The sequence below is a fragment of the Vidua chalybeata genome, chromosome 6, assembly GCF_026979565.1.
Source record: "Vidua chalybeata isolate OUT-0048 chromosome 6, bVidCha1 merged haplotype, whole genome shotgun sequence".
NCBI lineage: Eukaryota > Metazoa > Chordata > Aves > Passeriformes > Viduidae > Vidua > Vidua chalybeata.
Window position 1 is genome coordinate 40,212,408 of NC_071535.1, and position 72,089 is coordinate 40,284,496.

The 72,089-nt window shown below is 45.9% G+C and overlaps 1 protein-coding gene across 3 annotated transcripts; it reads right to left on the reverse strand.

Moving 5' to 3' along the window:
- Nucleotides 1-3,592: 3,592 nt before the first annotated feature.
- On the reverse strand, nt 3,593-52,146 carry PRDM11 (PR/SET domain 11). Of its 3 annotated transcripts, none has more exons than XM_053944968.1 (8): nt 51,998-52,146; nt 34,239-34,357; nt 33,748-33,851; nt 32,612-32,874; nt 31,767-31,834; nt 17,428-17,615; nt 13,660-14,310; nt 3,593-12,820 (listed from the first exon to the last, which is right to left on the reverse strand). In XM_053944968.1, exons 2-8 carry the CDS (start codon nt 34,352-34,354, stop codon nt 10,656-10,658), a joined length of 3,555 nt encoding a protein of 1,184 aa, XP_053800943.1. In that variant the 5' UTR covers nt 34,355-34,357; nt 51,998-52,146; the 3' UTR covers nt 3,593-10,655. The 3 variants fall into 3 exon arrangements, with proteins under 3 accessions (XP_053800943.1, XP_053800942.1, XP_053800945.1); XM_053944967.1 differs by having other exon boundaries at nt 51,503-52,146; XM_053944970.1 differs by lacking the exon at nt 13,660-14,310 and having other exon boundaries at nt 51,503-52,146.
- Nucleotides 52,147-72,089: the final 19,943 nt, after the last annotated feature.

Consider the following 72,089-nt stretch of genomic DNA (forward strand, 5'->3'; position numbering starts at 1 on the left):
ACTTTCAAGTTGGTGTTGATGATACTCTGTAAACCATGCATTTGTAAGGAGGAAAACATGCTTGGCTGACCTAATACCATCACCAGAATTAGCTGGTTCCTAACAAGACACACAGATCAAAACCTGCACATAAGAGTAAAAGAAAAGAGATTTTTGGAGCAGGAGTGGGAAGTATTTACCTCACTGACAGTTTGGGGGCACTCTCACCCATCACAGTCAGCGTTAAAGCACAAGGAGAGAAAACAAAGCCTGTCTGCAGAGCCCCAGGCTGTTGCTGGCTTTGCAAAGAGGGGTGCCTGTCAGCTGCACAGCGAGGCAGATGGCACTGAAGAATTCACTGTAGAGATGAAGGGAAAAGCTGTATTTTTGCTGCACAGTGATCTGAACACGGGTGATGCATCTGCCAGGGACAATCCTTCCCACCTGGGAGATTTGCACAGGGTTACTCAGTAATTCCCAGCTCAGCATATTGAAAAGCAGCAATAATTGCCACAGAACCATTCTTCTCTTAACCTGCTGTTGTCACTTCAGATTTATTAGAAGCCTTTTTTCCCCCTACGGTATTTAAAAACTAAACTGGGATTGTCCTGTAATCCTCTGTCTGCCAAGAGAGAGTAGCACCTAATCCAGCAGCTATATCACATTCATTGCCAGTGCTTGTCCTGAAGGTCTGCAGCCAGTTCCTTCACTTCCCTGAGCCCTTAGTGATCACTTAATGTGAAATAAACCCAGCGAGGACAGGGCTCCAAGATGCACCTGAGAAAACAGGTCACACCTAAAACCAATACACTACCCAGTTCTCCAGACAGCTCTCCTGGACACCACAAAGTGCAGTGGCAGCCTGGAGTGCAGCTCTGCCACTCCTGACACTCTGCTGCACATGGCTCCCCATCCCAGCCCTTGCACCTCTGCAAGACTCTCCCACCCCTGTGTGGAGAGTCCACCCTGCCTCCAGAGGTACCACCAGTGTCCCCAGAAACAGGATGTCTGGCAGCCATGCAGACAGCACACTTGTTCTTCTCCTTGATCAAAACAACTTCAAACAGAGGACGAGTCAAAAAGTCTAGCTAGCACATATGCTGTGCTATGGGAGCCTTTGATTATCCAGCAGATATTTTTAGAGCCTTTTGTAAATGAGCTGTGGCTCCATTCGTGTGGTGTACGGCAACAGCTCTGCCAGAAACAGCCTCTGGTCCCCTGTGCCACTGCAGGGTTGGACCTGGCACTGCCCAGATATCTGTATCTGCCCTCTGATTTAAACATCTTGGGGGGCACCTGTTTAAACCCACCCATGTGCTCAGCTGCCTGTGCTTTTCCTTCTGTCTCAGGAGAGTAAGATAGGGAAGACAGACCCCAGGAAGCACTGCAAACCCCCTCTGGTTGTGCCTGCAAGCTCTTGGCATCATTGGCTCCACACCTTCAGCTTCCAGGAAGAAACACGTCCAGTTTTTTTGCTAAATGAAATTTCTAGCACCAGCTGCTAACAACAGTCAACTCCATGGAGAATATCCAGGACACCAGCAGAGCTTGGGAAGTGCGTGGCAGGCTTTAATGCTATGACAACCATTGCCGAGGAATTTTTCTATTTCCTTTTCACTCATATTGACAGGAGAATCACTGGTCCTAAAAGTGAAGGGCACCTTTAGCCCTAGATCAGATGAATTTTGTGCAAGCTTCCATTCCTGATAAAAGCTCAGATAGTGCACTTTGCTTGAAAGGATCTTGCTTTTAAGTCCTTGATTTGAAGTTACCAGCAAGGAGGCTGATCACTGCCAAAGGTGACTAACAAGAGTCCACACCACAAAATTGCCTGTAGGAAATGAATTACAATGCAGCAATGCATTTCACAAGCAGTTCTGACTCCTTACACATGGTTGAGCTGCTGAAAGTGAAGTGTTGCCCTGCCTTCATGCTGTCAATTGACTAGCAAAGGCAAAAACCCCAGAGATGAGGTTTTCACTGCTGACTGACAGGTGCCCAGGAAACCTAACTGAAGCTAAGCCCTGTCAACCACCAGGATTTTGCTGGCTTTGCTTACTGCTCAAAAATAAGCAATTTTAAATCACTAGAGTGAAAGCTGCCAGAAAACGACAAACTGTGTGTAATATGCGGTCTGCTCAATGAAGTGGACTTTGAGGAAGTCACTGAAACAACCTTTCCTATTAGACCTACTGGATGACTAATTTGGGGCAATTTCCACTTCTCAGCCAAGAAACTGCTACTCACTTCCAGCCCCAGTGGCTATTCTCCATTAAAATTTGGAGGCATTCACTCTGAACCCAAAATTTCTGCACAGCCCTTCACCTGAGGGGATCGATGGGTTTACATACACACTCCCCCTGGGCCAACTGGAAAACTGGGATTCCTTCAGACCAGATCAAAGAGCCAGTCCGGTTGACACTTCCACCCCTACATACTCAGCAATACTATCAGTATCAACACTCACAGTGTGCAGTGCCACACCCAGGATCCACATGCTCAGCTGCACAGCCTGCTCCTTGTTTTCTGATTCCCTCCACTGCCACATGGACACTTTTATAGCTGAGTGAGCAACTGCTTGTGCTGGAAGGGCTTTGTTTTCTGCCAATGTTTCTCTCTAGCTATAGCTGTCACCCAGGGATGGACCAAACCTTTGCAAGGTTGCCCCTGCTTGCACTGCCATGCAAACCTGAGCCTCAATGAAGGAAGGATGATCCATAGTCCCTGTGGTGCCTTTGCTGAGAGGTGTATCCACAGCAGCAGCCAGAGGCAATGTTTTCAGCTGTTTGGACAGCAAACACAACCCACAGCTCAAGGCTAATCCATGGACACATGTACTTATTTCAGACATTGGCTTTCTTGTCCACAATGATTTAGCAAATTTAAGACCCTCCATGTACAAAGATACTCTTAATACACTGAACTTTTTTAAAAGTTGCACCTTTAGTTAATCAACTGCAAGCCCAGTGTCAAAAAAAAAAAAAAAATCTAAAGTTAACTCAGGCCTCTCTTTTAAGGATAGAAAAAGCCCAGCTTCCCCTGGATTTAGAGTATTTAGAGCTCAGGAAAAGTCTCTCCAACCTTCAAACCAAACGAGGCACATATGTAAAGCTTTGTCAATCCACATTACAAGCCCAGTCCACTACAGCAAAGCTAACAATAATGCCACTGTACCTGATTAGAAAGGGCATGCAGAATCTCAAGGGCACCCACACTGCATCCCTACCCAAAAATAGCATGTGCTGACCCAGAGCAGCCCTGGGCTGCTGGGAGCTCCTGGTCTGCCTGCTGCAGCCTCAGCACAGCACTGGGATAACTCAGCCTATGGGGAAACGAGGCAGTTCCATCACAGGACATGCTGGACCTGCTTGCCAAGGTGCAACTTCAAGGGGCTGCAGTGGCACTCAGCATATCAGGAGCCAGTTACTCGGGAGGGAGAACTACCAGCACCTCAGGGGGCTGCAACTGAACTTTCTGGATTAATCAGCACTGGATCTGCTCTTTATAGTCCTGGGCTGAGAGAAACAGGAGTACATCAGCTTAGATGCCCTTCGTCTGGCAAAATGACATTAACCTCCAAGAACAACTTAAAGAATTAGCAACCCAATTTGATAAATTTAAATGTTTTTTTTTTATTAACAATCATTTTACATTACAAGGATTATATGACAAAAGGAAAGTTCTTGTGTACATACTATGATATATCAACATAGCTCTATTCGTATCCAGTGTCCTAGGTCCTTTCACACAGGTACTATAAAGCATAGTCTGTAAAGTAATAACATTTTAATGTCTCCAAAAGAGTGATATTAACATATTAATACATATATAGTAATAGACGTCTAGATATTTTTCTCTCATTTCATATGTGTGTGTGATGGGTGAGTGGGTGGGTGAAATATCGCTTGAAACAGTTCAGCAGGGCTGTGCTTGGATGTGGATACGGAGAGGTTTGAGACAAAACCTCATTTTCTGGAAGTAGAAATGCATTTTTGCTAACTGTCAGGTGAGTCTATGAGGATGCCATGACTGGCAGAAAACTCCGTAGCCCTCCTGTAGCATTACAGCATATGAGACATGGTTCCCCTGCGTAGCCCAGTGAGCTTATTCGACATGAGGTGCAGTGCATGGGAGCCCCTCGCCGGGCGGCAGCACCACCAGCAGGGCGGGTGGGAGGCGAGGCCGCGGGCTGGGCTTACGAGGGTGTCAGTGGCTTCGGAAGGAGAGGGCTGGAGCGAGAAAACTGTCTCTGAGGTTTGTGAGGAACAGGTGCTGAGAGCTCCCCGCCGGTGCTGCGCGGCTGATGGGCTGCGGCAGAGCGGGGAGCCGCCGCCAGGCAGGGGCGGCTGAGGTGGATTACCAGTTGTGTGGAGGAGAGAGGCCTGGGAGAGGGCACTGAGGTGCAACAGGGCTTGGGGGCAGCTTGCACATGCAATACCAGTGTAACGATCCATTCGGATGTCAGAATTACAACTCACCCTCCTCCCGACCAAAGCCAACAAATAAACAGCAAGGAGTGCAGTGGTTGCCAGGCGTGGAGCAGAGCTGCAAAGGCAAACCTCCATGCTTTCCCTCCAACCCTTGTGGGGAAGCAGCTCGCTGACTGACCACCTGCTGCCAGAGCAGCCAGAGACACCAATCAGGTTCTCTCAGGCATTAGCCCAAGGCTTCAGGATGCAGCAGGGCTAGTGTCCTATGAGTGGCTGTGTGAAGGGAGGGATGGAGGGATGAGACAGCTGCCCATCCCACAGGCATCAGCAGATACTCAGGGAGGACTGATCCACCCCCATCCCAGCATGGAAATGCTGGTCATGGGAAAGCAGGTGTCTCTTTGCATGGGCAGGGTAAGAGGGCTGCACCCTTTGGTGCTTCAGCCTGGCAAGGTCCGAACGCTGTGTGCTGGGGCCCAAAGGCACACGTGAGACACTGACCATGTCTTCCATACAATCACATCACTCCCTTTCCTCCAGAAAGCCTCCCTGGGCCCCTGGCCAGGCAGGCTGCTCACAGGCTGAGGAGCGGCTGTGAGACCTGAGGGAGCGGAGTGGCTCCTGCAGCAGAACAGCGGCCAGCGGCCACTCAACAGAGCTGAGTGTGCCTTCCCAACTGAGATCGCGCACTCTCATCCCTATTGTTCTGACTTCATGGCTCCTTCTCGTTTGCACTGTTCCAGCTCCATACACTGTCCCTGCCACCACCAACTGTGTGGCCGTAACCCTTCCTCCACTCAAAACTGCCTTGGCTCTCCTGCTGCCTTTATCCCAGTGCCATGGCTGTGTCGCTGACCGACGCCCACAAGTGCACCCACGCTCTTGCTGGTGCCGTGTGAGCGCTGGCCAGTGCAGTGTCTCCCTGGCAGTGTGCCGGCGACTGCTGAGGAATGCCAGGTGGAACTGCAAAAAGCCACATTTCCACAGCACCAGTGCCTGCAGCTGCCAACCACAACCATGCAGAGAGACAAAAGTGCATATGAGGGTGGATATGTGTCTGTCCAAGTGTGAACACATAGGCTCTCAGCAAGAGGCTTTGTTGGGAGAATGACACCCAAGCAATTTTCCCCTACCAAGACATTCCATTATTAAACAAACCTTATTTATCACTTGGTTAACATGCCAGCAAGGAAGCCCCTTGCCCTAAACACAGCCAAGCCCCTCTCCATAGAGTGCTATACACGTAAATGTAGGCCTCAGTGTATGGCTAAAACCATCCCAAAGTCCAAAGTCTTCAGTGTTACGTGCCTTGTGCTAGAACACAGGGCCAGCCTTACACAAGGGTGGTTGAGTCTATCTCTATATTATATCTTTATATCTATCGAAAACATAGAAATATATAAATATATAGGATTTCATTTATAGATATATAAGCATGTGATTTTAATCTTTTGTACTGTGTGTATATGTACTGGGATGTGCGTATATACAATATATAGACCATATGCATATGTACTGTATACATACACTAGCTTACATGCACACACATCATACGTGTCTCCAAGGGAGACAGGAATTGCATAGGCATTACTGCATTGGATACAATGGCTGGGGGATTAACGTACCATTTCTCTGCTTTTAAGACCTCTTTTAATAGGGCTGAAAGGGGAATCTGCAAAAGCAGAGGCTGTCACTGCTTATTTGCAAGCCAGCTGTCTAGGCACTGGTCAAACAAACAGCAATCCTCATGAGATAAGAAAGGATGGGGACTCCAAAGACCCCGCAGGCCATCTGGTTGAGTTTGTGCTGTGAGAAAGAGATGGACCAAGCCTGAATCATGTCTGAACAGTCATACCAGCAAAAGCGTCACCAGTACGGGGGACATGGCTGCAGTTGGCTCAAGACCCAAGGCAGGCACCACACGAGGACCCTGCCCACTGTGTCCCCTCACAGCCCCCGTAACTTCCGTGTGCTTTTGCTGGTATGGGAAGAGCTTTGGTTTCTTGTGAGGATTATCCCTGCTGAGGTCAGTCTTGCGGCTGGAGGGCCCGGCCCCCTGTGGACATGGGTGAGCCCTGCAGAAGGACATGTCTAAATGTGCTTCACAGATTTCTGCTTCACAGCAGGGTAAAAGAGGCAAGGAGCCTGAGCAAGAAGTGGGGAAGGGAAACTGGCAACCAAAAATCCCACGGGCTAGAAATAGAAACCCGAGGGTTTGGAGAAGTGTGCATTATTCACAGTCAGATGCCATAGCTAAGATGCAGGGGAAGGAGACAATAAAGAGCTCATTCAAGAAAAACTGAATCCTCTGTCTTTGCAGCCTAACCAGTTCAAGACACTGTGAGCAACACATTCAAAACAGCTCCTCTCGATCTCTCAGCACAGCAGGAAAGGCATTGTTTAAACCCGATGATGCATGGCAAACTTGGAGCCATGGAGGCCTCCCTCAGCACCCTGCTAAGCCCTCCCCATGCCTGCTGCTGCCTCCTGGCCTCACTGCCACCAGGCTGGGCCCAGACAAACAGGGCACAGAGATGCACCTGCTTCTGGGAAAGGCTTGGGAGCCCTGGGAAGCCAAGGGTGCTTTGCATTGATATTCCTCCCTCCTCCCTATCTTGTCTATGCTGGTAGTCATGTTTCCATCCACAGACTATCCATGAAAGTTAAGAGCTACAGATCTGATAGGCAGGTAAACCTGGAGGGAAAGCTTGCAAAGCACCTGCATTACCCTAGGACAAAGGCCAGGTTTATTTTCTGATGTGCAGGTGACAGGGAATTGTGTTGGAAGAGCTGGAATGGGCTGGGCTGGGCCAGCTACTCTACCAAGCTCTTGTCTAGCCTCATCACCAATGTAAGGGGTCTCTGACCTTTCCTATCACGAGTATCCACAACATCCAGTGGCAGGGAATCACTGTTTGCAAGCAAGGTTATTTGCTAAAGGAACAAGTGTTCTGCCTGTGTCTCTGGCTGCCAGAGAATATCACCACATGCTGCACATTTCACTGCACCATTAGAAGCAAAAGCTGCCGGTGAAAGGTGTCACTGATGAAAGCAGGATTTGTAAGTGTACCAAAGGGAAGGAGTGACAAATTGGAAGAGTAATTTCTGAAGAGGACTCTGGCAACTCTTACCTCACCATTTCCTCCCTGGTAGCAAGAGTTAGGAGGCTTGGATCAGGAGTTGTAAACAGGCCTCTCAGGCTACTCAACACAAGCCCTGGGGGACCATTCCTCTTTCCAAAGGTGTCTGGAGACTGTCCCCAAATATTCCTTCCCTCCAAGTGGGCCAGGCACTTTGATGGGCCTCTATGCCAAGGAGCTTTTGCTGCTGCAAACAGAAAGGCAGGTGATTTTTCCTCTCCACCCACGGAGTGCTATGGAGTTCTATGGATTCTATATCTATGTTCACCTTGCCCATCTCCAGTCAGAAACGAATGGAGCAACAGTTTTTCTATCTTTTTAATCTTTTTACATCTCCTCAAGTTTTAAAAAGGAAGGGAGCCTGCCACCTCCCTGGCAGGCAACAGCTCCAGAGCTTTGTGGCAGCACCCTGAGCAGAGCCAATTCACCGTGCCTGGAGAGCTATGAGCACCTTGTGTGGAGAGGTCCCTGCTTTATGGTCAGGCAAACAATCACCCAAGGCTGTACAGCTGGCAGGGGGTTTCCAGTTTAATTTTCACTCCTCTGCATGAATGGATCAACTTGATCATATAATTTGTAAGAAAATACAGGAAAACATGAAAATAAAGCCATTTTTCATGCTTCCTAGGTGTGTCATATCGATGCCCTTGTGTTGCAACTGTGTGATGCCCTGACCTAGCATGTGACATTTCCATGAGGACCACAAGGAAGAGCACCCAGCGCCTGCACCCCTGGCGGCAGTTTGGCAGCAGGTGGGCGGCCCTGGCACAGGTGCCCTCTCCTGCCTGAGCCAGCCTCAGGCTGCACGTGCTGTCAGAGGTAAGGCAAGGGTTAAGTGCTACAGAGGGTGCTGACCAGCCCTCACTGCTACATTCACAGGGTCCACTCTGCTCCGCTCGGACCATCTGACTGAAAGGCCCTGTTTTACAGCAAAGGGGCAGTGTCAGGACACAAGTACAGGCCACCACTTGTGCTTTGGGTGGGCTCAGTCCCTCCTCAGTCCCACAGGGAGAGAGGCAAACACTTTCAAAACCCTGACCAACACCAGCCTAGCTGTTCCTGTGTGGTCTGTAAGTTGAACCATAGTGACTTGGCCACACACCTCTGCCAGTGCTGGCTGTGAAGTTCTGCTGAAGGCAAAGGGGTTAGCAGGAGGTGAGTGAAACCTAGGTAGAAGTGTGTGTTTTCCTGGGGAAGACAGTGCGTGAACCCTGGCAGTGAAAGTGACTCAGAGAGAGATCAGTTCCAAACATGCTACATCTCCATTGAAAACAAACAAAAAAGTTTAAAAAATAAAATAATATTATATATATATATATATATTTATATAAATGAAAAGCTATTAACTAGCAGCAACGGTTCTAGAGATATCTTAGCACCAAGACCAAGGGCAGGGGGGTAACAGGAGAAAGGAAAGGTTCAGTGTTGCTGATACCACCATCATGTTTCCAAACAACACAGCTTGGCACAAAGCTCATCCCTCTGGGAAGCGAGAACATGATGGCTTGGACACCTTTTGGACCACACATCTCACTCCCACGATGGTCTGGTCAGGTTGGTGCTGTCCATGCCACATCAGCAGGGCAAGGCACTAGCATCTGTGGAGTTTTTGCACCTTTTTTGTTTGTGTGGGTTTTTTGGTTGGTTGGGGTTTTTTTGTGGGTTTTTTCCTCTTTTCTAACCTGAAGTGATATTGTGTGGATGGAGCTTGTTTACTTTAAAAGAATAAAACAAAGAAGAGCCCCAAGCCCACAAAACAATCTCTTTGTGATGGAAGGTGCAAGTCCCCCATTCACATTTCAGCTGGACTCTGCATTCCTTCAAGAAAGGAAGAAATATTTTGCAGGAAGAAGCAGAGCATCCCTTCTTCCTGCTGTCATCAGTCTGCTGTGCTGTGGAACATGTTACCTTGGTCACAAGAGAGTAAGTGAACCTTTGTAGGACATCACACATGAATATAATCCAAGATAATCTTGCATTGATAGCTCCTGCCACCAAACCGCAGCAGGTTTTTCTTTCAGTCATTCCAAACAAAACAAAACAAAACAAAACAAAACAAAACAAAACAAAACAAAAACCCCACAACAATCTAGGATTATAAAGACATGGTATAAATAATGTAAATTAAAATATAATTTTTTAAGCCTTTGAATCTCTGCCCAGAGGTGGCTCTCGACTCATTGGCTGTCTAGCTTCCACAGCAGCCCTGGTTTTGAATGAATAGTTGTGTATATATATATATATTTATCTCATACAATATAAAAATATAAATGCAAAAATTTCCCCCTGCCTTCTCTATTTTGCTATTTTATAGTCTGCACATGACATCATGTTATAACATATGTATGATAGACTGGTACTACGGTTATCATAAAAGGAGCTGAAAGCCAAGTATTACTCTACAGCCCAAAGGTAGGGAGAACTGAGAAAGAGGCATCACAGTTTAGTGGAGGCATTTGTTTCTAAATCAGAATAAAAACCCAAAATAACGCCCCCAGCCCTTCTCTCCTCTCAGTAATTTTTTGAGTGAAGAAATCTTCCACTCAACTGAAAAGAACTGGGTGGAGCTGGGGGCAACAAAACACACGGGATGCTCTGTCAGAAATCAGAAATCTGATGGTTGCCAACAAAAGGCTCAAATGGCTCAATAACTGGGCTGAACAATGGAAAGAGAGGCAGAGATTGAAACCAAGGGGAAAACAAACAAACAAACAAACAATCAACCCCTAAATTGAAACAAAACAAAAAACAACCCAGTAAACTGACAACACACATACAAAGGAAACTGCTGAGAGGATGAGGCTGACAAAGACCCGTTGTCTAGCTTATAGGTTGTTAGGTTTGAATATGTAGAGTATGGCCCCAGCACATGCTTCTAAAGAATGAAATGTTGCCACCTACATTGCAGCTGCCATGGTTGGAGACATCAGTAAATGTCTAAACATTGTTTCAATCCTTAAAATTCTGCTTAGCTTCTATCAGACGCACATCGTCTTAAATTTTCAGTGTGGGTTTTTCCTTAATATAGATAATATATATATTTTATATAATATATCAAAGTTTAGAGTATAGATTAAAAAAATTATCTGATCTGAGGCATTCCTTCCTAAATATCAGGGTAAAATTCAGAGCCATGGTCCATGCTCTGCAACATCGGCTTCTGGTCAAGAGATGACATCCTGCTCAGCATTTCGGCCGAGAGCGCGTAACTATTGCCTGACTTCTCCTCGAACCAGCTATCGAGTGCCCTTTTGCAATCAAAGTTGGCAATGGGCGGCCCGTTAACAGCAATTGTCAACAGGTCACTGAGCTGCTCCAGCGTGAGCCGAGAGCGGTTGTTCTTGCGTACTCTCTGCAGGGCGCTGCGCCCCTTCTCACAGCAGGCTGAAGAGGTGGGAAGGACTTTGAGGATCTGAACTATTTTATTTAGGAGGGGAAATCTCTGTTTGTATTTACAAATGTGACTGAGCAAGTCTTTAAAACCATTTTTGGTATAATAATCCACCTTGAGTTCCCGCCACTCCATCAGCAGACTCCCTCGGATGTCCATCCCCTCTCGGCAAACCTCTCTGGAAAATGATGGGACTGTTTCCAGGTGTTCAAATATTTGTACCATATCCTCCTTCCCATAGCTCATGAGCTCATCAGTGCTTCTGGGCCAAGCTGCGAGGTCAAATACCTGACAGGCCTTCACAAATGTCCGGCTGCGGGAATCAAACCTTTGGGCTAGGATCACCTGGGTCTTCTGGCAGATCTTTTCTCTGATTGACTGGAATTTGGCTTCAGCCACCCGCAGATTTTTCACCGCAATGCCATTAAAGCTTTCACGGAAGTTTTCCTCAAATTCCTGCAAGTACTCCCCAGGGGAGTCTGCTAGCCGGCTGATCTCCTGGATGGCCTCCTCTATTTTATCGTCCACCTGTGACACAAGAAGATACTCCCCTTGGAAGACGTAGGCAAGGCGTGAAAGCACAGCAATCACATCCAGCAGGAAGTAGATGAGTTTAATCGACTGGTAGTCCATCAGGAACTGCAGGAGAGCCAAGGCAATGGCAGACGCATCTGCCCTTTGGGTCTGGCCACTGACATCTTTGAGATGGGCCACAACCTCAAGGTAATCCTTGATGAGAGCATTGAGCACGTTCTGCTCCCCAATGATCCACTTCACTGCTCGAATGTCCCCCAGGAATTCGGTCTCCTCACACAGAGTGGCAGCAGTGACCCTTAACTCACACATGAGTCGGGGAGAATAACGATAGAAACTGAGCAGTTGCTTCAAATTGTTTTCTAGCTCCTCCAGACATGGTAGTTCCTTCCCGCTAATGGCATCCAAAATTTCCAAGTGGGGCCTATGCACCATAAAGGGAAGGCAGAGAAGCCAGGGCAAGGTCTTTCTGATTGTCATGAACAAGTTGGCTCTCAGGCTGGCGGTAATGTTAGCACCATCAACTCCCAAGCCGATAGTTGGCTTCTCATCCTGCAGTCGTATTCCCAGGCTGGAAAAAGCCCGGTCTAATGCTTGAAGGTAACTGTCTGTTGTAGAAAAGCCGAGTTCCTGAAGAGACAGGAATTCAGTTGCTGGAGGCCCATCGCTGCTTGTGTACTGCACATAGACCGCAACTGTATCTGCAAGCAAGTCGTCACTCTGCCCATCCAGAATGATGCTGAGGAAGGGAGACTGCCGGATGCGCTCAACCAGGTCCTCTCGGAGAGCCCGGGCGATATGGTGAATTAAGATCTGGCAGTCTCCTTCATTCATGTACTGATCCACCACCTTGAGTTCACACTTTCTCAGTAGTTCTGCCAGAGGCCGAAAGTCATAGTAGGGCCTGCCCTCCAGGGCCAGGTGGTAGGCTGTATTGAAGAGCAGGGTCATATTTCGGCACATCTCTTCTGTCTTCTCTGGGTGCATCCTGAGCTTGTAAAGCTGCAGGCACTTCTTGTGGAGGTTGCTCTGGCTGTGAAGCTTTATCGTGTGTATCTTGAACTGCTTAGAGCCAATGATGAAGGCTGAAGTCCGAGAAGATTGCACTGTGTACTGCCTACAGACATGGCACCACATCTCATTCAGTGTCGGGGAGTAGCGCAGAAACCAAAACTTTTTAAGCCACTCTTGTTTGAACCGCCGTATCCTCCGGCCTGTGGCAGAAGACATCTTAGAAGGCTCATCTGTAGCAGCAATCATGTCATTGGAAACTGATTCATCAGCAGAATCCACCTCTTGGTCATCGTCCTCCATGATGGTGGGAACTGAGATGATGCTTTCTGAAGCTGTAACAAGAAAATAAAGAAAAGGAAAAAAATATGGTATTTACAAAGTTGCTGAGCTAGAGAAGCATCCTACTGGTGACAGTAAGAGCATTGCCCAAAGAGCTGGCCACAACCTCTCTCCTCCTGCCCACAAAACATTATGGATAGAATTTGAATCATGACTTTGAAGGGAAAAGAAATCAATATTTCTGCATAAGAACTTTGTCTCCAACATGCCACAATGAACAGCAAAAAAGGACAATACATCCTGGCCACTTGAACAATACACTGTGTGACCCAAATATTCCTTTTACTGAATGCTCCTGGCTGCTTGACAGCATGTTCCTGGAGGAAATGAAATGTATCTTCAGAAAGGGACACATGGTTGTGTTAAGGCAGTGGAGGAAACAGAGAGAGATTTCCAACAAGGGATACAGCAGGACATAATTTCATACACAAAGAGAGAACATTTCAGCATTACCACAGACTCATTCATACTTTCTTGGTGGCATGTGAGGCATTGTGGAAGGTCTTCCGCTGAAAGAGAATGCATCAAAAATACAGCAAACAAACTGTCTGCAATGGAATGTCTTTTTTATTGGCAGTGCATTATCAATTACAATGGCAACAAATAGAGCAAATTGTCATACAGAGTCTTTCCCAAACAGTGTTTTCCACTGTACCCACAGCATCAGCTCCTGGCCCACTCAGTCACAAAACCTGACAAAGAACCTTCCATGGAACCACAGATTCACCTGAATACTCAGAGCAAAATGCTTTAGATGGGTACACAGCACACAGGCATCTCACTACTCTCCTTAGGCAGGGTTTGGAGAATGCTCTAACTCGGCAAGGCTTACCTGTGGGATCTGAGAACTCTTGGAGCTCGGGTACCTGGGGCGGTAACACGGGTGCCTCGGGTAACTTCCCAGATCTCAGCATGTCTAATTCAGCCTGCAGCTCCCGGATTTTTTTCTTCAGCCGGATGCAGTTGGGGCAGAAGGATGTGGTAGGGATTTCATGGGAGTTGCCTTGTGCAGAGGCCAGTGACAGCTCAGTTGGGCTGTCTGCTTTAAGTGACAGGGGCTCTTCTTCCTCATCTTCAAGGATGCTCAGCTCTTTGGCTGAGATGAAAGAGGAACTGTGAGGGACCCTCCATTCGCTCTCACTCTGGTTTCTGCTGAGGCTCAGGGAGCTGTGCTGCATGGCACTGCCACACTGCTCAAAGATGTCTTCAGCCTGGTATTTAGATGCTCTTCTGAGGGAAAGTGGTGTACTTGTTGCTAACTGGTTCTCTTCAAACTTGGCAGACTCCAAAGAAGCCTCCAGGACATCTTTGAAGATGAGGTCGATTTTTTTTTTCTTTGTTTGGGGGTGGGATTCCCCCTCATCACAGCTGCGCTTGTAGGGGCTCTTCCCCTGCTTTAAGGTAGTGAACTGGAGTGCTCCCCTTGCATCCTCTTGATTTTCTACATTCTTTTCTGACTTTTCATTCTGTAACATTTTGTCTCCTAGAATGGAAAACGAGGGGTGGGGATTATCACTGGGAACCGAGCAACATCCCTCAATCTAAAACTCAAACAAAAAAGAAAAAGGCAGACTGAATCCCTGCAGGTCTGCATATTATGTTACAAGCCAGGGAACTGACACAACTCAGTGGAAACTGAGGCTTGCAAGAGGAGAAGCCCCGCTAATGGGCATGTCTGTAAAAACAGAGACAGTCCTGGGTAACCACAGCAGAGTAGAACCCACACACTTCAAAGAGAAGAGAAACTACAGGCAGCTTGTTTAACCTAAAGGTATAACCAACCTGCGTTGGAAGAGGACTATGAGGTGAATGACTGATCATGATAGAAACTATACCCAGAGCCTAAATGCTATTTTGGCTAGCTGGAAGTCCTGTGCCTGTTTTGACTTGGTAAAAGGTATCAAGCTTACAGCAGTGCAGCAAGAGATTTACACCATTTCATGACAACCCCAGTGTCTGTGCATGCCATGGCACAAAGTTTGCAAGCCCCTTTACTCTTGTTCAGTTTGGAGGCTGCTCCAGAAATGCAAAGGTAAAGGAGTAAAAACAACTTGCACACTTAAAACCTAAGGTACACATTGTCAACTGAGCTACAACAGGTGAATGCCCTCCAAGGATGGGACATCTAGCTTGTCCTGGTGGAGTCTGAGAGCATGACCATTCATTAATTGAAAAAAAAATATCAAAAGCAACCTCATATAAATTATTAATTGCTTAAAATAAAGGGAATAGCCAGATTTCCTTACCTGGAAATTCAAAAGACGATAGGTTTGGCTCAATTTCCATCACTCTTCTATCTTGTAAATAACTTCAAGCATTGATGGCTTCCCAAACAAGACGCTGCTTTATGCTGATTTTTGGTTTTGTTTGCTTAAAGTGTATTCATGCTTTCATAAGAGTTACGGAGCAAAAGCTACCATTCCCTCTCTAAGGAGAGCAATGCTAAGAATGCAGAAAAGATGCAAGACTTGAAACAGTTAGAGTAAGGCACTGTAAAAAGGGCTGGCCTGAATGGATGGGATTTTGCACTGGGTTTGGATGCTGGCTGGGAAACTCAGCCACTTCTTTAGTGAATCCATAACAACAGATCTCATTTTCACATTGATGAGAATTTCTATAGACAAAGCTTTCACTCTCTCTCTTAGTATTTCCCCTGTTATGGACCATAGCAACTACTGTGAGACGTAGTGAATTAGAGGTAGTGATTTAGGTTCTTCTTTCTTGGTGATTTTTTCCCCCAACCAGCCAAGTGCTTCAGCCCTATGGAAAAGCTAGAAATCACAAGACGATCCCTCATATTATTAGTCTCAACTCCAATGATGAGGCCGGTCAGAAACCATTAGCAGAAACAAAACCCAGGAACCATGTTATTTTTCTGTGAGTTCGTAAAGTGCGCCACTTCACTTCATTTGACAGACTCATCTGCAGGGATTTGAAATCTTTTAAATAGAAAGTGACTCAGCAGATTTGTGTGCTGCTTCCTGACCACTTCCCAGTGCCCTCCCAGTTGAAGGAAGCTTCAATGTCTCTCTCAAGTCTAGCAATGGCCCAGGTGATGCTCCGTTTTAACAACATCTCCGTGCCCCTTTTGTGAAGGCAGGCTGAGCCCAGCTTGCAGCAGGATGCGCTCACCAAATGTCAGGGGGTTTCTGGAATGGTCTCTGTAGCCACAAGAGTCTCTACCTGAGGGTGCATTAGGTTGTGGCAGGTTCTGGAGAGTCCTGAGGCATATCTTCACCACACCCATAGCACAGAGCAGGCTGTGAGTTACGGTTTCAGCTCCCACAAACCATGACACCATGACAATCCAGGACTAAAGGCATGTCTGCATGGCAGGGCAATAGCTCATAGCCTTGGTGCGCCTGTAGAGCAGCTGCTCCAAGGGCACAGACTGTCTCTTGCTGTACTTTCAGAAAGCACTAAGCCATCTGGATGACTGATGTGTGCATGTTACCGCAGCAAAATCACTGCAGCTTGTACCTAATCACTCACTGGTGTTCATTAACATAAAAAAGCAAATTCATACCAATGTTAATTCAGAAGTGGGAATTGCCCAAGTACAGCCACCAAGATGTAACACAGCAAGTGCATAACAACCCTAAGGTGATAGAGATAACCAGCCTTTTCAGGACAGCTTTTCTTGTCCATCCCATGACTGAAGAGGAGACACCTTTTACCAAGTCAAGGCAGCAACAGCAGCTGTGTAATAATATACTCAGGAATGTTAATTACAAATTATATTTAGTGTGGCTGCCCCTCTGAGGCCCTGCCATTCTGCATCTAGCCTGGAAAGAAATGCTCCTAATTAACTTCAGGTATCAGCATTGTACAGAAGAACAGATGCATTAAGAATTTTTGCTTTCCTCTAAAGCTTCCTATACTGTTGACAATATGTGGGCCCAAAGGACTGCTGGGTTTGTTTCAACATTGCTACTCTTTAGACAAGATAACAATTTTTATCCAAGGAAGAATCAGTCTGACAAGTACAAAGCCTCCTGTACGTTGTATACACATTCTAAGGTTGTGAGACTAAGGAGCTGATGTCGCGCTGATCCCAAATTATCTTTCTGAAGAAAGAGGAGATAAATTAAACGAGGAAAATGGACAAACACACCAAGGAAATCTCATTCATATGGACACAAAACCAGCCAGAGCTCCCCTCAAACAGACTGCTCAGAGGAGCCATAGAGAGCAGCATGTTCAGAGGAAAAACTTAATGCTGTCTTGTAGGACCATCACCTTGGCAATCTTCGGGCCAGAAAGTCTTGTGACAGGGGTGCTCTGTGATCCCTGGGCATTGCATCAAGCCCTTGCAGCCCACACACACACACAGCATGGCACAACAAAACACATGACGTGACACATCACAGCACAAATCTTTCTTTCATGATCTCCATGACTGTGGATATCTTATTCTTCTTGTACACCCATCCATCTATACCAGGCAGAGCTGGGGGCTGTCACCTGGAGGTGCTCTGCTTCTAGAAATGCAGCTCTCCTCACACAGCCTGTGCAAAACCTACTTCACCCACCACACTTGGCCCAACTGAGGGGCAGCCTGAGGGGATCAGGAGAGAGGACGGAAAGGGAAGGGACTTACCACTTATGAAATTTCTGTTCATGGTTTCCTGGGACATACTGTGCAACCGCTTCATGTAATCCTCACTGTACCAGACCCGCAGCTTCTCCCCAGGGTGGATGTCACGGCAGGCACGGAAGTAAATCCTCTCGCTGTGCTGAAAGGCCATCAAGTTCTGCTCCCTCTCCTCCCGGGAGATGATGACGTATCTGAGGGCAAGGGGACAAGGCAGGTGTGAAGCACAAACTTCTCTCCCGTGGCCCCCTTTGCATCAGAATGACAACCATGAAGAAGCCAGAAATGACCTTCAGAGAGAGACATCAACACAGCCAGGCTGGGAAGCATGGAGTTATAAGCAATGGTGTGCAAACGAGCATGGACACCCAGGGAACACTAAGCCAGTGGGGATGCTTCTTGCTAAGGAAGGGATGACACAAGCGCACATCCAGTCTGAAGGGATGTCTGCCAGCAAGGGTGATAGACTCTCCCAGTCAGAAATATCTTTGCCTAGTGATGGAAACAAGGACTTCCGGACTCCCACCATCACTTCACATCCCAGGGCTCCCTCCCTTGTTCTCAGGAGTATCTGGAATATGGCAGGGTTCCTCTGCCTGTTTCCCGAAAACACTGCCTTCCTTTTTCAGTTGGTAACAGATTTGCTTCCTTCTGTCCTCTCAGGCAAGCAGAACTGAGATTCTGAAGACAGAAATATGGATAACTAATGGCCATGGGAGTATGTGCTGGTTGTCCAAAGACATGTCAATATTGGAAGGTTTTGCACTTCATGTGTAGACATGAAATCAGATGTGAACAGCTCATAGCTAAAACTTATCTTTGTCTTACGCCGTTTGCCTCTGTTGCTCAGCATGCCCTGCTGCAGCAACCTCAGCAAAGGCAAGGAGGCTGCAGGGGAGCATGCAGCTCCTCTGACATCTGCTGCTATTAGTCCCTGCCTAAGTTCCCTAATGTATACACAGGTATTTCTTTGGCTTAAGAAATCTGTCAAATTTTTTGAATATTATACCTTCTCTAGCCATGTGAATGCACAGATAAAGACACAAGTCCACCTGCACATGGTCCCACTAACCCACACAAATAAGGTCACAAACTTGGTGAAACCTCTCACAAAATACAGAAAACAGGTCTGCAGTGGCAGTGTCACAGACTGCCTGAGGCTCTGGTTTTAATGTTAAGCAACTGTGCATGTGCCTGCAAGCAGCTGTATTTTTCCTAATGTGTGCTACCCAGGATGCTCTGCCATCTTCAGTAATTATTTAAACAGCAGACTGGTACTGCCAACATTGGCTTTTATTAACCCATATTTACTTCTGATCACAAAACAAAGGAACTTTTGAAGTACCAGTTTGTGTATTTGAGAAGGAAGAGAGACCTGGACCAGTGGGGTGGGAAGGAGGTCCTGCAATAGCACACAGCAGCCAGGCTGTACCTTTTGTGTGTAAGTTATCATTCCTCAAAAGGTGTATCAGGCCTTCAGCCAGCCATGAGATACACAACCCTTGAGACAGACCAATGTGCTGATGCCTTGCAGCACAGGAGATCCTAGAGGATGCTCTCTCCAGTCCAAGCAAAATGTCAGGATGCTTCCTTAGCACCACCTAAGGAGAGATCCCGCTCTGCATCCCACCATCCACAGCAGATAAGGCTGCCCCTGTGAAGATTTACTAACCTAAAGTCACTCAGAGATCCTTAATATAACATACATGACCTGTATGTTATATATGCCAGTGGCACTGAGGAATTCATGCAGCGGTGGCAGGATGGTCTAGTGCATTTTCAGCAAACTGTATTTGACAGTGAGATGTAGAAAATACAACTTTGAACGGGAAGTTAACTATTCCCAGCAGGGCTCACTTTTATTATGAAGTATTTCGTTAAGCATGAGCATGAACTTTTTCTGTTCATTGCTCTCCTTCTGCCTCTACAGCCCTCCACGTTTCTGCCCGAGTATCCTTCTGCTCTGCTGCCTGCATCCTGTGGCTCTGGCCACCTGCTGGAGCAGCAGGGAGCTGGGAGGAGAGTGCAGGCTGGAGGGCATGAGCTGCAGCACTGCTGCAACACTGTTGCTGCTGGCTACTCATCCAGCCTCCTGAAGCTACTGGCACAGCCACTCTCATCAGGAGCCCCCAACAGAGAGTTCTGGTATAATCCAGTCACAAACATGTTTCTTCAAGCTGCACTCAGCTAGCAAGTGGTTAACACTCCTAGTGAGGAAGCTTTCCATATGTGATACTTCCCTGAGGTAAGGTAAACGGGATGAGATCATCCACACAAAAGAAACTGTTTTGAACCAGTGCTGCCCAGCCCCAGGCTCCAGTTTCCCCAGAGGCACAAAAGACACAGGTTACAAAGGACTGCCTAAACCCCACATTCCAACTGTTGGTCTGAGACACTTAGCGCCACTGCACACCACAGCTGAAAGGCAGATGCTTTCCAAGGATGGAGAAAATCATTCCACAAAAATGCAGCCAGCTTGGTGAACCAGCGGCACAAACTACCTCCTGAGGAGAGACTGCATGATCAGCCTTCACTGACATACATCCCAAGGCCAAAGTGCTCACATCTTGAGCAATCCAACCCTTCCTTCAAAGGCTGCATAGTATCCAGTCCCCTTCCCAATGCCAGATACTCAATTTGGATTGAAGCAAGCAGGCTATCTTGGTTTGGACACCCAGGACAGGCATGGTTAGGCTGACCCAAGCACTGGACACTGACAGGCAAGGCTCTGCTTGCAGAGCAGGTTTCCCAGGGGAGGATCCTGTGATCCTCAGAAGAGGAGCAGTCATACTGCTCCTTTGGCAGACCCAGACACCCTCAGCTGGACCTGGTTCTGCAGAGAGGCATTGCCACCAGTCACAAATCCATCATTTCATGTCCTGTCTAGTCCTTGGGACAGGCCAGCCTCCAGAACACCACAGTTCCTGACCAGGCTACTCAGGACCAGACATGACACCAATGGAGACCACTTCTGACCCATCTGCAGCTATTGGGACTGGGATCAACCCCACAACTGTCAGAGGGACAGCTCCTTGCTCTGCAGGACCACCTTTCCCACAGACTTTAGCCAGCAAATAAAAATCATTGTTTCATTTTTACTAAGGCCCAGCCCACTCAGGACACCAAATTCCCAAGTTTTAGGATGGGAAGTGAGCATGCCCAGAAAAAATGTCAAGTTATTTTTCTACAGCTGTGATCATTCCTCCCCAGGAGGCGTGCAGAGCCTCCAGTGAGGATCCAGAAGAGATGGAGAGGAGGGAGGAGACCTCTGCAGTTGGAGGGAGGCTCAAGCTTCTCCCCTTTTCCTCTCCACTACTGCCCTGGACTTGCCTCATGGCTCCCTGCCACCCACTCCATAGCCAGTGGCCTTTCCCAAACCAACCCTGGGCACAGAGCCAGGGCAGGAGATCCCATGCAGGAGAGCAGCCACCAGCCCAGGCTGATGCCATGGGATGCCATAACCATAAACCCTGCCTCCGTGCTCTGAAGCCAAGTGTCTCCAGGAGACCCACATCTGTGACAGCCTAGTTACCAGCTCAGGCAAAAACTGTAGAGATAAACAAATGACTCAACAGCAGCTGTGTTAAAAGTGTTATATATTTATTGCATTCTTAACAAAAATGCTTTTAAAGAGAGAATTTTTTCAGCTTGTACAAGACATGGAGCTACTAGAGTTGAGTACAGCAGTTTGCTTTGACACAGACACTTACTTCAATAGCCAGTTAACATGATAGGTGCAGGAAGAAGTATCCTTTGCAAGCCTGTACAGAAAAGCCACTCCATCGAGGGGTCTAAACAGGGCAGGAGATATGTCCCCAGATCTGGGCCAATCTGTAATAGTCCACAGAGGAAACTAGGCAAGACATCAGGCAGTTTATATTCAAAGGTCCTTTCTCCTGACCAGTGCCTAGCCTTTGGGGATTTGCAGTAAGGGCTGTGCATCCTGCACCAGGATGCTCTCTGTAAATAATCTGTGTGGTCAAACTGATGGCAGTAATGACGGTAACTCCCTCCAGTGCTCAGCACCTGCAGGAGTCTCCTCCTTTGCAGACCTGAGGGTTCCCAGAAGGGATCCCCCTGGACAACATTAAAGGAGCTAATCTTACCACTATACCCATGGGAAGGCATCAGTAGAGACCAAGTATTATGAAAATATAAAATACTAATATTAATATATAGCAGCAGCACTATATTGATTCAGTAAGCCTTTAAAACATATCACCTTTTTTTCAGCTCTCTCTGATTCATAAATTAGATCCACTTCTGTCAGATTTCCCAATCTCCCCTTCATCTGAAGAGAGGCTGTGACTTTTGCAGAATACGAATGTTTCAACAGAAGTAAAAAGACATCTTCAGTAGAAGGTGATCAAGTTCTAACCTGGTCTGACACCAGCATTAAAGGGAATGTCCTCTTCATGAAACCAGTCGGGTCATTCTTCAAGAATGAGGCTTTTTTCCTCGCCAGACCACTACTTCCTTGAGCAATCTTTTATTGCACCACCAAAAATAAATTACAATGAACTTTTTAGGAAAGAAGCTAGTGCACTATACTTTCAAAGGAGAGGCCAGACAGGTTAAAGATGACCCCTGAAGACCACACAAAACAAGCCATCCTTCTGCTACACTGCACTACCTATGTTCAATTCCACGTAAGTTTCTGTAAGCTTTTTGCCAAGTCTGTAGCCCAGCCATGGCAAGATGATGCACACTCATATTAACTGGAATATGTCCTGAAACCAACCTCCAAACACAGCAGAAGAGCCCGGAGAGAACGGCGTGCTGTGTGGTTAACACATTGACCCTTTTCCCTGCTGAAGCTTATCAAGATAATGGTCTGGGTTTTTCCAGAGATGGGGGCAGCATGCTAAATGCAGAGGTGAAAATTAAGGAGAAAAAAGACATATTATAAGAGCTACCACATATATTATCACCACCTGAAGTGACACTATTAAAGCCCAGTTCCAGATTCAGTGTTGTACATGAGAACTTCACACAGCTTTAGAGCAATTAAAATGTTCTAACACAGTTCTTTCTTGCATCTATATTAGTAAAGAAAGCAGTATAAAACCAACATGTTTAAGATTTCAACCTATGTAGCTGTGAATTTAGGTTGTAAACCCTTCATGACAGGAAAACACAGTACAGATCCCACCCTGAATAAAATTAAGTGCAAAGTAACTGTACTGAAGCTGACAGAATTAAAGTTTTAAAAAACCAAACTGACTTGATGTCAGAAGCAGGCCCTCCATCTTTTCTGGTTTCTGTTCAGTCTCCCACATTTTGAAGAGGTGAGGTGGTTCAAAACTGAAGATTTGACAACATTCAAGAAAATAATACAATACAATTATCTTTAAATGTTGTCATATGATGAAATAATTGTATTTTAACTGCAATTATGAAAGGTAGGGATTTCAGACTGAAGCAAACAAAAGTTGAACTCTTTAACACCAAGTGCATGTGGCAATGCAGGATCCTTGCAAAGGCCTATGCCTTTGCAACCCTTTTCAGCAGTCTAAAACCCCATGGTGCTCAGACCTGTCCTTAGATCATGCCTTCTGCCCTCCCCTGCACAAGCTCTGCTTTTACACTCCTCTCCCCAAAGCTGTGTGTAAGTCACAGTAAGCCACAGACAGCCCACTATTGCTGAATGAAAAATAAAAGCAATGATCAATAAGAGTTTTTATTGTTATACGGCTGTATTTCTACATATACTGCATATACTACATATACTAATATTCAGGAAGACGATAGGAATGCAGTAGTAGGATAAATTTGTGAGTTGATTGCAAAGGGATCTCTGTAGCATGCTGTTTCAGTAAATAATATTTCACAGGCATAGGAAGAGATCCAGATAATGATTTCTATTGCATCTCTTAGTTTATACAGCATTTAAAGCATGGGGAAGCCAGTGAAAACTCTTAATCTCTATGAACCCAAAGATGTCCTACATTCCAAGCTCTACAGTATTTGAGATTCCTCTTTGCCATTGCAGAGGGCCTACAATTCGCTGCCATATTCATACTGCTCTGTTAGCCAGCAGGGGAATGGATGGGTTGGGTCAGCTGTTGACCTTCCCCACAGAAAACTGACACACATGGAGAAGCCATGAGAACATGCAGCAGCTCAGGAAGGGGCATCCTTCTTTACTTTATATTAAACAGACTAAAAATTATGTTTTCTTTTTCGTGACCTGGTGGCCCGTGCAGGAGTCGTCCGTTTTAGAGAGTTTTGGTTAGATTCTGCACTGGGCTCGGGGGGCTGTTTAGAGCAAGCTGCTTGCAGACAGGACCCTGGCATGACACCAGGATCTTGTACCCTATGGAAAGCCTGGACCCTATCACGTATTTCTGTCAGTGTCTGACACATCTGACCGACCTGGCTGGTGAGGTCAGCCACGCTCTGGCTAACGGCATGCATGCTATCTGCCATGTCCCTATGAATGGCCACCAGCTCCTGGCAGAACTGCCTGAACAGGTCTGTTTGCTGTGCATGGGAATGGAGAAGCTGGCGGTCGAAGCTGGAGAGGGGTGGGCTCCTTGTGCGGGGGTGCGGGGGTCTGCAGGCCGAGGTGGTGCGTGGGGATGGACAGTGCAGGTCCTGCCTTTGGCTGGCAGCTTCCGAGGGCTCTGATGAGGAAGAAGTGCGAAGCAAGGAGGGCCTGGAGAACGGACTGACATCTGCCCCAGCCCTCGGCAGCGAAGCGAAGTGGTGCTCCTGAGAAGTGCCTGGCATCTCTTCATCTTCATCAGCTTAAACAGAAGAGGAAGCATGAATTATTAATGTGAAATCCCTCTCAACACTGGCTTCTGCTTCAGGATATCCCAAAGAACATGGAAAAAGGGGCTTTCCCCTCCCCCCAGTCTGCCAGTTCAGACAAGCCTTAGCTTCTGATGCATAACTCAACATGCAAGCGCTGCAATGTTAGCATCTGTGTGACAAGCTTAGCCATGAGAAACCTGAGAGTGGGTGAACCCAAGCTATTGTGGTATTCTGTACAGAGCACTGTTCATTACTAGAATATGAATCCATTTCAGACAGTAGCAATGACTTTTCTTCCCCAAACCCATAGGTAGCTTAGCACAAATATTCTGGAGGGACACAGGCTTCTCATGGAAAAATCCTGTCCCCCTGTCATTTCTTATATCCTCTGCACTAAGAAGAGCGTAGATGTTGTATTTGCTGCTCTCAAAGTGTGTCCTGCAAAGCCACTACGTGGCTGGTCATTACTAAGAAAATGAGGCAATTAGACAAAGCAGCAAAAGGACCTTATATTAATCAGGAAAATACACTTGATGCAAAATCAAAACTAAAGCAAAATGCCACAGGAAAATTCCCATTAGTCTGATAAATATCTAGTGATGTGCCAGTTCACAGGTACAGGCATGAGAAGAGTAAGAAGAGACAAGGTTTCACCTGCTGCAGCTGCCCACTATTTCCTTGTATAACCTGTATTCTTTTTACCTCTGAAATAGTGCAACTGGCTTCCAAGATAGATGCAAAGAATGACCAAGTCCCAGCTTGTCAGTTCTGAAAGATCTTGTCCTTGCTTTCCCACTAACTTCAGATAGGAGATCAGACCTAGTGTGGTAGGAGAGCACCACCCATGTGGTGTTAGTTGACTCACTTCCCAAGAAGCTATCGCCTCCTTCTCTCCTTTGTATCCCTAAAAGCTCACAAACAAGAAGCTGCACCTCCACAAAAGAAAATTGAGTACAAAACTATGGAAAGAACCTGCACAAAAGCAGCTTGTGCTGCTGGTTTAGCACTGGAAGGTGTCTTGAGAATTGTGGTGTTAAGAAGATTAACTTCAAAAGCAGGGCCAGCAGGTTCTTTAAAACCAGTGAAGAAGGAGTCATTATTGTCTACCTTTCACAGCATTCATGCTGATCCTTCAGACCACTACTGAGAAATCATTAGTGGCCCATCCTCAGCAATGAACACCAGTGATAACTGAGACCCCCAAAGCTCTCTTGGAAGTGATCTATCGAAAACAGGCAGATGCCTTTCAGTTTGGTAGCATTGCTGTTTTATCAGGTCGAAGATATCCTAATCCTTTACATGCACTTTTTCCACAGACTGGAGGCATGCATACTTCAACCACAGATGTTTCCTCACTTGTAGGATTAATTCATACTTATAATCCATTATCTACTCTCACACAACAGTATGGAAAAGAACTAGATAAACACAAAGATGACCTTAACTTGCAAACAATCCATCTCAACATTCCACAACCACCAGAGCAGAAACCAACCACAGCAGGACAGGCAACCCAGCTATCTCACACAACACACAATGCTCTTCTGGTGTCAAACTCAGATACGCAAGCACGAGACAAAGAGGTGTTAAGGCAGTGATACTTACAGCTGGTGTACAGGCTGTCAACCACGTCCAGATCTGCTCTCCGGCAGCCGTGCCTCTGGTGTGACGAATGCAGCGCCGACTCGATGGCTCTCTCATGGGCGGTCAGGACGATGGCTGAGGGCTGCCCCCCACTGCCGGGGCTGGAGAGGGACCTCTGCATGAGTGCCAGTTTGTCCTTGGTCCTTCTCTTCATGTCATCCCATCTGTGTTTAATGTCTTTTACAGACCTGGGGACCTGGCTGACCGATGTGATCTGCCTGGCTATGCCTTCCCAGATCTTGTCCCTGTCAGCATGGCACAGACGCATTGTCTCCCTCCCAAACAGCATGGCTTCATTTCGGGTCACCTCAGTGACCAGAATGTCCAGTTCTTCCTTGGAAAACTTGGGCTTCCTCTTTCGTTCAGCCATGTTCCTTGGGTTGAACATCCCGCAAAGCATAATTGGGTAAAAGGAAATCAGCGCAAAGCAACCCCTTGCATCCAACTACTTGGCCAGTGCAGTACTGGGACAGAGGAGTTTGGTGGGATCCAGCTCCCCTGACCCACAACAACCTCTCACCAGGAAAAGGCAGCTGTTTTGTTTTTAGAAGGCAATTTTCAAGCTTAAGGAAAAAAAAAATACCAAGCAACACTAGTGTGAAGGAGCCTTCTCAGCTTTAAAGTTAAAATCAAATTTTACACATCATCTGATGCCCTGACTTACATATGAGCTTTTCAGTTCAGCCTCGCATCACTTGCCATAGTTTGTGCACAGAAAAAAACGTGAGAACTCACAATCAGAGTGGTGAATTAGCTTCTAATGTGACACTGCTAGAAACTTAGAGGAAATTTAAAGGCCTGAAACATAACTTATTGTTCTACCTGGCGTAACATGCAATAGCAACTTTTACACCACCCTCTCTGTTACAACTTGCAGGATGTCATGAAAAGGCTAGATCAAATTGGATTTTTTTAGGGTAGGTAGGTTTTGACTAGACTGGTGGGCAATTTCTGTAACTTGCTTTCCCTAAGGAAAAAAATTTCTTTTTTCAGCATTGGGGTAGTCTACATCCAGCATTTGTCTGCTTCACAGCAAGCTCTTGTTTCACCCAGAAATGGCTGCCATTTCCCATTGTTTGCAAAAGGAATGAGGCCACCCACTTGATTTTCCTGGCTAGGCTTTCCGTCACTGCCACCAACGTGAGCCTGCACCCAGTCTCTGGTGCTTCGAATGAACAACTTGTAGCCTCAGCCTACTGAGAAAAAGAGGCAGCCATCCTGAGAGCAAGCTATTTTGTCCAAAGGGGGTGTGTGCTAATTTCTCCAGCCACAGTCAAAGAAAACTATAAAAATAAATAAAACATTAGTCCTACCTATGTTTTGTTATTGGGAAAAAAAAAAAAGAAGGCAGTAGATCTATTCAATAAGGAAGAAGAAAACAGACTGTCTGAACCTACAGACAGGTGCTGACCCATGTCATTCTAGTTCCTTCCTAGTGCTGTTAACACTGCTGTTTAATCAATCTCACTGACATTGCTGCCTGCCATCAGGCCAAGTGTCAGTTTGGTTGAAGCTGGAAAACCAGTAGGAGAAGCTGCTCAAATCCAGGCCACATCAGGGAGAGCTGGGACGTTAATTGCACAGATCATTTCATGGGAATAAATATAAATAAATGCTTGAGATACTGTCTTGGTGGAGCTTCGTTTATAGAGAGAAAGGAGTGTTTAGAGAAGATGGTAATGAAATGATGGAGAGCCAGCAAAGCACCTGTTACCCTGAATCTCAAAAAACCCCAACAAAAAAAACTCACCAAACTTAAAAGGAAAAAGGAGTTCTCCCAGCTGAACATGAGAAGAAGAGAAAGGCTACACAAAACATTGAGCAAGGGAATATTTACAGTTTGACTTTTATTACATTCAGCAAAACTGGGCTTGGTGTATCTCCTCATCAGGTACGCATGACTGTACAGTTATCATCAATGCCTCTATGAGGTAGCAACAAACCTCCACTGACAAGCTGCTCTGGTGAAAAAGAGTAACAGTATTCTGCAAAGTGCTCTGGGTAGGGGTGGGCTTGCAGAACAGAACAGCACTCTCTGGAGACATAGGGTCACAAAACCTGGTGCCCCCTCTTCTCTGTCGAACACACAGCTGCTGTCACCAGCAAAGCTACACTGATGGGGCATTAGAGCCCTGTTTGCTCTTCTCAGACAGGATATCCCATCAAGTGCATTTAGGACAGCTTATGGTAGGCCTGGATATTCAGATTTTAGTGTTTACACTCATGCTCCAGCACGACTTGGGTCAAAACAATCGAACTTACATATTCCAATAGCAAACTTGCCACACATCGAGTAATGAGCTCTGGCCAGTTTTAATCACAAATTCAATTAACCTTAGGTTCCTAAGAGGCACATCAACCTCCTCCTTATAAAAATGCAGACAGTGTTACTATCAGAGGGCTCCTTTTCTCCTCTAGTACGCCTTATGTCCCTAGAGGCAGCCACTGATATCTACAAGTACTTTTCTGGTGATGCCATGAGGGTTTCAGCAAGCTCCAGAGCAGCCCCAGCTGTGAGGTGATGAATTCACACCTCAGCCCAGGTTACTCTGAAAGTGCAAGACACACTGAATAGTAGGCACTTAATGATTACCCCACAAAGATATCAATCAACTCCACTTTTCTTGGCCTCTAAGAAACAAGCATGTAATTTTTCCCAGGGTTTTGTGAGGATCACAGCCCCACAGTAACTGAGTATCCCTTCTCTCTGCACATATTTGACTCCGTAATAGATAAGAACATTTGTGCCACTTGCTGCAAGGTAGCAGAAATCAGTTTATGATGTTCAACAAAATGACATTCATAGGCTGGTGGCTTTTACTCACCCTGAACACAAGGGCAGTCACAGTAACCCTGACTGTTTTTTAAATGCTTATTTTTAAAAGGTCCTGTAAAGTTGAAACAGCAGCTCCATCATACTTAAAAGATCTACTAGTCAAAGTTGGTCGTGCTTTAAGCAGGCTATTGGAACACCTGAACAGAGCTCCCTTCCGAGCTCCATTATTGTATGAAAAATCAAATCAAGATGCCTTCATTATAAGGAGATACAGGAAGATTTACAGGACAATCTGGCTCCCCATAATCTCTGTCACTATGTTTGGAGAAGAAAGGGGGCAGAAAGGAAGGCAAAGGAGAAAGCAGTGAGAAAGTCTTGCTTCAGCCTTTTTACATTGGCTAAGGCAAAGGATGAATTTATACTGTGCCAAAAGCCTAAGAGTTCAGGAACTCACATGTGAAGGGTTACAGACTATAAATGCTCAAAATATCCTGGAAACCCCAAACATGAGGCACTACACTTCAACAGTTCAGTTAGACACCACCAGTTTCTATCCTACATCTGGTTCTGGGCAAAGTGACACATATACAGAAGGATGGACTTTCCTGGACTTTCTGAATTACTTTTGGTTTTTTGTCAGATCCATTATTTTTAGAGGACACCAACAACTGAGTAAGAGAATTTTCTCAGAAGCTACCAGGAAAATGGATGGTCCTCTGCAACCCTTCAGAAGCCCCAAGAACTGCCATCAGCAGCAATTTATGGTTTGTGTCCAAGAAAGCATTAATTTTGCTTGCTGCAATCCATTGTAAACAGCCACCAGAAAAATAAAAACAGAGGAAGATATTTGCATAGTTTGAAGTCACAAGTTTCATGAAGTATTGCAAACAGTAGTTCTTTACTCTGGACAGAGATGAAGGATGTGTTAGCCGTGTGCCAGCAGCCAGCTTAGGAGAACATGCTCCCAGCATCAGGAATTTGTCTTGACTAACTAACTGATGAGGGAAAGGGCAAGAGGATGTTACCAATGGTATCATTGCCATGCCATCTGCTGCACTTGTTACTCCTTCCTCCCTGTCATCCACTGCCTTGGGTAAACAGGCACTTGAAATTAAACCAGCAAGTGCTGCAGTGTACATATTGTCCTCAGGCAACACGAAAATGGACTCAGGTGTGGTATTCAAACAACAGAAACAATAGCCAGATCTACAAGAAGAGAGAGGAGTCAGCCCAAGCTGCCCTCCCCATGCCATAGCCACCTACCCAGAAGGTGAGTAGATCTGCTTTGCAAAGCACTCCATCTGTGAGTGATAGCAAAGAGCACCATCTGAAAAACAAAAAGAGCGCTGTCTACAGCGTCCTCGAAGTCAAGCATGGTTTCCGTGTGTGATCTCAGTGTCAGGTGATGTTATAGCACAGAATATTGAGCATACCTTAGTCTAAAAGGTGCTAACAAACAAAATCAAGGCTTTTTGAGGACTCCTATTGCCACTTTGAACTGTCAGTCAGACTCTACATAATACTACTGGTTATAAGCACTTTTCAAGAGTAAAATCAGAAAGGTCAGTAAGACTGGTATAGCCTGCAGAGACCCTTTGATACACCCTTCCCATGAGGGGGTCACAAACATCCCCTTTCCACAAAGCCATAACCTCCATGGCTTTCAAGGCTGTACACAATGGCCCAGACCACACTCATACTGAGACTGAACCATGACAAATGCAAGTTTAGGCAAGAATATTCTGCTCTTTGGTGTTAACACCACAAGTAATACCTATTTAAATCCAGATATCAAACTTATGTTCACAGCAGTAGGAAGAAGAGCTCATCATAGAATTTTTGCTTTCCAAGACTGTGTTTTGCCCTCCTTCACTGTCATACGGATCACAAAGATCAAGATCTATGCAGATTTTTGAACTTTGCATTCTTTACTTCTAGCTATATGTCTGCCTACCTATCTCTTCACTGTATCACTGCTTCTTTTTGAAGTGATGACTCCAGCCTCACTTGAATACCTCACTGACTCACCTCACTGAATACAGCCCCGGTCTAGTATTTTATCTCATCCAGCAGTGAAACAACTATAACAGCTGGAATCCTTACAGAAAAATGAAATCCTTTGCTGAACTTTATGAACATAAATGTCAGAACAGCTGCTATCCATGTGAAGACTGAAATGGCCAAAAGTGATTCAACCAGATACGACCGGTTAGGTCAATCTTGCATTTACCTGTACTTCATGCTTTTTATTCTCATAACGAGGGATAACTGAAAATCCTAAACATCCAGGCCAACAAACCAGGTAATCCCACTGCTGCCTTACTCTTGTAGGAGATGCCTTCTTGATAATAACCATTTCCAAAGCTCCCTACAGAAGCAGCACTGGTCTGACAGGCCTCACCGTGCAGCAATGCCCCGTTCTGGTGACTCGCCACATGTACGAGGCCTCAGTGACCGACATTTTGCAGATATATGCCAACACTTGAAACACTGCCCCACGGTCACACATGGTCCCTCCCTGCTGCATTTGCCGGAGCAGAGCCAGCCGCGCTGCCGGCTACTCTGCCGAGGCGCAGGGCCAGCAGAGGGAGCGCAAGCACACACGTCAGCTCTGCCTTCAGTCTCCCAGCTCGCCCTTCTCCTCGCACAGGACAGCTGACACTGCCAGCCGAGAGCCAGCGCGGACAGCTGGTTCAAATGCAGCCCAGAAAGAAAGCAAAAAAAAGCACCTCTTTTAGTGTCTGTCAAATCAGTAGGGAAAAAAAAAAAAAAAAAGCCCAAACAGAATCAAATTTACCTCGGGGGGTAATGCAAAGCATTTTGCAAATATTTGAACATAACATAAAAAAATGAGCAAAAAAATGGAATGAGACCTGTCAGTGCTTGTAAGAGTGGATCAACAGGATCATCTTTAACATTTATTCTCATTCCAGAAAATAGCAATCCTCCACATACACATCCTTGTCTTTTTTTAGACCCTTTCTTTGAATCTGACATCAAAGATACTCATTATAATAAATACTGAAAGAGTACAACCATACCATTTGCAAAATGGTAGTAACATTTTGGTTTGGTTTTGCAACACACAAAACAGTAAGGAGTATTTGATGGCCTCTCTCTGGAAGACAGAGTCCCATAAGGGAAAGCAGAAGAGAACTGGACTCACCTCATCCAGTTTGCTTTGGTTTCATCTGTCCCATCAATGGATTTGTAGCGGTTGTTCTTATCAACGATCTGTGGAACAAGAGAATGGATGCAGCACATCAACCAGCTGGTCCAGGCAGGAGAAAGTCTATGAATCTCAAATCACTGTTTCAGTTCTAGCCTTGAGTCATGGTGTGAAACTCTATGCTGTGAATCTCAGCTCTCCTGGTACTACAGGCTGCTGACCTGAAGTGTATAGAGGCTACTCTGAACTGACTGAGAGCCATTTTTCTATGTACAAATATCTAACTATGGATGTAGCTGACAAAATCATTAACAATCCTGGGACATGGATTTTGGGACACGGCTGAGACACATTTATTTTACAGACAGAAAAGTGTGAGGAGCATTTCATATCAGCAGGTCTCAAATTTTTCCCAATAACTCAAGTCCCACATTGTAATTCTCATCATTAACATGTGTTGATCCAGTAATCTCTATCTCATATGCTAACCAAGTCGTGTAGTATGAGGAGAAAAAAGTTTTGGTGCTGGAATCTGCATGTAGATCAGTCCCTGATGGACTGGATCTTTTTTCTGGCTTCTTGGCCACTTCCTCTGGTCAGGCAGGCTGGGAAGGAATGCTAGAGGTCCATGAGAGAACTCTGCAATCTCTAGATCATCTATCTATCCCCTTAAGCTGCTAATATTTACAGCAGGTTGATGCTGATGTAGTACCCATGTGGCCAGCAGAAGACCTTCAGAGAAGGGGGAAGATGGCTAAGGTTTGGCTCCACAAGCCCATGACTCCCCCAGCTCTGAACTGCATGGCTGAGGTGTCACTTAGATGGGGAAACTTGTCACTCACCAGCCACGAGAAGAATCCTGCAGACCTGTCCTGGCTAGAGATCTGCCCCTCATACGGCCCAAAGATGTGACCTTTGGGGATCACCTCGTTCATACAGCGCACGTCGTTCTCCCCACTGGGCTCTTTAACCACCTCCATTCCAGGCGGGATGGTCAGCGCTGCCCGGTCCGGAATGCCAACGGGCACTGGGGTGTCAGACACAAACACTGGGGGGCCATGGTTTGGACACTCATCCACAAAGTACTCCTGGCAGGACTCACAGACTGCAGATGTGAAGGAAACAGGGGTTAGCTAGGGCAGACATGATGCACAGGCTCACGCAGCACACCGGATACACAGCACTCAGTCCTAGCTGAGCCCCCTCCCCAGACTGCAGCCTACACACACACAGATGCTTCACTGGCTGCTCCCCTGTTCTGCCACGCCTGTCAACACAGGCTCTGCCCCAACCCACACCTCCCCTACCAACACCTGCACCTGCCTGAGCCCTGGTGCCCTGTGTGCATTTGCCACTGATGGTTGAAGATGCATGGAAAGGCCCCATCACTGCCTGCAGAGACAGAGGCTGAGGGCTCCCTGCACATCCCTGGTTAGCAGTAAGTCCTCCAGCCAAAAGGTTTGATTCCCCACACATCAGAGGGGAGCTAAAACAAGCATCCCTGAAAACAAATACCCTCATCATATGGCCTTCATTCGGTGCCTGGGAGAGAGACAGCATCCCGGGCACCTGTCCTTTCCAGACAGAAACGTAGGTCTACCGTTGATAATTCGAAGGTATGCCAGCATAAATGGCACCAGTTTTCTTTCCAGAATATGAGGGAAAGAGTTGTCATCTGCCCAGTGCTCCCTTTGTAGTTTCTGAATTGAAGTAGTTGGGTTTTCTACACTCTCAGGGTTTTCCAATGTACAATTTCATATTTCCAGCTTGCTTTCCTCCTACCTCCCTACTTCTGCCTAGCTCCTTCATGGACAAGTTGCTTTCGTGCAACAATTTATCTACCAACCATGCCAGTGTTTTCAGTGAGAATGCAAATTTATCCCTAGCTTTTTTTTCCCCTGCTTCCTGACCCGAACTGACAGGGGCAAAGTCTACACAAGCAGCAGTGATGCTCTTCCCTCACTCACAAGACACTTACACCAGAAATCCACTTGCTGAAAGCTCTTGGTCATGATTACATCCCGTTTCCCTTTCAGTTTCTTGGGTTCCATTTCCATGGACTGTGGGTCAGGCCTTCCAGAGCTGAGGAGGGAACAACAGAAGGATGATGTTAACCTAGCGATGGTCCTATGCTGGGACTGCACACAGAGAGAAGCTGAAGCAATGGGGCCTAACCAACTCCTTCAGTCCCACAACTCTAGCAGAGAATTAACTAAACTGCCACCCAACCTGCCAAAAGCTGGTATATCAGATCTTTAAGGCTAAAGCCCACAACAGAAAATGGCTTCAGCTAGAATAGGTGCACATAAGTAGGCAACCACTCCTATCAAACATCCCAAGGCAGACCCCACAAGGAAGAGCTCTAATAACTTCAAACAGCTCAAGTATATTCCTCAAAACCACCTTTAAGCTGGGAGGTAGGTGGAGAGAAGGGGTTAGAGTACATCAGACCAAAGCTCGGCCACATACCAAGGCTGTCCATACTCCTGGTCCAGGTGTGGAGAGCAGGCCTCTGTTTTTATCGTCACCATCTCCCCTAAGGAAGCCTGGGTCTGGATCAAACAGTCCTTCAAGTTCTCACTCATGTTCTGAAAAAGAATGAAGGAAGGGAGTAGAGATATGAGTAGCCAAGAAATGACAACCTTGCTCCCCCAGGAACCACAGCCTTCTTCCCCAGGCCAGGATGCAGCCAGCAGATCAGGCATCAAGAGTTGCCATCACACACCAGAGCACCCACAGGTGCACATGAAAACCTCTTCCTGCACTGAGGAGGGAAGAGCAGTTCAGCTGCAGTTCAGGTGAAGAGTGTGAGACACCACAGAACAACCTGAGGCATGGAGAATCTGAAGTATGCTTCACAGAGCCTATTAAAAACATACATGGGATTTCCAACTGCACATGGAATTTAAGAGTGATGGGTGTGCTATGTTATGGGAACATGGAGCACCACTACCTCAGAGCAAGTCTCTGGGGGCAGAAGGACAAGAAAGAGGAATGCAGATTGGAGCACTGAACCAGGATCTGCCTACAAACCTTACATATGCCAGTCTCCATCGGGGAACAGAATACAGGGTACACACCCCTGCAGATAGAGCTTTCTATGTGCTCTAGACACCTCTGAGGAACAGGTAAGTGCCTACAGCACCCTTTGGGACTCCACCAAGATTACACAAATCATACTTGTGATGTTCCTTTACAGCAGCCAGAGCTGAGCCACCACCACCTTTCTGGCACACAAGGCTTGCTGTAGTGAAAACACCTCTCCCTCTGCTTAACACAAGAGCCAGGAGGCGCTTCACAGAATCATCAATCACTTAATGATGTTTAAGGACAGCAAGCTCCAAAACAATAACACTTCCCTCCCCCTCCCATTATGGGGTGGTGCTGAAAAGAAAATATAGATATGTCAAGTGATAACAATTTGGAATGGATTTAATTTAGATTTTTGAAAGGACTACTAAACATAAGAGCATTTGAGTGTGAGAAAAGGAATAGAGTGCTGCTCATCTCTTCATTTGCATTTATCTTAAGACTTCCTCTAAGGCACACAAACTGTCTGCTCTCAGGTACCACCCCAGATCAGACAGATTTCACAGTTGCTACCCCCAAATCCCCTGTGATGGCCCCTTCCATGCCCAATGACATGCTCTGTTATGCTGCATACTTGCAGTGCTGACAGAGGGGCCTCCACAGCTCATCAGACCACTTCTATCAGGGAAACTTGGCTCGGGGTATTTCTAAATTCATGTTCACAAACCCCTGAAGACAGGAATTTTCTTATTCCACACATGCTTGTATGGGCCTGAACACCATGGAAGTCTGGTCTGCATTTCTGCCCTATTTACTGCAAGAAGAATGCCATTCCCAACCTCTCTGGCTCTACTTCCTCTACTGGCCAGGGAACAAATAATTTGTTTTTCCAATCAAACTTCTCACATGCCAATGTGCAGCCTGAAAGACATTTATCAAACCTTTATCAAGGAGTGTTACTTAATACTCATACAGTGGTCTGAAAGCAAAGCCCCAGCGTAAGTACAACTAGACACATGCAAAACACATGCACTTTTAAGCCTGTACAGGATGTCCAAAACAAGACACATTTTCTTTCAGAATTACCACAGCCATTCAGAAGGAAAGCGATAGTAAGGCCAAAGAAGGGCTCATTATTTTGGCAGGCTGAGACCCTTGTCTGCACTCTCTGGAGCAAGAGGAAAGCTCTGCAGTCCTGTACCCATACACCAGCCAGTGCTGCAATCAGGGCCTACCTAGCCTTCTCAGAGAAGAAGTCTTTTCTGCAAAGTCTGCAGTAAAGCAGCTGAAGAGGGAGAAAGCTTGGGGAGCGGGAAAATGTTAAAAGACAAGAAGATATAGGTGCTGCCCCAGAGCTGGTTAGCTGTGGGGCCTGCACTGTCACAGGAAAGGTGGATGCAGATGCTCTCAGTCAGAACAACCATCTGTGTTGGAAGCCTGGCAGACAGGACACCTGAAATTACAACACCATATCCACCAATCATTTAGTAGGAAGAGATGTGTGCCTTTGTTTCTGAAGATAAAATTACTTTTCCTTTCCCACTCTTGCCCCATGGAGTCTTACAGAGTGAGAGAAACCCTGTGATGACACAGTCTTGACCTCCTGCCAAAGAAGGTCACTGTGCTTCCTTCAGCTCTGGTTAAACTACTGCATAGCTCCAAATAAAGGGGAAGAAAGAAGAAGAAATAAACACTGTGTTTACTTTACACATGAAGCTCTGTGTTTTACTGTATAGCACATTATGCAGCCCGCCCCTCTCCTGGTCCTCCCTGAACTCCCTCCTACTTATCAGCAACATTCCTTGCAGCACACTGGCAGGAGCAGCACCTTGCACGGAGATAACGCCCTCCCTGCCCCTGCTCAGGATTGCCGTGTCTGGGGTTCTGTTTCCAGTGAACCACCGTGCTGCTGTAAGAGCCCTTGCTCCTGCTGCAGCTCCCAGGCCACCACGCATCCTGCCAGCCCTCCCACCTGCTCTGAGAGTAGGTGACTGCTTTAAAGGCATCACACAACTGCTTCTTGTCCCACCCAGCACACAGCTGGCCCAAGTTCACCACTAACTCTCCTCTTTTCACTACCTGCAACTTGCCCAGATTTTATGTTGCCCACAAACACAATCCAAATTAACTTTGTGCTTTTTTTTCCCAAGACACCAACAATCTTAGAATCAAGAGAATCATTTAGGCTGCAAATGACCTTTAAGATCATCGTGTCCAATGTAAATCTAGCTCTGCCAAGTCCACCACTAAATCATAGAATCATTTAGGCTGAAAATGACCTTTAAAATCATCAAGTCCAACCATAAACTTAGCATCGCCAAGTCCACCACTAAACCATATCCCTAAGTGCCATAGCTACATGTCTTTTAAATAACTCCCAGGGGTGGGGACTCAACTACTTCCCTGGGCAATTTGTTCTAATGCTTGATAGCTCTTTTGTAATTTCCAATCTAAACTTACCCTGGTGCAACCTGAAGGCATTTCCTCTCACCCTATCACTTGTTAATAGGGAGAAGAGACTGATTTCTACCTCTTGATTAGAACTGAGCCAAAGACAAAAAAAATCCCAACTGAGACTACTACACTACCAGCAATGGGGCTCCTTTCATTGTCACACTGTAACCCTTTATTTAGTCAGGTTTCTTTTTATGTATTGAATCGCATAATAGCTTGGGTTGGAAGGGACCTTAAAGATCATCTAGTTCCAATCCCACTGCAGAGACAACTTCCACTAGACCAAGCTGCTAAAAGTGCCATCCAGTTTGGCCTTGAACATTTCCAGGGATGGGGCAGCCACAGATTCTCTGTGTTCCAGTGCCACACCACCCTCAGAGTAAAGAAATTTTTTCTAATATCTAATCTCATCTACCCTCTTTCAGTTTAAAGCCATTCCCCCTTGTCCTACTGCTACAGGCCCAGCCAAAAGTCTGTCCTCAGCTTTCTTAAAAGCTCCCTTGAAGTACTGAAAGGCAGCAATCAGGTCTCCCTGGAGTCTTCTCCAGGCTGAACAATCCCAAGTCTCTCAGCCTGTCTTTGCAGGAGAGGTGCTCTAGCCCTCTGATCATCTTCATGGCCCTCCCTCCTCTGGACTCACTCCAACAGTGTGTGTGTGACACACTGAATCATCCCACCTATTTATTCCCATGTCTTGTTGCACAATTTCGGTGCATTAAACATGCTAGACTTACCAACAGTTTTACCTTTAGTAAAATTATAGCAACACCAGAAAATCATACTACGTTAGAAAAGAATGATCTAAAAAAACCTGTACAGACTGACTATTACAATTAATACCCCCTTGATTCATGATCAATCTGATCCATATCAGCTGTTACATTATTTTACTGGAAGCGAACATCCGAGTGTGGGTAGCCTAGTTTAATTTGCCCAGTTAAACTTGAAATTGGCCTACTCACTTATGAGTAATAGACAACCTTTTTTTAAATCTAACTCATTATACATGGGTTTTTTTTTAATTATTTTTAAATTAGCATTTATGGCTCAGAGAGCACTGCTCAGCCAGGCCTTTTAAAGTCCCTGGATGCAAGTAAGCCAGAATAGCGAACTTTAAAATGTACTGCAAATAGCAGCTATGGTAGCTGCTATTTGCTAATTTCCCAAGCTATTGCTACAACACAGAGCATTATACTGCTGCTGTAACTAGTACCACCTTCTAGCTTTTCTTCCAGGAAAAAAAACATATGAAACCTCTCCAGTTCCAGACTTCAGCCGATGACCATGCTTTTAGGACTCTTTTAGCTTCTGATGTATTCAAAGTGGTGTTTAATTTTTTGTAATTTCACTGCTCATTAATTCCTCTTTCTTGCCATTTCTCCTCCCCCTTTGGCATTCTACAGCTACAAGAGTTTAGTTCACATTCTGTCATTTTCACTCCCTCCACTTCATTGTTTTGGGGTTTTCTTGGCAGTTTTTATAATTGTGTTTGTTCTAGCACCTAAATATGAAGAGCCTCTAAAGATTTCAGATGATGTGGAGAAGCAGCATGTAAGCATAAGCACAGCAGGCTCCTTGGTTATTGCTGAGAGTATTTCCAGGGTGTACTTGGCCTCACCTGTACATGTCCCTGTGCCTACCAGAACATTAGCCCTCCCAGTATTCAGTGGGCACACACCTACTGCAACGTCCTAGCAGCATGTCAGCAAGGCCAATCCCTGGTGAGAGGGATGCTGTGATGACCCAGGTGCTGTCTGCACACAAAATCAAGTGCTTTGGGCAGCAAAGGCAGTTGTGCACAGAGGTCCTTGGCAAACCCAGGACACCAGCGTGACTGCTACAAATCCCAAGAAGCATCCCTGGATCATCCCTGGGTTCACAGGCAGTGCCACATAACCACTCCACTTTTCTTTACAAAGCAGGCATGGTCTTGTCACATTTCTGCATGACACACAATTTAAGATATCCAGTGGCTCTGCCATATTGCTCAAAATCAGGGAAGTAGAAAACACAAGAACATCTGAGCTATTAATCTCCAATGCAAGGGAAAAACCTCCAAATGGGATTAAGCATGAACGAACCTGTGAATTCCTGTCCTCAATTATGCTGCCTTTATCACTGCCACTTTCGTAATTATTAGTTAACAGTCACAGGCTCTTATCTGCATGGATCAGCCTCCAAAACAGAGCTTTAATTTTACATTTTACTGGCAGGTTTCCCAGACTGGGACATTCCTTCATGTGAAACAGCCATATAGGAATCCATCCCCTCCTCAGCACACAGCTCCTTCACTCAGCTTCTCACTGCTGACCTTCTGGAGGTCATCCCCTCTTCTTTTAAGGCAGATCTTGCATAGCTTTTGCCACATTTTGAAGTGCAGGCTCATGGTGAAAGATGGACATGAGTTCATATGCTTTTTCTACAGTTGCATACTATTACCAGAAATAGTACTGACAAGCTGAGAAGAGGGAATAAAGCACAGCATTCAAGGCTCTGAGCTGCCCCCCATACAGCTGTGGAAGACCCAGGCTGACTGTTCTCCCGGAGGTGAATGCCCTTATCAAGGTCCTTGGCCATGCCAACCACTTCAGGTCACTTTCTGAAGTACCAGCTGGCTATGCAGCTCAAGCTTACAGCCAGCGCAAACTCGGAAAGATCAAAGATCCCGCAAAGTAAGAGGGAGAACCAGCTTGCTCTGAGGATGAACACTGTCCACAGACAGATATAAGCCAATGCTCCACTGGGAAAATTCGTTTTGCCTAGATGGTTGCCACAGCATTTTCTCCACAAAAGTACAATATTTTTCTGGGTGAGGCTGTCCTCCACCTGGGGGTGCAGCAGAACAGTGTCCCAGCACAGCAAAGGCTGGTGGCACTAGGGCAAGTCCCTGTGACCTGCCTCCCAGCCTGCTGCAAGGCCAGGGCTCTTCTCTGATGGCCACAGAGCAAGGTTGAATGAAGCCAGCACACCTGGTAACATGCTGAAGTAGTCACAAATTCACACTTAATTAGTGAAAATTATAGGTCACACATGATGTAGGATTTGAGCAGTCATGGGCTGTGGTGAGGACTTGTTTAACTCATTGTCAATTACCCCACTACACTCAGGAGCCATAAATTCACCAGAAGTATGAAATATTTTGTTTGAGTTTCAAATTCTGAAAACACTGAAGAAGGTCAGGTCTACAAGAAAGATACCTGGAAATACCACCAGTTTTTCTGCAGCTTTCTGAAGAAGCTTGGAGAGTAAGCTTCAAAATAAGAAAATTTAAACCTGTTTTACAGCAGGGAGAGCTGAGAGTTTCCAGTGGTTTTAACTTGCCCAAGACCAGCAACTGACATGACGGGATGGGGTGCCACAGCACCAAATTCCCACGGCCATCCTCACTGCAGATAAGTTGGGAACAGGGAAATTTTCGTTTGCCAACCTGGAACTCCTCCTGTAGTCTCAAACGGATGTGAGATGAGTTCACACTGTCACTCTTACATGATTCATTGGCAAAACATGTTATCAAAACCCTCCATGGTCTGCTTAGGCACGTTTCAGAGGGGGAAGAAGACAGAAAACCTCTGAAATAACCCCTGAAGCAGTCTTAAGTTTGTTTTATGATGGTTTCTAGTGAAGATGAAACACACTGATAACTTTACAAGATTTGTCACAAAATTCTGTGTTGTGGTCTCAGAGCATTTGCCCTTTCTTGATCTCAGAGAGAGTACGAAAAGCATCCATGTGCTGGTCCATGCACTGTCATGGATCAGCATAGCCTATGCAAAGCAGGTATTACTCAATGCAACTTTTCCATGTTAAGTGTTGAGTAAGGACTCAAACAAGCAGGATGCTGACAATGTAAAGCTCCCATGCAGCCTAAAAGCCTCTGAAACAGTGAAACATGCCACAGAACCAAGGCAAGTACTGCAGCTGAAAGAATACATAAGTGACTTGCATTTTTAAAATACATGGTAACTTCTCGTTTTTCCTGCTCCCTGCATTGATCTCACAGATTCACAGTTTTAGGGTAGAAATGAGAATTAAGACAATCTGACTAACACCCCTTATGTCCCACTCCTTTCCTTTTAGCCTACAAAAAGGACAAAACCTCTGAGACAAGCAAGAGGAAGAGAAGCCAACATTTCATGAATTTATCTCAGTTGTTAATCCCCACCACAGACAAGTCATATGTGATTTGTTTTAGTTCTGGGCATCAGGCAACGGTTCTTTCAAAGGGCCCTGGAACCAGATGGGAAAGGCTGAAATATCCAGTATGCTGGGACACTGCTTTGAGCAACTGGAAAAAATTGCTTCCCAGGTTAATGGCTGTAATAAACCTCACCATCTTTGGTCAGAAACACCAGTTGCACTTCTTTGCCTCTGGCTTCAACATAAATATATACCTACATTTATAAAGTTAAAACAAACAGACACAAAGCCCCAGTACTAAAACTAGATGTTATTTTACCATTTTTCTCCCTAAGGACAGAATAAGAGTAGAACTAAGTGGCAGCTGTAAGCCTTCTTCCTTAAGGCACTACCAAAAGGTGTATGGATAGCAATAGTGATAAGCACTGAATAAAACCACATACATAGCAGAGCCCCGGATATGTACCCATGCAGTATCTTCTTAGCTTTCCAACAACTTGTATCATTCTTCTGTGTAACTCTTCCAATTTTCTCTGTATTAATTCAAGATGCTGGCATTAGAAAGCCACACTGATATAAGACTGATTCTGCAGTAAATATAAGGTTTACAGATGTAAAACTACCTCCTCACCCTGATTCATTACCATCCTGCTTGTGTCCAAAATCATGGCTGTCTCTTCCCGCTAGGACCTGGCACAGAAAGCTCCCCAGGGCCACCTGCCCATTCTGACCCCCATGTTCTCACATGGGACTGCTCAGGACACAGCCTCCCTTCACAGATCACGTTCAAGACAAGCCTTGCCAGGTTCATAAATCTCCACTTGTCTGTGTGAAAATTATTCGGCTTCAATAATCTCATTTACCAAACAAACTGCATTACACTGTCCTGTCCCTATCAACAGCTACAATTCACCAAACATGCTTCATCTACACAGTTTGTCACTGATGAGTCATGTCTTCTGCATCATTAAGTACGTGTCGGGCAGAACTGGCTTCTCCCTTCCCCTTATCCGACAAGAAGGGTCATCAAGTCTACTTCTTTGAAAACACAGCCTCCACATATCATGTTGCAGAGACTCTTCTGTAAAATGATCAAGCTCTAGCTTAAAATAGCTGGATTATTTGCTCCCCTCATCTAAGGTGGCAATGCCAGAACCGTGATCTTTTGATGTTGAGAAGATATTTTCTATGTTCATCTTAAAGTCAATTCTCAAACAGTTGATTTATTAGTGTGCTAGTACTGTCCTTAACCTTAAGAGTATCCTTCATCCTCCTTACTGTTTATACTGACACTTCAGCTTATTTATTGGATGCTGGTTCTCTATCAATCACTGCCTTCACTTCCTAAGCCACATATATTTTATTGATATTCTCTCGCACTGGATATTAATTGGATCCTCACACACTGAGTTAGCTGCCTTTTATATATAATTGCATATCACATCTAGAGATGTCTCTTTAAACCAACAGTAAACTTCTCCAAGAACAAAATCAGACCTTTTTAAGAAGTACAAAATACTTTCCATGACACCAATTTTCAGGCATGGATAATTTTATATTTACCTAGGATTGGTGTCATGCTCCCCAGCTTTTATTTTCCTGGGCCATCCACTTGGCAATTTTCAAAACTATCCCAACACAATCATTCACTCAGTCTCCTGCATTTGCTGCAATATACCAAGACTGAATAAAAGTGAACATGAGCAAGCTAGAGACCTCCTCTCACTCATCTAGTGCTCACTATATTTCAAGGGAATGTGCTTTTTTCCTTAGCACAGCTGCCAGCAAAACTGCTCAACGACAGGGCCCCATGCTACACAACTCCCATGTGAGTCCCTGGATCCTGACTTGTAGCAATCAACTTCTGAATAATGAACTTATCCTTCCCTTGCTGCTGGCCCAGCTGTCAGCCCCAATAGCACTCAAGGGTACACAGTTCAACAACGGGAAGCAGAGATGTGAATTTATTGCCCAAATGACTTTTTACTCTCATTCATGGACAGACAAAAAAGCTGGAGAGAGGAAGTGTTTGGTAGGCACATGAGGCTGGGCCACTGTCACACTCCTGCTCTTCTGCTGTGTTAAGAGAGGGAAAAGACACTGGAATGTCTTTAATGCTTTATAAAGCATGTGCAGGAAATTCAAGATGCCCTGGTCAGGTCCTGCCAGCATCACTGTGCACCTGGGACCCTGCCACATAGCACTGAGCATCTGCCTGCCATCCCATTGCCCACAGTGAGGTTGCATGTACCCAGAACACCCTCGCACCTGTGCAGGCTGGTCAGCCTAAAAATTTTTTAGATGAGCAACACTAGTGATTCATGTATTTCAACAATGATGGAGGTAAAAGGGGAAAGGGAAGGTGTGGGGGTGGGAAGGAAGCAAACCCCAGACATTGGTTTCTAAATAGCAGATGTGGCTATTCTGGCTAGCAAACTTCCACTTTAATTTCTAACCTACAGATATGGGAAATGATTCATGAAAAATCAACAGGATAAAATTAACTGGAAGGCAGAGGGATAATTCATGCAACCCAACCGTCATGGGCTGAAGTGCCAGCACTACCTGGCATTCAGCCTCCGGTGCCCTTCAGTCACTGGCACCTGGCCAGCAATCAGCTCTACATACATTTCCTTAGTGTCAAAATTAGCTCCCTCTGAAAGCACATCCATCTTCTAAAAAGACGGCCTTCCACTCAACACTCTTCCAGAAGTTCCAGCTTTTCCTTTCTTTAAAAAAGAAAGATTACCTGCGGTATGCTGTCTTTTTCTTCCATTGGTGAATGTTTAGCTGTGTCAGAAGACCAAATGGATGGACAGGCTTGCACACACGTCTGTGAGCCATGGCCAAGCTATGCACTAAAATCAAACTGCTCCAACAACTCAGAAAATTCAGTGCATTTTACCAGAGCTCCTTTTTCCTGCACAAAACCAACAACCCACTCAACAGCAACAACCAAGTGCTGGTCTGCCTTTACATACACCAGTGATTCTATCAGGAATCACAAAACACGATTTCACTCTCGATACAGTCACATGACAGAAAGTGTCTTGAGCAGACTATCACTTACAAATTGTAACTCAAAGCTCTTTATCCCAAAGGCCGATGAAAAACCTCCACTCTTACAAGAGACCTCTGGACTTCCAGGAGGCACCTGGTTATTGAACAATGCTCCCTCCCACCACCCAACTCAAAAGCTTCAGGAATCAAATGTATAATTGTAAAGCCTCTGGAGCACCAATACTTCTAGGCAGGCAGTTTCAGGTGCAGGGGAATCCCCATTCCGTTGGGACCTATGAGTACAGATGCAAAACGAAGCTAAAATCCTGCTTTGGCACCATTTATCTAGTTGGTGCCTGTTTCTGTGGAAGGATGTTACAGGGCAATTCCTATGTGGTTGTTACAGTAGTTTCACTCTAGTTGGACTTCAGGACATGACAGGCAGCTCCTTTCTTTTTACTTGTTCAGCAAAAAGGGAAAGAGTATGTGGAAGATAATGAGAAGGTAGGAGCAGATCTTCCTTTCACTTGTTCCCAAAATTCTGACAAACTAGCTCAGTCCTTTAAAAGCACTAACAAACACAGCAGGCCAAATGAGAACACATCACCTGTTCCATAAAATGCAGAGGAAGCAAAAGCAAGAGCAGTATTTATTTCTCCTCATTTGTACCCTCTTGCAGGCCATTAGGAAGATAAGATCTCACAGCACAACAGACATTATTCAGAGCTGGTAAATCTGTCTACAGGTTAGGGACTCATGTTACATGGCTTGGATGAGTAGTGGCTGAGCATGGGTCACACCGACCCCCTTTTCCTTGTGACAGGCAGCAGTCCAGATACTCCCAGTGTCAGATCTGCCAAGAAACCAGATATCCGTGTGCTGAATTCACCACCACCACAATTTGATCTGCACATTCTCTTCCATACAGAGAGAGGGGTGTTCAGACCCTGTATATCCTAACACAGCTAACTAGAAAAAAATTTCCAGCAGGGGCCAAGCATTTCTGGTCTGTATGTGCAACCTTAAGTGCATCTTCTACATAAAGGTACTGGGTTGCACAGAAATACCTGGTCCTTTACACTATGGATATTTTTAAAACACTGATTAGCGGAAGCACAGAAAGAGCCCAAGAACTCATTCAATTCCAGTCCAAAAAGCAGAGGGAGCATGTCAGAATAATGTCATGTGTGCAAGTCACTAAGGGACTGCATTCACCAACTATACTAGAAGAATTCAAAAGCAACATCTCAACACCTGATAAGTAATGAGACCTGGTTAAAAAAAACACCCAGCCAATCACCAGTTAACTCCACTACAGCTAGAGAGAACACATTAGCATCTGTCTCAGCACATCTAGGAGACACAATAGCGGATCTGCTGTTCTGGAGCTACCACCTTTGCAACAGCAATGCAGCATTAGCTGGTGGGACTTTGCACTGAGGGTCAGGCACCTCTACACCCACATAGCAGCCGGCCCTTCCCCACCTGAGGTAGAATTTTCAAGGAAAAAAGCAACTTACAATACCATATATAATAATGTTGTCTTTACAATCACAAAGGGAAAAGAAAAATAGTAATTTAAAAACTTCTAGTCTTCTAGCTGATTGAACTAATTTGATCCCAGAAAAGACAATCGGCAAGCCTAGGTGTGAAACATGACAACTACAGAACATATTTTATTGCTCATAAAAGTATGCTTCTGTGTCATCAGTATGGATTTTTCCCTCAGTCAGTTTCCAAGAGTTTTCATTAATTTCCCCAGAACTGATAAAAGGACTGGATTCTGCAAACTGTGGCGTATTTAGCATTCCTATTAGCATTTCCAAGCAAGGAGTCTCCAAGTCAAAAGAAAGAGCAGACCACATGAAGTACTCCAGCAGCATTAGAAGAAATTTAAAAACCCAAACAACAGCAAATCACCTTGATATACATAGACATGAGGAAGTCAAGGTTTGTACAAATTAAAGGTGTAAAGAGGAACATACTAGGTCAAACTTAGGACATCTTCCAAGGAAGATGCTGTGAACACTTAATTTAGAGTCTACAGTTGAAGGTCCACACAACTCCACCTAGCATATTATGATGCAGTTTATATGATACATTTTCAAAATAGAGCTTCATTGTACTAAAAAAGGAAAGCACTAGAAAATATTTAATATTGATTATCAGCCTGCAAATGACTGATGGCCCTGACCAATACAAGCCCCAGTTAGAAGCCTTCAACACTCTGAAACACTCTGAAAGGGTGTTAGTGGAGGACCACTGGAGCTGTGTTCCCCAGACGCCCTGATCCATAGTCAGGAGCCTGGAGCCAGTGCCGTGCAGCCCACAGAGATGACCTGGCTTGGGGACCAGCACAGGATGCTCAGTGCCTCAGCTCCCACTGCGCAAGGCAGGAGCACTGCTGGCTCTCAGGGAAGCTAATTACAGCGACCCTAGAGCTGCTTCATGAGTTAATCCCCCACATCATCTCCCATGAACTTTTGCCACTCTGTCCTTATACATCTCCCCACTACCCACAGCCAGGTTTCCACAGGCAGAAGCCAGCCCCAGCTGACAGCAGCACAGGCAGCAAGGCAAGCGCTGGGAGTGGCAGTCCCAGTAGGGCTTGATGCCAAGACTTTAGAACAGCAGCCCGTCCTCTGGGACAAGTCACTACAGGCGAAGGAAAAGCCTTGCTGAAAAGCCAAAGCCTGAGGAAGGGAGAAGAAAGGGGGCAGAGAAAGGAAGCCATTTATCAGAGCATGCTCAAATTGGACAACTTGGCTTATGACAGATCCTTCTCACAGGCCCCTTACTGACGGCTGTCCATGAGTGAGGGACTGCATTGAAACAGCTCTGCAGTACACATTACTGACTGACTGCTAGAGGCTGCCAGTTTCTGCAGCTTAAACCTTAAATTATATCTATAATGCTTTTACCTTCTAACTGCAGAGGAACTGTTCTGAGCCCGAGTACTGCCTTCCAGCCTTGCAGAGAGAAATGCCCTTTCAATAACAGCTCTGAAGGATACAATTATCATGCCCCCACAAATGGAGCCATGACCAAGAAACACAACAGCAAAGCTTTAAGTGTCAATATTTTGAATTGACTGTCTCTGCAGAAACATATGCTCTTGCACTTATGTGAAAAGCTCGGGATGGAAGTTGAAAAAATGCTTGTGCTAGTACCACCTTCAATTCTATCTGAACTTCAAAGCCTAGGTGTAGTGGACAGTGACCAAACATCTAAAAAACCACATGGAAAACATCATTCTAGTTGCCAAGTCAAAATTTTCTCCTTCACCTCTGCTTTTTGGCTCTCAATTCTCCCAGTCTTTTCTATCAGCATTGTCTCTCATGGTGTGCATTAAAAAGAAAAACTTCTCCAGCATGGCATACTTGTGTGGCCCTCCTCCTGGATGGACCAGGTTTCTTGTCCATCCACCTTGGCTGCCACTACCTTTCAAAAATGCCACAGGATTGCTCTGTTTTCCATTGCTTTTGGCCTCTTGTACCTGCAAAATTATTCCCTTTCCTTTTCCCTCATCTTTCCAAAGATGCCATACAGGACTGCATGAACCTCTCACCTTGTCCTCTGCCTTTCTTAGGGCGGTAGGACTTGCTATTGGAATCCACTTGCACAAACAAGTTTAACTAGGAGGAATTCCTGAAAAGCCACATTTTACTATGTAGCTTTACAAGGAACATTTCTCTAGAGGCTTTATTTAAAAACACCTTTGGTAGCAAAGAAGAGGTCACAGGGAGAACAGAAAACCCTGCGAAATTAAAGCCTTCTTTACTCCACTAATGCAGAGGCATCAGTGCAACAGGAGGCACTAAAACTGCCTGCAGCTGCACAAGAGCTGTGGTCTAAGAAACTTCACCCACTACAAGAAAGCCTCAGGCAGGAGCGCAATACAGTCAGTTACAATGAGAAACGCCACAGCATGACAAGGGCTGAAACGTGAAGCAGCAAAGCCAGCATCCCACAGCAGGGCTGCCCAGTTGCTGGCCAGCAGGAATTCTGCCACTTGCTCAATGCCAGCGGATATTGCACGTGCTGACTCCCTTCACTGGCTATGCTGCTGCCTCAAGCAGCTCTCAGCCCCAGGGTCTGGAGGGTCTGTGCTCAGGTGAGAGAACAGATCAGGCAACACAGCACTGACGCAAGAAGATACATCAAGCAAACCCAGATGTGTATCCAGCTGACTCCAGATTTCTTAAAATGCCAGAAAGCTGCAATGCAAACTGAAGAATAAAAGCGATATTTGCTTGTTTTGGCTTTACTTAGGAAAACCACAGGTCTCAGGTATACATATTCCAGAGGAGTCATCAGAAGTTCCCACGTGGACTCACTCCACTGGAAACAAGTCACTACTTCTCACTGGTCCAGTCTTCACATCAAGTTTTAGCAGCTTATTTCTTTGTTCTGAAGGTCCCCAAGTTAACCTATAGCATTACTACTTGGCTATCAAACAAAAAAACAAACCCAAACCATTTTGTTTTTGGGACTACATTTAGTTTCTCTGTGCAAATTTTCACATCCATGTAACACCATCGGATTGGCAGTAATGATTTTAAATATGCTACCCCAAAATGTCACAAATATTAGGCAGCATTTTAAGAGCTCTGGAAATGGTTTAGTAGCACCAAGGGACAGGCCCTGCTAACAGCAATTTTAAGAATAAAGAGTTAGGTAGAAGCATATATGTATCTTGCATAAATGGACACGGGGAAAAAATACTTAAAACCCCACAACTCCACTTGGGAATTAACCAGCATGAGAAAGAAGTTATGAAAAGAAAAAAATAATATTAAAAAAAAAAGAAACCACAGAAGGATAAAGTGTACGAAAGTGTACGTGGCACTCTCTACAAAAAGACCTCTCTTGCCTAGGCTTGTTGTATTTCTCATTGATATACACACTTTGATTCCTGACTCAGAGTGGCAACTTCCACTCCCCACAATGCCTGTAGCTCCCTGATCGTAAAGCCAGTCTGCTGCAGTGCAGGAGCCCTCCTGCTTCAGGCTCCTCATGCACTGTTCACAACCTTTACACTGCTCCTACCAATTTCAAGCAGTTCCATCACTTTCCAGCAAGGAATACGAGCAACAAGCTGCCCCCATCCCATCCCAGTAAGATGGACCTTCCATCAGTTCATAAAATATCAGGTTTCAAAGAAGTCCTTGCTTTTGCCCTCATTATTTAAAATCAGGTCCTATCCTCACAATACTCCCCTTTAGTTGTTAAAAAAAGTGCAAGCAATTGCTATCAGTGAGCAATAAGGCTGATATTGAGAATCCCCCACAAACTGTGCCAGAAAGCACCATGCTTCATGCATGGTCCCCAAAGATGCTAGAGGAACAACAGGCCAGTATCCCAAAACCAGAGAGCTCCGCACCAAAGACAGCACTGAGTCAGGAGCCTGAGGAACTCCTTCATGCTCCACAAACAGCTGGAAGGAGCAGCAGCCTTTGACATGACTCCTGGGCACGGGAGAAAAACAACTCGCCCTGGTCCTGCTACTGCATGCCGTAGTGAGATCGGTCAATTCAGCATTCAGCCAAGAGCCAAACTTCAGCATCTCCCATGGCTACCTCAAATCCTCCCTGGTGAGTGGTTCCAGCAGCCAACCCCTCCTTTGCTAACACAGTCCTTGGCCACGCCAACATTTAACTCTTTGCAGGCTGCATGTATTTCAAGAGCTCCATGGCACTCAGCCCTGTACTAAACTATTCCTTCTAGAGCAGGAGCACCTTTGGTCCAAAAGCACCTCTTGCAAGAAGCAAACATCCATCATCTCACTACTTTTGTTTCTGACTGCAGCTTGCACTTGAAAAGCAAAAGTGGTTTATACACAATTCATTAGAAAGTCAGGAGACTCATTTCCCTTTCCACTTTCACTGCTTGTAATCTTGGTCATTAGACAAACGGAAATTTAGGGGATGTGAAGCCCAACCCAGGCAGTGAGCTTGTGTTCTGCCAGTCTCACAGGGAGTTAAACCTTGCCGGCAGGACCGGATCCAAGAGCCTGCTGGATATTTCGGGCTGGGGCTCCTTTGCTGCTCAACAAACCGCTGCACACACCTGCAGTGCTGGAAAACAATCCTATCTTACAGTTAGGCTGGTATTTTTTTAAGCTGATTCTGCCAGTTCTCCTCCCACTTATGAGAGGCATTAATCACAGGAAAAAAAGGAAGAAAACAGTGAGCCAACAGTTTTGCCCACAGGCCAGTTTGTTTTGTTTTTTTTTTTTTTTAGAGATCTGAAAAGGGGACTCTGGAGGCATCTTCCATTTCTCTCTGAAATGGAAGCGATATAGCACCATTTGCAAAGAAACTTGAGAAATTCTGTAAGTTAAAAAAAAAAATAACAAAAAACAAACCCACACAGGGAAGAAGGCCCAAGAAGATGCATTTGGAGTTTTTCTGCGAGAGTTAAGAGAGCATCCCGGCTGAGCGGCGCAAGGCAGCTCTGCCCTGGGTCTGTGCACGGGGCGCGAGCGATGTCGCAGACGGGTGCCCGTGTCCCCGGAGGGGTGCCCGTGTCCCGCACGGGGGTGCCCGTGTCCCCTTGGGGCGCCCGTGTCTCGCATGGGGGCAGGGTGCCCTTGTCCCGCACGGGGGTGCCCGTGTCCCCGGGAGGGTGCCCGTGTCCCCGGGGGGGTGCCCTTGTCCCGCACGGGGGTGCCCGTGTCCCCGGGGGGGGGGTGCCCGTGTCCCGCGGCCGCCGCCCGGGAGTGCCCCGCGCCGCCCCGCCCCGCGTTCCAATGTGGCGCGCGCCCGCCCGCCCCCGCCGCCCATTGGCCGCCGGCCGCGTCAGTCGCCGGCCCCGCTGGCGGCCGCGGGCGGGGCGGGGGGGGGGGCCGCGCGGGCGCAGCCGCGGCGCGGGCGGGAGCGGCGCGGCGGGAGCGGCGGGGACGGGCCGGGCCCCGCGCAGCCCGCCCCGAGGGGGGAAAGCGACACGGGCGGGGAAGCGGGGGAGATAGCTGTGCCCGCGGGTCTCCGCCGCCGCCCCACCCGCTGCGGGCACCCTTCGGCCGGACCTCCCCCCCGGGCTGGGACGGGTTTCCCCCCCGCGCTCCGCAGCCATTTTCGTGGCCACCTTGGCTACCAGCGAGGCTGACTCACCTCGGCACTGCGGGCGCGGGGAGCCCGCCTCGGCGTCGGGGGGCCCGCTCCGCCCGGGAGGGGCGGGGGGAGCCCGGCTGGCTGCGCCCTCCCACCCCGCCGGCCCCCCTGGCTAGTCCCAGGCGAGGACGGGTCCCGGGGCCGGGCCGGGCTCGGCGGAGGCGGCAGCGGCGGCTCCCTCCCTCCCGGCCGTGACCACCATCTTATTAGCACAGGAAATGACATGGAGAACGGAAGAGAGGGGCGTTCGGGGGCCGAGCCCGGGGACCCCCCGAACCGGGGGGAGGCGCCGCCGGTCCGGCCCGGCCCGGCCCGGCCCGCCGAGGCTCTCCCCCGCGGCATTCCCGCTTTCCTTCCAAATATCCGCGGTGGGAAGAGAGGAGGGGAAAAAATAATAAAAAACAAACCCCAAAAGCCGCATACAGCTAGGGGGGGAAAAAACACCAAAAAACAAACGCAGAAGCCGAGCAAGCCCAAACCGCCCACCGTTCCCACCTCCTGCTCCGGAGCTTACGAGTTCCGCGCGGAGCCGCCGGCGATCAGCGCCCGCGGCCGGCCGGGGGCTCGGGGCGGCTCTGGAGGACAAAACCCGCCCGGACGGCCCGCGGGCACCGCGCGGGGGGAGCCGCCGACCGAGAGGTCCGTCCCGGCCGAGCCGCCGGGCTCCCCCCCGGGCGCTGCCGCGGCCACCACCTGCCGCCGCCCGGCAGCCGCCGCGGCGCCCCGCGGAGCCGGACCCGGCCGCCCGCCCGCGCCCTCGGGGCCGCCCGCCTCCGCGCCACGGCGGCCAGACGTGACCCCCGCCCGCGGCCGTGCCCCGGGGCTCCCCCGCCGGCCAGGGCCAGAGGCGGAGTTGCCCCGGGCCGGGCGCCTGTTCCCCCGGCAGCACCCCGCTCCTCTGCCCGGCCGTCGGGAGCCTCATGCTCTTAGCGGGAAAAAGTGAATGAGAAGACGCGCTGTTTCCCCGGCGCTTGGAGCTCGATCATATTTCAGATTACCCCCCCAAAAAGTAACCCACCCAACAGCAACAGTAACAACAAACCCTACCCTCGAGCTCTGCGCAGAAATTGCGGGCAACATGAGAGATGACAAAAAGTAGGCACAATTTAATAAACAGAGGAAGCATGTCTCACCAATAAAACAAATTCTAAATAAAAACCATCTGCAAGCATGAAATTTGAAACAATGCAAACTCTTCAGCTGCTTTGCCAAAAGAGGCACAACGGGGGGTAAAGAGAGGAATGGATAAATAGCCATAATTTTCCAGTTCCTTCAGTTTTGACAATGGACTTGTATGCAAATGGGGCTGTGGTGACAATGTGCCGGATTGGATTCTTGGAACTACTTCCCATTTTCTGTAGCTCTGAGAAACACCATTTTCTGCTGTCCTGAGGAATAAATTCTCTCTTGATACTCTCCACTCTGAAGTGCCTACTATACAAAGTTGGTATAAAGAAGAGAAAAATTGAGTGAGGACAAAAAGTAAAAAAGTATATAGCCCAAGCGAAATAGAGGCCTGCTCCTGCCATCCTTGAGCTGCTTCTACTGCTCTCACTGAGCATTGTGGGGTGGCGGAACTTCAGGGTTAGGTCTTGACGTATCACTTAATTTAAATTGCCTGGCAGAACAACAAGGAAGGTAATCAACTCAGCTTCAAAATGAGCTCTTTTTGCAAAACCAGCCAGTGTGGCACAGATGATTATTCTGAAGTTCAAATGAGTATCAGTCCTCAGATCTCCAACAGAAGTTTGCTTTTTGTTCCCCATTTCTAACCTCTGGGGAGAGGATTCCTTCTCAGAGGAAAAGCGTGCGGTGTCATTTTACCCCTTCCAGTAATTGCAGATAGATGGACTTTGAGGCACTTGCACTTGCCTTGGAAAGACCATAAGCTGTCAGCACCTTCAGACTCCTCGGAAATATTAGAGATCCTAATAGAGCTGCCCTAGTTTGCAGTTTCTCTCTGTGTGCTGAAATGTGTGAGAACACTCAACTGGCAGTAAGTGCAACAATGGGTTTGTAAATATGATTGATGAATGAACCAAGAGGAAAAATAATAACTAAAAAAGCAATAAAAATCAAATGAGTAATACAAATGCACACTGAATGCCAGGCTAATTTGGAGTAATAGTTTAGTTGTAGCTACTGTAGTCAAAGGCTGCAAGGGGAGGCTCAAAGGGAGACATAAAGCTTTTATTTGTAAAGAAAATTAAATATGTAAATGCAATATAAATAACAGCTATTACGTCTTCCTGTAAACACAGGCGTGCTAATTTATTGAGAGGGAGTTGCCTTGTTTTAATGTGTGCCAGTCGCCTTGATATGTTTAATAGTCAGGTGTGTTGGGTTTGTGTGGCAAGGTGTGGGTAGTGAGGAGGCTACAGGGGTGTCTTCTGTGAGAGGCTGCCAGAAACTTCTCCTATGTCTGACAGAGCCAACTCCAGCCAGATCCAAGCTGGACTTGGTGCTGGCCAAGGCCAAGCCCACCAGCCACTGTGATAACACATTTTAAAAGGGAAGGAAAAGCTGCAACAGCAATTGCAGCCAGAGAGGGGAGTGAGAGTATATGAGAGAAACAGCTCTCCAGACACCATGGTCAATTGAAAAAGGAGGGGAGGAGGTGCTCCAAGTGCCAGAGCAGAGATTCCAGGCAGCCTGTGAAGAACACCATGGTGAGACAAGGTGTGTCCTTTCAGCCCATGGTGGTCCATGGTGTAGCAGATACCTACTTTTGCCCTCTGAAGGACCCCACACCAAAGCGGGTGGATGCTCAAATCAGGCTGTGACCCTTTGGGAAGCTCACACTGGAAATCGGCTCCTGGCAAGAGCTGTGGAGAGAAGAACCCACACTGGAGCAGGTATGCTGGCAGGACTTGAGACCCTGCAGGAGACCTGCACAAGAGCAGTTTGTGAAGAACTGAAGCCTGTGGGAGGGACCCCACAGTGGAGCAGGGGAAGAATGTGAGGCGTACTCCCCCTAAGAAGGAAGGAGCAGAAGAAAAAAATATGTGATGAACTGACTGCAGCCCCATTCCCTGTAAATTTCAGCCCAGAAGAAGGGAGGGGTGGGGGAAGGGGTTTTAATATTTCGTTTTTATTTCCCATTATCCTTCTCTGGTTTGATTGGTAATAAGCTAATTTTCCCAAGCTGGGTCAGTTTTGCCCATGATGGTAATTGGTGAGTCATCTTTCCTTGTCTTATTTCAAGCCATGAGCTTTTAGTCATTGTATTTTCTTTCCACTGTGTGGTTGAGGAGGTGAGTGATAGACTGCTCTGGTGGACACCTTGTGTCCAGCCAAGATCAACTCATCCCATCAGGAGATAAGATCCCCATAAAGAAGATTTTGTATATTTTCTATATAGAAACATATTATGGAAGAAAGATGGTGCAAATTTGTACTCCCTCTGCAAAAACGTTACCTTTGGGACTTGAAAAGGCTTCCCTTCTTCAACAAGCTGCCTACTCACTTATTAAGAAGATGTAGAATTAATTATTTTTTTAATAAGTACATTCAGACCCCACTCCACCACCCACAGCAATTCTCCTCTGTCTGACAGGCTCTCAGAATAAAACTTTACAAATGGCAACATCAGTTCAGAATGACTGTCTGATTAGGTGTTGACAGAATGACTGTCTAATTAAGTGTTGACTTTCTAGTATACTGTCAAATCTGTTCCTCTATGAAATGCTAGATATTCTGCAGAGGCAAAAAGTTTCTTCTACTGACACTGAACTTTTAGCAAATGGTATAAAAAATAATGCTTGCAAAAGTGGGTAAAACTGAATCAAGCTTCAGTTAAATGGTCTTCAGAGCTCCGGTGCTGGGAGCTGGCAGGTACATCTGTCAGCTGCAAATTCTGATCCCTGCATCAGAAGAGTCTGGATTTATTTTGTGGAATGAGTTTACCTAAAAACACCCAGTGTCTCAGGCACAACACTGCAAAGAGTGTGGAAGTCAGGACCTGTGCTTGGAGGTGGGGTGGTGGGGGATGCCTGGCTGTCTTTAACAGGGTGCCTAAGGAAAGGTAGGAAAGCGTTCGGGGTCTTCTGCAAGCTGTAGCACACAGCAGCCTTGACATTACTGAGTATTCTCTCATTCAAGATTGTCAACATCATATGTAACCACATCAATATCAAGAGGCAGCTGCTTCCCAAGCTCTGAGAAGCTAGTTGCTTGGGCCAAACTTCATCTTCCTCCAGGAAAGGTTGCTCAGTTGCCAGTAGAAAGGAAAATTCTACTGCTATTGCCCATGCCACATTTCTCTGGCACACAGAAAAGATTCAAATTTGTGGGATCACAGTGCTGATGCTCTCAGTCAGTGTGTCACTACCTGATAAACATCTTTTAGCATTAAAAATTCTGTTAATAAGCAACACCAAAATCAGGGACATTTCCACATTCATGGGTTATTGGATAGTGAAGCAGAACACAAACTTTTCCCTTTGAAAATCTGAAAATGGCACACAAAAGAAAAGGAAATTACATGACTGAGAAGGAAACTCAGCCAGAAGCCCATAGTTACAAATTACTGTAGCAGGGTGGGACAGGCTCTGAATGAGGTGCAAGGGAAGAGCTCTCTGAAGAGCACATAACTGTGCCGAGCTGCAGCTTGTGTTTTTATTTCTGCTGTACAATAGAAGCGGTGATGACCTTCACCCAGTAGTGCTGGGTATTTTTCCTCATCATGCTATATGAGTCTTCCACTGTTATTGGTAGAAGAATATGAATCCTTTAGCAATGCAGTACTCTCCTTGAAGTTATGAGTTTCACTGGATTGAGCCTAATGAACAATTCTCCAAAGACGCTGATGAATAGTGCTGAGTTCAACTGGTAAGCAAGAAACTTCTGGGTGCAACCTTCTACCCTTTACTCTCTTCTCCAGGCTTGGCAGTTGTGTCACTTTCTGAAGGGCTGAGCTGGCCCATGCTGTGGCCACAAGCAGCTCTGGTACTAACAAGAGAGCAAGAAAAGGCACTGTTAGGGACAGTGGGGAGGGAGGGATGATCCTGTCTGGGGTTTAGAATAGTGTATGGAGCCCTTCCTGGGAATGCTGTAGAGCTGTACAGGCAATTGAGGGTATGGTCTGATGGTAGAGAGATGCCATGATGCTGCAGGTAGCTAGAGCCACTGCAGCAGTCACAGTCCTTCGGGCTACCCTCTCTGAGCTGCATGCCTAACCCAGCAACTGCCAACATCAGCAAAAGGAGATGGTAGTGGGACCATGCTGTCAGGGGAGAGGAGGAAAGCCAGGCCTTTCCCTTGGCAGCAATGAGCCAGGGAACCAGCTTTAGCACCTGTATCTCCAAGGCAGTGGTGTCTTTAGGATTTCCTGTTCTGTGGTCAGTGGGTGCTGCCATGGCCACCCAGTCCTAGCTGTACTGACAAGGCTGTTCATAGGCCATGAGCTGAAGAAGAAAGGTGAACTGGGTTAAAAATAATCCACAAAAAAAAAAAAAAAAAAAAAAAAAAAAAAAAAAAAAAAGCAAGCAAGCTGCTTAGTTATCATAGTATTGGTCCATGCATGTAGATAGCCTTTTACCCAGATTGGTGCCCATGCCTTGGGCTGCAGGGACGGCAGCAGGAATGAGCAGTCAAACTGTAGCCAGAAACACAGAAATTAAATCACTTGCCCAAGACCAGTCCTGAAATCTTTTGGACTAAAGGAGGCACATACAAAGCCTTTCTCAAACACTAGGGTCTGAGAATTTGCACTGGTATGTTTTTAATGAATAACCAGAACTGCTTTTCCATATGAAATGGCCTCTCTGTAGTTGGCCCAAAGACTGGAAAGCGAGGAATGTCTCTGCTCACAAGCACTTCAAAACTCAGTGGTTTGTTTCTAGGCACCCGTCACATGTTTTGGCAGTCCATAGGAATGTGCACTTCTATATATCACAAGCAGCTACCCTGGCTTGAGCCAAATAACTTTTGCTTAACTATAAAGTTGTCTTTAAGAAAGACACTGAGTTCTGATCTTCAGAAATCAAGAGATAAAGAATTTATCTTTCCCTTTGTCCTTTCCACATTATAAACATGGGCTTGGAGTCTCTGTATGAATTTGGCAGCATCCACCTTCTAGCCACAGGTCCTTTTTATGCTTTTCTTTATGCTTAGATACATTCTTGATATTTTCTTTCTGGGAAGATATTATCTATGCTGTTATCTAGTCAACTCAAAATATTTCCTTCAGAAAACTAACTTCCTTCTGAGTTAGTTAATGAATTTTTCTCTTTAAATCTCTCAACAAAAGAGATTGGATATTTTTATCAGTCCTTATATTGTTTTCCTGCTTCTCCTGTGAGCCCCACTCAGTTTTTCAACATCCATTTTAAAACACGGTTGTCTGAACTGCCCCTGGCAATATAGGATTCAAACCAAAAATACACATATGTATTTATACACAAGTATTTTTACAGCTCTTCTTTCAGGATCACCACAGTATGTCATTGTGTCAGGACACTACAGGTTCCCCATGAAACTCCTTTTACCCTTTCCAGAGCTGCTGTAACCCAGAGGGTGTTCCATCACTCCTTGGGAATGGCCTGTGCTCGCAGTGCCATACATGCTACTGCCTGCAAAATCCTTTTCTGGGAATGGGCCCATGTTTCTGACATCAAGCACTCTCAGATCAGATAGCATAACACCTTCTCTTCTCTTGTTTGCTAGTCTTGATGTCACCTGTGAATTTTATCATCAGTAGTTTTATATTTAACTTTCTGGTATAATACTGCATAGGTTAGATGTAAATACTTCTTAGAAAGCCCATTCATTACCACGTGTTTATCTATTGTAGTACCTGGAGGCAGAGTTCCTGAGCAGGGGACATTATTTGGGAGAGGCTGTTGTCACTTCAGCCCAATTCTTGCAGTTGATTCTGACTCTGCATTGACTCTCTACCCACTCTTCTTACCAGGAAGTTGTAGTACTCCCTGCTGCTCTTGGGAAGGCTTGGGGAAGGCTCTCATGATGCTTGCTGCATTACAAGAGGATGGCCCTTGTCAGGCAGCTCTTCCAGTTCAGCTTTAGGACAACCATATGGAATGCCTCCTGCACACATCATTTATTAATATTTCGTTTTATTGGAATGGCAGGAGTGTTGCTCTTCCAGAAACACTAACATGGTATGTTACAGACAATCTGTGCAAGAGTTCCCCACTAGCCGATGTTATCCTTAGCAGGCTATTTTATAAAATAAGTCAACACAAATGCTCAGCCAGAGGAGAGAGCTCCAAAGCACATAGTTCCAGCAGATTTTCACAGGCGGAGCCTCTGCCATTCACTGCTGCACTGGCATATTATGTTACGAGCTCTACATCATGAGAACATGATCTATAAATCTCAGGATTCTCTCTTCATAGAGACATGTTGATCAAATTTAACTATGAATCAAAATTTTCATTAAAGTAACTGAATTAATCTACATTAAAGAAATACTTCCATGTGGTTTTGAAGTCTTAGAGGGGAAAAAATTAAAGATTTTTATACCAAGGAACTTGTTGCTTGTTCTATTGCTGTCCAAACCATTTCATGTTGTTCTAATGCATCAGAGTCTAAAAATTATTATGACTGAGAGCTAATAATAAACAAAAAGTAAAATGACTATCCAGACCTTCTGGTCTGTAAGGAGAATAAAACAGGATATAATTGTAGACTTTTGATTTTTTTTTTCTTAATCTCAGCTGTTGAAAATAGCGTAATTGAAGATAATCAAATTGCTTTGTAAAAAGAGCATCCACTTAGAGGCCAACATACTGCACTTAACAGTAGCATTGAAGAATGTAAGGGGGAAAAAGCCTTACATTTTGCATCAAAAACAGAATCTGAAGAAAAACGGTGGTAGGGAACTACAGTGTTGCCTACTCTCATGACATTTAGTATTTTCTTTAAATATTCTTTAAATTTTCTTTAAATTTCTTTTACATGGTTTTCTCGGCTTTCATTTTAAAAATAGTGCTTTCTTATCCTCTGGCTAAGAGGCTGCAGAAAGCCTGGGCTTCTGGACAAAATATTTAAAGATACCTAAGATAGAAGTAAATATACCTAAGATAGAAGTAAATAATATTTAAAGATACCTAAGATAGAAGTAAATAAAAGCAATTTATTATTGCTTTGAATGTCATGATTGTAAAGCTAATTCTGGCTGTTTAGTGGCTGGCTACCTTTTTTTGTTTTGTTACTGTTCCTGAATTCTGTAGTCTGCCAGGTCTCTTGCCTAATCACACTGTGTTTAAGTCAAGAACCACTTTTTTTTTTTTGTGTTCTGCATTTGATTAGCACTTGGGTAATCTTACAGTCTCTATATCTTCCATTAATAAAAAGGACTAATGCAAGTGACAACAACTATGATGCAGGGTAGTTTCAAAGCAGATAAATTACGTTATCAAAAGCATGAACACCAAAAGTGTTCAAGGTGAAGAAAAACATCAAAAAAAGGCCCACTGAGCTGAAAACAATGTTTTCATGGGTACAACTTGCATTAGTAAGAGATTTCAAAACTAGGGTTTTTGTCTTTTTTTTTTTTTTTTTTTTTTTTTTTTTTTGTTAATGAGAAATTATTATTTTCTCATTTCCTTTGACTTTTTATGATGAAAGCTTCATCTTTTAGGCAGAGGTAAAATATCATGTGTTTGCCTGTGGAAACTTTAGTTTCCCCGAAATGTATGCTATTTTCTTTTAGTAACGTTGTTAATTAAGCTTAAGCTTATCGAAGGAAAGGCCGTTTGCTTAATACAAAGTGTCAAAAGTGTTTCTGAGAACAATTTCAATAATATATATATATACAAACTGAAAAGGAAAACAGTAAAAGTTCTGGATTTTTATTTTCTACTCTCTGAAGAATAAAACAGATCCAACACTTAAAAACATTTTACCGGAATGGATTTTCCTATCTTGATCAGTTGTAAGAACACTTGAGGCAAAGGAATGCCTTAAAACATTGGGTAGATTCCACGGATTTTCCTGCTAAGAATGTTTTTATTTTAAACTTTCACTAACAGTTTCCTCCAGACTTGTCGGAATATCATTTGTGTCATGATCTCTTCCAGTAGGAAGAAAAAATAACTTGAAGGATGTTTTTCTCCCTCAATTTCCTTTGTGAACGAGTTAGTGTATTGTGCATATTCCCTTTGCTGGGGTGGCTTTTATGGGCACCTTCGCCTGTTTGTGCGTGGCTTTAAAGGCGAACTGAGAGAATGCCCAAGCCGCCCCGCAAACCCTCGCAGGTTTGAAGTCTCTATTGGCACCAGATCAGGTTTTCCCGCTGCCCGGTGGGAAGGACTTGGAGCAGCCTCGTCGCGCCGTGTGGCGGCGGAGGAGCCGCTTTGGGCTGGCTCCGCCTGGGCCGCTCTCCCGCAGGGCAGCCCCGGGGCGGGCTCCAGCTCCGCCGCAGCTCGCCCCGGCTCTCCGGGTCCTTGCCCGTGGCAGGCGGTGCCTGTTCCCCAGCCCACCCTGCTTTTCCCGGCGCGGGATGGATGTTGTGCCGCCCGGCGGCCGCTCCCCGCCCTCGGTCGGGCGGCCCCGCGCTGTGCGGTGACACCGCGACCCGGCCGCCTTCAGGCTTTCGGAGCGGACAGCGGCAGGAGGGACGCTCCTCACCTCATCGCCACCTCCGAATGCCTGGGGGACAAGGAGATAGACTGCTCAGAAGGGCCCGCAGTGACAGGAATGGGGGATGACTTTAAACTAGAGTCGCTTTAGATTAGTTCTTAAGAAGAACTTCTTCATTGTGAGATAGATGAGACGCTGCAGCAGGTTGCTCAGACAAGCTGTGGATGCCCCATCCCTGGAAGTGTTCAAGGGCAGATTAGATATAGCTCTAAGCAACCTGGTCTAGGAGAAAGTGTCCCACCCATGGTCGTGGGATTGGAATTAGATGATCTTTAAGGTCTCTTCCAACCCAAGCCATTTTATGATTCTATGTTTCTATGAAAATCAGCAATTCATTTATACACGACGTAGATTAAAACCAATTTCGTTTTGGGCTGCTACAGAAATTAAAAAATGCCAATTCCCTCCAGGCCACTCAGTTGCCATCACTACCAAGGAACAAAGCGTAAACGAGATAATGAAGTGTTAGAAGTTGAGTCCACTCACTTTATGGTCCATTAGGAACACATTAAATGTTTGCCAAATAATTAAAACCCCCCCCGACTATTTTAAACAAAACCGATTTTCTTCAGGTTTCCTGACACTGATCTTTCTTCAGCTTTCATGAAGACTATGCAGGCAGAACAGAAGCATAAGAGAAGGAATGTTACAAGTCTTTCCATGGAACTCCTTCTTCATCTGAAGAACAGCAAGTAAATTGTAGTATTCCCCCCAAAAAGGAGAGCATTGTTTCTTTTACCTTTGATGAATCAGTAAGTGCAAATTGATTTCTGAATAAAGCTGTGCCTCCAAATGTGGAATTTTCCATATTTTTCATACCAAAGTTCATTTTAAAGAAAGATAGCTCCCTGATGATCAAAACCAAGCCAGAGCTACATGGAATTGTTGGGAGGGTATTTTGGGACTGGAACAGCCTGTATCAGAGAGAGATACAGGAGTGGAGTGAATGAGTGGGGAAAGCAAAGCACTGACAGGAAGCTGTGGGGTGTGGAAATACCAATACCACATCTCACAGTAATGTTGAATGCTGTGAAACCCCTGTCCACCCAGCACTGCCAATCTTTCAAACAACCTCAAAGTCTTCTGGATGGCAGTCTCAGAGCTCTAACTGCCCACATGGGCATACAGCTCTTGTTAATACAGCATTAACCTTTTCTACATAACTGAAGCAATCCAAAATCACTTCTCTTTTTAAGTTCAGAGTATCATAGAATCATACAAAGATCATCTGGCAAAAGCATGACCTAGACAAGACAGCCCAGCATCCTCCCAAAATTTTAAGTTGTTTAATATTGGGGAATCCGACACTTCCCTGGGGAGATAATTCCAGTGGCTGATTGTTTTCATTGTTAAAAGTTTGTCCTCTTGTTTCAGATCTCAGTCATAACTTCCTCAGGAGTTACTTGTACCCATTACCCCTCATTTTACGATGTGACTCCTCATAAAAAGGCAGTCTCCATCTCTTCTGTACTCACCCTTTAAATACTGGAATGTTGTGATGAACTCTCCTCTAAGCCTTATATTCTCAAGGCTGAACGAACCAAATTCTCTCAGCCTTTCCTCACATGGCAGGCTTCCCAGTCATTTGATCATCCTCATGGCCCTTCTCTGGAACCTCTCCAGCCTCTCCACATCTTTTTTGCCTAGTGGGGACCAAAACTGAACCCAGTTTTTCAGGTGTGGCCTGGCAAGCACTGAGTAGAGTGGGATGATTTCTTTATCTCTGCTTGTGATGCCCTTGTTGATGCAGCCCAGCATCCTGTTGGTTTCTGTGTTACATCATCACACTGTTCACCCATACTGAGCTTGTTGTCCACCAGGCCCCAGGTCCCTTCCCACAGACTCCAGACTCAGTCTGTGCTTGCCCTTCAGGATTATCTTTTCCCAGATGCAAGACCTTACACTTGTCTTTGTTCCATTTGATTTGTTCTCTACTCTTCTTCTGCTTTTAATTAGTTCTATGCAAGAGCTGCCCAGAAGGTTTGGGTTTCTCCACAATGCAGTCACAGCACTACAGATGGTGCCAAGTGGAGGCTCCTGAGCCGTTCTGAAGCTGGCTAACTCGAGCAATGGAAACAGCCCGTGGCAATGCTGATCCCAGAGTGGACCACTACATGGCTATCAAGACTAACACTAGCTAATTATTTTGAAGTTATTTCCAGTACCTTTGTACTACAATATAGTCACTTCTATGCCATCTTCCTCTATGCCATATGAAAATCTGTTACAATTTCTTACATACCACAGCCTCTGAAGTGGTCATTCTGGCTTTAAAAACAGGAGAATATGCACTGTATTACATCAAACAAATGGTGCCAGTATATGCCAGGCCTGTGCTATTTTGCACATGATTTATTTGTTAAATTTATTTGTTAACTTTTTACTACTGGAAATGAGTTTTAGAAAACCTCTTTATCCATGGGAATGCAGATTCATGATGTGTTTGGCTTTTATTCTCCACTTTACCCGTTTCAATCTTTGTTGTCCAGAGCTCTGTTATGGCACTGTTTCTCCAGCAAGGGGCATGGAAGATCTTTAGCTGAAGCCTGAAGCTACTTCACTGAGGCTTGCTAAATTCTTGGCAAAACTATTTCTTCAAGTCCAGAGATGGCATGTTTCTGTGCATCTCTGAGCCACCTAGAAGGACTGAACCAAATGAGCACTCAAGGTCTGCTGGCAGGCTGCTCTCTGATGCTATCCCCATGCGATAGTTTACCCCAGTTTGGGTCAAAGAACATCAGATCTGGAGTAGGTATAAAAATAAAGTATTCCTCTTTCACGACTGTTGATGCATTTACAGGCTTCCTCAGTACTTGTGGGGATACAATACGTTCCATTTTGTGAGTGTGTATCTGAAAGCACAGTTTCACAGAGTGGAACTGAAAGATGGCATCTTTCCTCTTATGTTCTGAGCAGCAAACTGTCCCTTGTAGCCTCAAAGCAGCCTCAGTCCTTCTCAGGGTGATGTCAGTGAATACAGCAAAAGCCCTGAATGTTCCTGCTCTGATCAACATGTCATAGGAGGTTTGTTTCAGTTTTTCCTTTCTTTATGTCCTTCCAGTGCTCCAGTGACACACATGTGCTGGAAAAAATCATCATCAAATCCAAGGATGCAGGCATGCTTGTATTACCTGCTTGCTGGAGGCACCATCAACAACAGATTTTATTGTGTATAGTTCAAACCTGGATGCTGGTGGCAGTGGTGATGGGTGACAAGGGGACTGTGAAAGGGTGAAGCATGTCTCTGCTGAGCAGTTAGAAGCACCAGGATGTGTGGCAGCAAAGGTACAGCCTCAACCCATGTAGTGAGTTGCTGGTGCGGTGTTGCTGAGTGAGGGCTGACCCAGAACCTGATGAGTAAGGCAGAGCCAGGCTGTTAAACTTCTGCATTTCTATTCCCAGCTGTGGTATCCAAAACACACATGTAAACATGTAAATGAATTCTGGTCCATGCCACCCTGTAGGTCTGTGCAGTGGAAAGCAGAAGGATTGAGCCAATGGCAGAGCTGACATGTCTGTTGTTGTGACTGGTGTTATCACTTCATGGTTACCAGAGTAAATCTCACCAGCCCTTTTCCAGTATGGGGAGAAATTTTCTGTTATGATGCTTTTTCATCAATACTATTCAAACTTGGATGGAGAAGCTGAAGTAAAGGGATTTAGAAGCTGCCCTTTGCAAGATGCAGAAATCCTCTCTGAATTCTTACTGCTCTTCCCCATGTGGTGAGATAGCTCAGACCAGCTGTCTGCTTTTCTGTAGCCCCAAAAAGGGGGAGTTGCTGCCCAACTGCTGAGAGAGGGGTGGGCAAACAATATTGCTGGCAACAATAAGAAATGCTGGAACTGACTGAGCTTTGGGATCAGACCGATTGTCACAGCTAAGTGGGACACATTTCTCATGCTACTGGTGCCTCTGAAATGGAGGGATATATGTTGTTTACTGAGATTCATGTGTTGGGCACTGGCACTGCCTTAGGTTCAGCAACAACTTGCATTTAATGTTTCTGTCAAAAGCTGACAAAGCTTTTTCCCTAGGCCCATGTTTATCTCTCCACCTGAAGAAGCTGATGTAATAGGTAGATAAGTCATTCCTCTTAGGATAGAGCAGGAAAACTACATTCAAAGGGAAAAAACTGTATTTGGAGCTTGACAAGAGCAAGTATCAAAAGAAATAGTAAGTGTACACATTCATGAAAAAGAGCAATGCATCTTCTTTTGCAGTCACACACACACACACATACACACATGATTTGCTTGCACCATTCCCAATGTTTAGGAGATTTAAGGTTTTCTCTTTTCTGTGCAAGTGTATTAGCATACCTCTATATGCAGCCATTCCATTAGCCATTCCTGTTATCATGGAAAATGAGGAGAGGACTATCTTCTTTTTCATGTCTGAGTCCACAACTCTGCCTTTTCTGTGGCATATGCTACCTCAGAAACTTTGAGCAAGAAGAGGAGGTGGTCAGTGGAGTAGAGGTAGGCAAGCAGTGGAGTAGAGGTAGACAAGGGTTAATCTCACCCTGTCTGGAGCTGCAGGCTAGGCAGTGAAATTGAGGGTGATGGGTTTAGCTCTATTTATCTTTGGTTTAATCTCTTGACACAGGTCCAGACATTCCACTTTATGAGGGAATCTGTAAGGCGATTACCTTTACCTGTGATAAAGGTAACTGGAAGAAGAAAAGGATCATAGGGAAGTATAAGGACCCCTGAGTGGCTTGAGAGACTGCCAGTCTCAATAACCAGAGGAAGTCTTAATACTGAAGGAAGATGAGAAACCGAATTTCTGGCAGATCCCAGAGGTGCTTGTGCACAAGCTGCTCTCCCAGCAGAGACTGTGCACATTGACATGGGCCACTTAGGCTTTGCTCGGTAATAGAAACCCAAAATCCTAAGTTGCCACTATGCCCATATCCTTCCAAGTACACAGACTGCTTCTTCTGCTGGCTCATATCATACAATGCTTAAAAGAATCTGCCTTCTTCAAATTTACTTCAGCAACATTTTGAAACAGGGAGAGCCTTTTGAAGAGCTGCTCAGGCAGAAAAAAAAAATCCATCTTTTCAGCGGCCCACATTTTCCAGTAATTGCAGGTCTGGCCATCATCTTGCACAAACACATGCAGGATGACCCAGCAAGGGCACCTTCTTGGCAGGATCATTCCTGTATATCAAAGCCTGTGCCTTTCCACTGATCATAGCAGTGCTCTGGCAGCCCATCACTCTGTCTGTTCAGGCAGAGTGTTCACAAATACTGTTTTCCAGACGACAGTCTTTTCTTTGCCAATATAACCAGAATTTATGTGTGCAAATCTTCATTATTTACCAGCCTTCCAGGCAGTGAGAGCTGAGAAGTTTGCAGACACTAAGTTCCTTTCTGGATTGCTGCTGGAATATGGGAGAGCAGCAGGTCAGGGATGCACCTCCCTTGAAACATGTTGAGAAAGTGGATATCATATTGGCCATTCCTGGTTGGTGAAAAGGCTTTGAGGTCTATCAGTTAGTTGGGCTGCAATTCAAGAAATGATGGGGTATAATTTAGCCATTTTAGTGATGGGCACTATCCCAGGACAAAAGCACATTTGTGATTCTCCCTCCTCCAAATGTGTCCAGACACAAAGTACCCTGCTCTGTGCAATAACAATCCAGCCTCACATGCCTCTGCCTTTGCCTTGTACCCCTCTCCCCAGCAGTGGGCTAGTGGCCATAGGGCTGAACTGGAGACAGCTTTCCTCTGCCTCTCTCTCTCCTCCTCCATCTCCCTCTCTTCTTTGTGTCCCATTTATAATTTAAAAGTGCTAATGGAATGATGCCTCCCTTACAGTTTGCAGACAAATCTCAGTTTTCCCAAATTATATTAAAAATTGACATTAACTGCCTAGAGACATCTTCAGAGAGTTTTAAAAAACCTTTTGAATACTGTTTAGGTGTCCTGATTTAAAAATATCTATCTCAAGTATATTCAATAATTTTTGTTGTTAGTGTAGAACAGAGTAGAATAATGCATTAATTTCATGGGATACTAATATGGCACCTGGGGTTTTTTTTTTTTTTTTTTCAGAATACAGAAGATAAATATATACTGGATATAGCTGGGGGCTTTTGCACAGTAGTATTAGATATATAATTATCTTCATCTAATAAAGGATCTATAATGATTTTAGGATTTCTTTTGTTCTTAGAACAAGCTGCTGGTGCATACCATAGGAGAGCAGAAATGCTTCCTGGAGAGCTGGGGCCAAGTTGTGCAGGGTGAGGAATAAATAACGTTAACACTCCTGGTCACCATGGTCATTGAGCCTGTGATGCTTACTGCACATGCTGCTCCTCGTGGCCCTCAGCAGCAGGCAGGCACTGCTTTTACTGCTCTCTTTGCAGGTGGAGAAGTGAGTCACAGACAGATAAAGTGATGTGGCCAAAACCACAGAGGAAATCTGAAGCAAATTTTTTTCCTATTAAATTGAGTCCCCAGCCTTGGGCTGCATAAACATCCTCCCTAATGTCTGAGCAGATGTCCGTACATGTGGGCACCTGCCACTGCCCATCCTCCAAGGCAGCCAGAAATGCACAACTACATCACAAGCCTCATGTTCCAGCAACTAAATAAAATTTTCTTTTCACTCCAATGGCAAGAGGATCTGTGCTTTTTCCTCCTGTCAGTACTAGGCCTAGAGAATACAATAAAGTCCTGGGTGGCTGGTTTTGTTGTAAGGCAAAAATGTGGGATGATTATTACCTAGGGAAGAGATGAGGAGGTCTAAAGAAGGTGCCTGAATTATTCAGTTTTCTCTAACAAAAAGCGAGTCATTCTGTTCTGTTTCACAGTCATCTACTGGAAATATTCTGGGATTAAAATGGACACAAATTTTTGTCTTTACAGTCCCCTGTAAAGGGAAGCTTGGATATGCTGTGAGAAGGAGCTTTCTAATACATGACACAAAAGAGCTTCTTCTATGCCCTGGAATGGCTTCTGTCTGCAGGCATATGGAAGACCATGGTCTGCTCCTGTAGGACTCTTGGAAGAAAGCAAAGGTAAACTCTGCCAAGGAAGTGCCTAAATTCTCTGTGTAACTCTCCACCCTAGCAACTGAAGATACTTAAGGGCCACAGATCAGGACTGGTGGAAAAGTGCAAAACACAGTGTGGAAAACATTGAAAAATGGCCCATTCTTTGAGTTCTTTAAACTGTAAGGAGGAGCCAGTCTGCAGAGTGATACCATTTCCTTCTCAGGAATGGAGGGGAAGGTTATCTTTGAGCCGATCCACTTTCATGATCAGTAAAGGGATTTAGAAGCACTTTCACCCAGCTCCTACCGAGTGAAATTCTTACAGAAGGTAGAAGAAAGGGAAGACATCTATTGCTGACATTGGTCTGGAGACTAATAGAGGGGGATGAGGCTCTAGAAGGAAGCAACTCGTAAAAATTCCTGCAGCAGTATCAGCAATGCACTTTACTTCCTCCTGAGCAGTTTTCAACCTGAAGAGGATCAGAGTTGTTTGCTGAGCTGGGCTGAGCCACATGAGCATCCCTGCCTCAGTCAGGTGGTGGGAGTGACTTCAGTGGTCTGCTCACCAGCGGGGAAAGCATGCCAGAACAAAGCCTCACTGTCCCAGAGGGAAAGCAGTGCACTGGCACTGTTTCATCCTCTGTAGCTGGAGCACATCACAGAGGCTGGCTAACAATACTCGAAAGAGGTTCAGAGCAGAGCATGAGTTAGATCTCGCCTGTGGCTGATAAGAAAAGTGAAATTAAAATGTGGTTTCTTGATCTGGAATTCTCATCAGACAATCAATTCTTATGGGAAATATAATAAGTCCTTTGATGACTCATTATTCCAGATCTTTTTGGTGATATTTGAAGTGGTCCAAGGGATTTATCCACACAGATACCATTAAACCTTCTGCATAAAACACAATTGCAATTCCCAAGGTGCTTTGAAATTTTCAGGCCTTGTTTCATCCAAAAAATGAAAAACCCCTGTTGGGCAGCCCGCAGTGAGTAGGTGCTGTGGGAGGAGCCCTGCTAGCAGTGGCTTATCCCTCTTGCTGTGCTTGGGGGCAACTCATCAAAGAGTCCATCTCCCTCTGCTGTGCCAGTGAGTCACATCCAGCTCTGTGCCCAGTAGCATCTGACAGCAAAGCCAGCGGTGGAAAGGTGTGACAGGTGACAACCTGGCTGTCAGTGTCCCCTGCCTGGTCCTGCAGGGCTGACAGGATGGAAGGGAAGATGCTGTGCCCTCAGACAGGTGATGGACCCTGTCTGCAGTGGTGGGTGTGTGCCCACAGTTGGTGCCCTTTCTGCATCTCTGCGGCCTCTGGGGGCTCTGTCTCCTTGTTTTCTTCTCTGCCTTCCAGGCAAGAATGTGCCATCTCTTCTTGCTGCTGTTATTCTCTGACCACATCTGCATCACTGCATCCTTAGGAGCTTCTTGACTCTAGAAGCTGCAATGTTCTTTTAAGTCATTTTCACAGAGGTAATTAAGAGGCAGTGCCCCATGAGGAGAAACACACACCTACCTCAAACTGCAGGGAGGCTCTGGACTCCTGCCCAAAGCAGCAGCTGCCTGTGGGTGCTGTGAGCATTAGGTGGTGAGAAAGGAGTGATGTGTCTGCAGGATCCCATGGTACTGAGCAGATCACACAAAGAAGCCTCTGCTCCACAAAGCATTTCTTTGCCAGCTATCCCTCTTACAGACATATGAGGTGAGATGAAGAGCAACCAAGTCACAATGCTTGTGTAAGCTATGTCTGAGCACCAGTGTAGCATCCATCAGCTTATGGGGCAGTAGGGGAGGAGGGAGAACATCCAGCTGAATTGAATGGGAATCTCCATCTGGGAATGACAGCATTAAAATAAGGGAATACAGGGAAGCTTTAGGGAGGAACATATGGGTGCTGGATGTGTGGTTGTGAGACAGTATCATAGGGATAAAGTGGGAAGCCAGACTTCAAGTATAACTGAAACAGTGTCAGAAAAAATGAGCTGGAAGAGAGAATCTCCCTCCGTCTTTTCTGAGGAAAATGGCCCAGAAGGAGCCTCCTAGGGCTGTTTCATTTTCACCCTCTGACAGAAGGAGCTTCTATGCCAATGCAATAGATTTCCTCTGGGGAATACAGATGGAGGTTTTCCTATTCCCAGTCAACATATAAAACATAATGGATCTAAACATAATATATATAATGGACTCTAAACCTCAGGGGTCCTACTCTGCCCTACTATCAGGAGCTGAATGCAGAGGAGGGCCCCACACAGGCTAGGACTTTGAGAAAAAACATGTGCTCCAACTCACATTCACAATCCCATTGGCCTTGAGTACATGTAGGGGACTGCTCTCCAATGCCTTTATGTTCCTTGCCTCCCAGTGCAGTTTAGAGGGAGGGAGTTTGTGAGATACAGTCTCTGCTCTGCCTTGAATTTCTTTTTTGAAGTCAATCGGTTTTCCCATAAGATCAGAGGTGAAGGCAATCACATCTTACCATGTGGTGATTTCAGGCACAGATGTATATATATTTAGCATCAGGCAGATAACCAAAATAAATCAAGCCCTGACAGCCTTGTGATTATATATTCATCTAAGAGCTCTTAAAGCCACCACAAGAAGCTTTTTTGTGTCTAACAACACCTACCTGCACGAGGCTCCATTTTGTTTGTGTGGTCTTGCATCCACTCCAGCATTTTCAGTGTCTGTACAATGTTTCCCTGGGGAAAAGGAAGTGGACATATGAGGGAGTGGCAGATGGAGGCTGGGGCAAGTGTCCTTCTTACAGGTTGCCATTTGTCCTCCCTTGGCAAGTGCCAGCACCTCTGGGCAGAGACAATAAAACTCACCTTCGTAAATGTTGTGTGGCAATGATGGTGCTGTGGGGCTGCTCCTCTTCACTGCTGCAGAAGGTCACTGCAAGAGGCTCTCCTCACTGCTGGGGCTGCAGAAGGTCACTGTGAGAGCCTCTCCTCACTCCCCCTCACCTCACTGAGTGTGGTGTAAGGGGTTGCAATGGGAACTGGGACAAGAGACAGAACTGGGCCATGGCTGTTGTGAAAACACAAGTGGGCTACAGGAGAGGTCGCTGAAATGTGAAGACTCTTCCTGCAATTTGACCTACTTTTGGTGTCTTTAGGGGCAGCTGATGCTCTTTTTGCCTGTTATTAAAAAGGTTGCTATGAGAAATCCTGTAGCTTCTCCTTAAAGGCAAAGCTGCAGAAGCAAAGCTGGGAGCCAATGCCATGAGGGAGGAAATCCCATTCTGCTCCACGGTGCACCTCCCCCTGCCCCTGGCAGGGCCCAGTTTCCCATGGGCTGCTGATGTTCCCCAGAGGCACACCACCCCTCTCCTTGGCTCCCACTCCCTGTAGCTGAATCCTGAAAATCCCTGTCTACCAAGAATGACCCTTGATGTGCAGCAAACTGATCTCCCTTGCCCTACCGTGTCTGCTTTCCTGCGTGGTTATACAGCACATGGACCACAGCTCCTCTGCCTGCTGGCCTCTGCCCTGCCCCTTTGCACATGGAGACATGTACTTTTAAATGTACTTTTTAAATGCCATGAAAGAAATTTATTTTCATCCAGAAACTTTCTAGATTCAGTTTGCAGAAGGTGCATCCAACCTAGTGCATTTGATGTGGTGAGAAAAACTCCAAACCGGTTTTCCACCCCAAACCCTACTGAAAGAAACATGGACCCTTCAGAATAAAAATCAACAAACCAACAACTAAAACACTGCACCAAAAGCCCCAAAGCCCAAGCCACTCTATCTTTGAGCATAATGTGGTGAAAATGTTCAGAAACTCTGTGAATATATCTAGCAGGAGTTACTTCTTGCCTGGAAGATGATACCACAGGCGTGAGATTCAATATTTATCTTCTGTTTATAGTTTAAACATTTCAAACACACAATTAGTGAGAGGAAAAAAAATGTCTATTGACCAATTGCATATCTGCAGTCACAAACAGCAGTGTGTGGAAGAAAAACTATATGAAGA

Coding starts and splice junctions, on each gene's coding strand:
- PRDM11 (XM_053944967.1), bottom strand. CDS start 51,844: ATGCCGCGGGGGAGAGCCTCGGCGGGCCGGGCCGGGCCGGGCCGGACC. Junction 31,835..32,611: donor CAGGATTCTTCTCGTGGCTG/GTGAGTGACAAG, acceptor CTTGTTCCACAG/ATCGTTGATAAGAACAACCG. Junction 14,311..17,427: donor GAACAGAAATTTCATAAGTG/GTAAGTCCCTTC, acceptor TTTCCATTCTAG/GAGACAAAATGTTACAGAAT.